The following is a 72,089-nucleotide window of genomic DNA, read 5'->3' on the forward strand; positions in this document are numbered from 1 at the left end:
AAGGACTTTCAAGTCTCCATTTGGCATATGCTTCTGCCCAGCTGTAAACGTCACCCAATATATAATTGATGGTGTCACGCTTCCATTTTCTAATCTTTCCCTCTTTAATTTCCCTGGTATAGCACTCTAATTTAATGTAAATATCTTTCATTGCAGCCTCCCGTTGTGTCTCCTTCATCTTGCTGGTTAATTTTTGTTTGAGTTAGTGTATCTCTTTGTTGAGTTCTTCAAGCATTCTCGATAAATCTTCTACTATTAACAAGATTGATAAAAAGATGATATCTGATCCAAGTGTGTGTTGTAGGTCCTTTATTGGAGCATCTCATCAACAGCACGACAAACAGCTCCCCTTCTCTCAGCTCTGCTCAAATCTCTCTCAACACTCCACATTCTATATGATGTAATACATGACATCAGGCAAGAGCAGAGCAAAGAGCACTCTTGTCCTGAACAACCACAGGTCATATACCACACACCTCCCTCTTTACAATGAAGCCCCAAGGAAACTATATACAAAGATTTGAAAAGAAATACAATAGAAAGAAAATACAGAATAAATTACATCAATAAGAGGTGCCTAAGCGAACATTATCAACATCTTCCTATAGATTTAACAACTCTATTAAGGTTCCAGACTCTACCATCCTTATTCTTTACTGCATTCCTAAAAAGCTTAACAACTTCAAAGGGTCCCAGAAATTTACTTTTGTCTTTACACAATGTCGGTTTCTTAACCAAAATTTGATCACCGATCTTTATATCATAATCATGCGTGCCCTTCTTGTTGTCATAGTACATCTTCCTCTTCTGTACACTTACTCTTTCATTCTCATTTCCCACATTCACTATGTCTTGTTCGATATTGTTTTTCCTCCAACATACCCATGCAGGTGCAAGTGAAGTGTTAGCCTTCCGACCTCTGAAAAGATCAAAAGGAACCTTACCCGTTGTGGAATGTGGAGTCACCCTGTAAGCATAAAGAAATCTTTCCAGACCATCTGTCCAGTCTCTATTTGATGCACTTTCCAGTTGTATACATTCTTTCACACACCTGTTGAATCTTTCTACTGTCCCATTCCCTTCAGGGTGATAAAGAGAACACCTCTTGTGCCTTATACCAAATTTTACAAGGAATTCTCTCATTTCTCTCGAAATAAACTGTGGACCATTATCCGTAACAATCGTATTGGGAAACCCTTCACGCCCAAAAATGTCTTTGAAAAACTCAATTATTTTCTTAGTCTCCATGGTGCCACAAATACCAATTTCTGCCCATCTGGAAAACTGATCAATCAATACTATCAAATAGTTGGCACCACCCCTACCATGCACCGGTCCCACAATGTCAACTGCCACCATGGTTTTTGTGGCATTTCTCTCATACACATTGGAGGAACTCTCGTCTTGTACACCTTATCACTGTTGCAACAATCAACACATTCCCTCACTACTCTCTCCACCATCAAATCCATACCCGGCCACCAATAATCCAGACTAATTCTAGCCTTTGTCCTGCTCATACCTTGGTGACCATCATGTCCAAGACTAATAATCTTATCTCTCAAAACTACAGGAACTACCAGTCTCAAACCCCATAACAGTAAACCATCTTCAACCGATAATTCATCTTTCACTTTCCAATAGCTACACAAATCCTTGTCCTGCTTAGCATTATGACTCCATCCACACCTGATCTTCTCACACACCTGCTGTAAAACTTTGTCCTCTGCTACAGCCTTCTTCCATTCATCTTGTTCTACATCCCACCAGTTACACTGCACACGGAAGCATCCTTCAAACCATTCATATTAGTAGTTTCCTCAACTTCTGAGCTTAATCTGGAAAGACAATCAGCAACTCTATTATAGGAACCTGGAACATAAGGTACCGTATAGTCATAATCCTGTAAACTAATTACCCACTTACTCACTCTTCCAGAAATTGAGTCTAGTCCTTTTTTCATAAATACCTCCACCAACGGTTTGTGATTTGTAAAAACTTCAAATTTCCTACCCCACACAAAGTTTCTGAGTTTATTTTCTGCCCAATGTACACTTAAAGCTTCTTTTTCAATAGTGGAGTAATTGAATTCTGGCCCACGTAACGTTCTAGAACAAAACACTATTGGCTTACGATCTAAATTGTCCATCTCTTGTAATAATACAGCTCCCAACCCTTCTCGCTCGCATCTGTCATAATCACGCATTTCTTCCTAAGATCAAAAGACTCCAAACACCCAATGGAAGATAATTCAGCTTTGATATTCTCAAACTCTTCCAGACATGCCTCATCCCATATGAATTCAGCATTTTTTCTAAAAAGCTGACGCATGCATACCGTTTTAGAAGCTAGATCAGGTAAAAAGTTTGCATGAAATTCAACCATTCCTAGGAAAGACAACAACTCATCTTTTTTTCCTGGAGCACGTAGATGCAAAATGTTTTCTACTAACTCCTTCTTTGGATGCAACCCTGCTGCAGTGATTTTATGACCTAGATATTCCACCTCAGTTTTCCTAAAATTACATTTTTTCAGTTTGAGAGTCAAACCATGGTCTCTGAGAATAGTTAGAACTCTTCTGACTCTCGAGTCATGCTCCACCATAGTGCTTCCATGTATTAAAATATCATCCTGGAAACACTTGACACCAGACATAGAACCAAACAATTTGTACATAAGCCTTTGAAACACTGCAGCTGCAGAAACTAACCCAAAAGGCATCCTAAGGAATCTGTAAGTGCCAAATGGAGTGATGAAGGTGGTATATTCATGTGAATCCGGATGTAGTTCAATCTGGTGATATGCTGAGGTCAAATCAAATTTTGTGTAGTATTTGGAACCTGATAACATAGTAACCATTTCAGTGATGTTAGGTAAAGGAAACTGGTCACTGACAACACATTTATTGAGGTTCCTCAAGTCCACACACAACCTCAATTCTCCAGATTGTTTTCTTGCTACTACAATGGGTGACATCCATTCCGACGACTCCACCGACTCGATAATGCCTTCATCACACAACCTTTTAATCGCTCTCCCCACATCTTCTTTCAGAGAGATAGGAATTGGACGCACTTTAGCTGTAACGGGTATAGATCCTTTCCTTAATCTTATCTGATGAGTGTATTTCTTCAAACAACCTAATTTCGTACTGAAAAGTTCTTTAAACTCATCAACAAATTCAGGTAAAGACTCCTGTCTCGTCGTGTCTATCTCACATATCTGATTCAAAGTCTTTGCATATTCTTCTTTGATCATAACTGGAGAGGGAGAGTTAGGATCAAGAATGACCCTCAAACCTTCCTGATGAGGCCAACTTAAAACACTATGGCCCGTATTTATACTCCGTTTGCGCCGAATTTGCGTCGTTTTTTTCGACGCAAATTCGGCGCAAAACTAACGCCATATTTATACTTTGCCGTTAGACGCGTCTAGCGCCAAAGTATGAAGAAAGAGCGTCATTTTTTTGCGTGAACGCCTTCCTTGCGTTAATGAGATGCAAGGAAGGCGTTCCCGTCTAAAAAAATGACGGCGACGCAAATGCGTCGTATTTATACTCCCGGGCAAAAATCACGCCCGGGAGGTGGCGGGTCAAAAAAACCCGCATTTGCGCCTGAATTTAACGCCTGGGTCAGGGTAGGCGTTAAGGGATCTGTGGGCTCAGAATGAGCCCACAGGTGCCCTCCCCTGCCCCCAGGGACATCCCCTGCCACCCCTGCCCACCCCAGGAGGACACCCAAGGATGGAGGGACCCATCCCAGTGAAGTACAGGTAAGTTCAGGTAAGTATAATTTTTTTTTTTTTGTGGCATAGGGGGGCCTTATTTGTACCCCCCTACATGCCACTATGCCCAATGACCATGCCCAGGGGACACAAGTCCCCTGGGCATGGCCATTGGGCAAGGGGGCATGACTCCTGTCTTTACTAAGACAGGAGTCATGAAATGGCGTCTGGGCGTCGAAAAAATGGCGCAAATCGGGTTAAGACGATTTTTTAGCGTCAACCTGACTTGCGCCATTTTAAGACGCCCTAACGTCATTTTTTCCCAACGCCGGCGCTGCCTGGTTTACGTGGTTTTTTTCCATGCACACCAGGCAGCGCCGGTCTGATTGCGCCGTCTAACGCCATTCCATAAATACGGCGCCCGCATGGCGCTTCAGAATGGCGTTAGACGGCGCAAATTTTTTTGACGCTAAACTGCGTTAGCGCAGTTTAGCGTCAAAAAGTATAAATATGGGCCTATCTCCTTTAACAGGAACGTACATTTTCCATAAATAGTGTTGGATTTGTACGTAATCTCTGCTTCAAAATATCCTCTAAGATCAATGACTTGACCTCCATATCCACCAGGAACAAGATCAGGATCTTTCAGCTTTACTTTATGACTTAAGTTTTGATCAAAGAGCTCGTTTGAAATTAATGTCAACCACGCTCCAGAGTCAAACAACATCTCACTCGATACTCCAAGGATAGTTACAGTATCTTTAGGATGTTTCTTTTTCCCTGTAGTCAATGAAACTGACAAAATGCAATCTTCAATTGTTTTTACTGGTGTTTGATTTTTCTGAGACTTGCAACATTTAGCGAAATGTCCTTTCTTATTGCACAACCTACAAGTAGAATTCACAGCAGGCCATTTTTTGTAGGTTGCAAAATGTCCTAAGTTCCCACAACGGAAACACCTAGCATTTTTATAACGGTTCTTTGCTCTTTAGTCAAATTTGTCTTCTTCACGCTCAGGGTTATTGTATTTGGTAGCATGAGATTCTCATTCGTGACAATTTTGTTCACTTCAATTTTCTTTTGTTTTTCTAGCTCCTCCACACAAGCCATGGTATGTTCCACACTTTTGGCTAGAATGATTACTTCTTGCAACGTAGGATCATCTTTATTCCACAATTCTTGCCTGATCTTGTCACTCGAACATCTCAACATGAACTGATCTCGAATTCTTTCCTCAATTGTAATACCAATTTTGCATGTGGAGGCAAGTTTCCTAAGAGCAGTGATGTACTCTTCAATGCTTTCTCCTGCTCTATGCTCCCTCATCCCAAAATGATAACGTTCCAAGATTGTACTGACTTTAGGCAAGTAGTGTAGATTGAGTTTCTTCAGACAGAGTTCAAATTCATTCAGATCTGTAGCTTCTTCACCTGGATCAGGAAGACTTTCAAATATTTCCTGACCCTCACAACCAAGACAGTGCATAAGCAGTGCTGTTTTCCTTTCATTTGTTAAATTTGTTCCACAAACTCTGGCATAATGTAGAAATGTTTTCTTCCACTTGGACCATTTTATCAACGGTTCACCAGGCGTTGTTAAAAAAAAAGGAGGTGCAGTAACACTCTGCATAATGTAGATTACAAATGTTTTTACAAGTAAAAATAGACTAATAGTTCTGTTAAAACATATATGAAAAAAAACAAATAGTAGGTTAACTAAAGCAAGAAAACTTGTAGACCAATCATTGTCGTTTTATACATTTTGTCCAAAAGATATAATTCCGTAGGAAATAGACCTTGTTTTGTTAATTACTCTTCCTTTGATCTTGAAAACCACAGGAGAGTAGAATTATCAAATGGAGCAGAGAAAATGTTGTGGTAAGTATTGTTTATTCACTAAGATGTAGAGTAAATATGATGTGGCTGTGAGACGTGTAAGATGCTCAGCTGTGAATCACACGTATGCTGAGTGCGCGTTGGAAACAGCTGAGACGGGAACAAAACGCTTAGACAACAGCCGTCGCGCTTCGTTGCCTCACGCTAGAAAACACGGGCTCACAAAAAATGCTCAGGTTTAAATCAACCCTCGCGCTCTCCTGAGCGCGAGTGCAAGTTATTCATGCGCTTGGAAAACGCTCAGTTTGATCAACACTCACGCCCTCCTGAGCGCGAGTGCAGTATGTTGACGCGCTCGGAAATAGCATTCACATCTGAGCCGTCCGCGCTCTCCTGCTCGTGCTGGGAAGAATGTACACGCGCTCTCCTGAGCGCAATGAAAGAGTAGTCAGCGCGAGGCAGGGAATTGAAGAGACGGTTGGCAAGGGAGCTGGGCCTTTGAGTTTATAGGTAATAAAGAGAAAAAAAAAATAATTACCTTAGCAAGTATAGTGTCCAATGTCCAAGAGCAGCAGATAGGTCCAACCAAAAAGAGTTGAAATAGTATCCAACCAGTACAATACGACTCCTTGAGTATAAAGAATGATCGGACGAAGTAGCCTCAAAATAGTGTTAAGATGCTCCAAAGCCTCCTCGTCGCCAGTGTTAAAAAGATGATAGCTGATCCAAGTGAGTGTTGTAGGTCCTTTATTGGAGCATCTCATTCACAGCACGACAAACAGCTCCCCTTCTCTCAGCTCTGCTCAAATCTCTCTCAACACTCCACATTCTATATGATGTAATACATGACATCAGGCAAGAGCAGAGCAAAGAGAACATTCCACTCTTGTCCTGAACAACAACAGGTCATATACCACAAAGATGAGGTCAAGAGAGCATATGGTTAAAATGGCATACCAGCATTCTGTGGATCTAGAGTTATCTTTGCATAAGGTTGATTTAAGTAAAATTGTTAAACTTCTTGAGCTCTGTGGTATCTAATCAGGGTACGGTACGTGCATGCAGTCTTTGGTTGATCTCTCATTTTGAAATGTAAAATAGCTGTTTTAGGTTGCTTTCAATAGACATACTGGAAGTAGTGGCTGTCTCAATTTATCCTGTTAGAGAATATATATGTTGTGTATCTTCAGCTGAAAACGCCTATATGTTAACCCTAGTGTATGTCAAATCTGATATTTCTTTGTAAGACATCTGTCTAACGTCATTGCAGAAATGACGGATCAGAAAGCATAAAAACGTGACACAAATAAGACAAAACCCGCACTGCAATTCATTCAAAACGTAATCCACATTTATGTGATTAGCTTGGTAAGCTAGGTGCAAAAGGGGTATCGGCCTCTGATACGTGGGTGTGAAAACCAAAAGTACAAGCAGCGATTTCTCTGTCTGGGGGAACGTCCCCCTAATGCAGTCTCTAAAAGGATAAAAACCTTTCATCAGTATAATTGTTCATCCATGTTCATTCAAGAATTCTGTGTATTGATCATGATTCTTTGTATTATTATATTCATCTCAAGTCATTCGGACTGAAGATTCAATGAAATTCAAAAAATTCAAAAACAAGAAATCAAAAGAAAATAATTGTGAATCTTAACAAAACAGTTCATAACGCAACCCAATACATTTCGGGCAAACGCCCTTCATCAGGGGAAACATTTCCTGCAAATTCAAGAATGAAAAAAAGGGTTTGAGAAAGCGAGACTATAGAAAATATCAGCCTAATGAAGAACTATATAGCTCAACAAGTGATACATAGAGGTAAAAAGCAATCTACCACACTAGTTGAAGAGATGCAACAGCCGATGCAATGTAATAAGCACCTGAAGCAATGAAGAGAATTACATCCCCCGTGAACACCAACAAAGGTGAATGCTCTCCTAAGAAGAAAACACTAGGGCCCATATTTATACTTTTTGACGCAAAACTGCACAAATGTAGTTTTGCCTCAAAAAGTATAGCGCCGGCTTCCATCATACCAGAGTGCCAGCTGGAGGCCAAATTTATGGAATCCCGCAGGCGGCTGCTAAGGGTGGGCTAGCACCTGGTAAAATTATGTTAGCTGGGTGGGGGTGGCGGTACAGGGGAAGGGGGTTTTGCATAAAACATAATGCTAGGCTGGTCAAAGGCAAATAAATGCAGTTAACCAGCCTAGCATAATTTCCTGATGCAAAACCATTCATACCACATGATTCCTGTCTTAAAAAAGACAGGAGTCATGGCCACCATCCCAATGTCCAGCTCAGGGGACAGTGTCCCCTGGGAATGGCCATTGCACCCAGTGCCAAGTAGGGGGGGCATTTCAGGGCCCCCAATGGCACTTATTTTTTTTTTTTCAAAAATACCTACCTATACGTACCCTACTTACCTGGGATGGGGTCCCCCATCCTCTGGTGTGGGTGGGGTGTTCCTGGGGCTTGGGGTGGGCACCTGTGTGCCCTTTCCATGGTGTTTGACCATGGAAATGGGTTCACAGGTCCCCTAATGCCTGCTCTGACCCAGGCTCTGTTTAGGCTCACCTCCCACCTGTGCACCTTTTTCGCATAGGGGCTTTGTGTAATTTTTTGGACGGGAATGCCTACCTTGCATCTCATTGATGCAAGGTGGTTTCAAGCATCCAAAACATGACGATAACTCCGGGTCTAGCGTCAAAATATAAATATGGAGTTAAGTTTGTGCTGAACTTACATTAAAAAAAATGATGCAAATTCAGCGCAAACTGAGTATAAATATGTCCCTTAGGGTCTAACAGGTATTTGTAGGTATACAAAAATTTTGTAAATAGGCATCAAGCAAGTCAGTGTTGAAACCAATAGAAATGAATGAACTCCCAACAAGTAATGACAATTAAGCACAATGTTAGAAGACGGGGCTCAAGGTAATTTATGATACAAACACGGCAAATGGTGCCAGCATTTAAAGGTACATGAGCCACAGAGTGTGTCCCCAAACTGCCATGTAATATCACTGAGATTTTAATGAAATGGCACTCAACAAAATCCGTGAGTAAAAAAAAAAAACAATGTCCCTTAAACCCACCTGCACATGTGAAATTAAATGCTGAGTGATGCGAAAAGATGAATACCTCAACAGCAAGCAACCGAGGTGCATTGAGTTAGTTACAGAAGGTACTCATGTGTAATTTTACGGCAAACACCAGTACAAAAATAAAAAACAAAAATAAAACAAACATGTAGGTCAAAGTGCAAATTAGTTACAAAAGTTTTATCAATAGTAAAACAATTAAAACCCACAAGAAAATGGTTGACAGCCAAGAGCGATAAATAAAAGCTATGCTCAGACATCACAAATAATATGCTTGTGTGAAATATTAAACAGGTGAAACAATCTGTAAAGGCAGGATAATCCCACTTACATGCGGGTTTGGTTGCCTGACCCCCCAAGAACCTCAAGTGTTTGTATATGAACCATTCGGAATAGAGAAGGATCTGAACTCTGGGTTCAGCATGGTCACTTAGGAGCAAAAACCCGGTGAAAAGAAGAAACAAACAAAGGATCAAATACACAATAAAGTGAAAGCCATCTAGAAAGAGGACAAAATCGGTTAAAATAGATCACAAAAAAGAATCATAGAAAGAAAAAGACAAATAAATGAACACATAAGGGAAAAGGATGAAAATCAAAGAAAGAAAAATATAACCAACATGGAAAAATAATGTCATGATTATGTTTAAGCTAAAATACAGTACTTATAAGAAACAACCTGTACCAAAACAGCTATAAGTAACAGCTGAACTCAATACAATCATTTGGACCTTTAGGGTGTACAGTGTCCAATTTTTTCAACCAGCACAGTTTTCTTCTGAATATGTTTTTTCTGTTATCCACATCTTCCCTGACTGGAACAATTTCTAGCACCAAAAATCTCAATTGACTGACAATATGCCCTAAATTATTAAAGTATACTGCTACAGTTGACTTTTCATTGCTGTTTCTAATGTTGCATTTAACAGTTGAGAACATATACAGCACATTTGGAATGCATTATTAATTCCTGTGATTTCTGTTTAAGTCATTTTTGTTTTTTGATCCAGGTTGTCCAGAATGCACCATTCTGAGCAGGACACAATTTTACTATTTAAAGGAAATAGCAGAGGGGCTCACTAGCCATGAACAAGACTTGTAATAAGTTGAAATGCGTTGGTGGTTACTGAATGCTTCAATAAAAGCGATACACAGGACCCCTGTGAAGTGCGGTGTATTTCTTGATTTCATGAATATTTCGAGGGTGGTCTCCTCCGTCACCTGTACTGGCAACGAGAGTGCGCCGCCAAGAACTGTTTCTGACCCTTTGTGTCGACGTATATCTCACTTTGTTTTATACATGTGTTGTTTTCCGGGAGTCGCGACTGGACCCCAGGGAAACCACACATATATAACAAAAAGTGATATATATGTAAAGAGAGAGCTAGACTCTCTGAGAGAGAGAGAGAGAGCAATAGATAGAGAGCGAGAGAGAGAGAGAGAGAGGCGCATCTATGATATACATATATTTTTATATATATATATATATATAGAGAGAGAGAGATAGATAGATAGATAGATAGATAGATAGATAGATAGATAGATAGATAGATAGATAGATAGATAGATAGATATAGATAAACATATTTCAGTTATTTATAGCTTTCAGGCAGCAATGAAAATGTCAAGCTAACTCTTGTGATTATGTTCCTGCTAGAGAAAGAGATTGGACTTTTGTCTAGAGGCAGTTTTGATGTCATAAAGTAGCATAGAAGTTTTATATGCCTGCTGCAAAGAACAGATTTGTATTTTATGTGAATAGCTCAGTGGATTAGTATAGCCAGCTCTGACCTTCACTCTAAAACAAATGAAATGTATGTGCAAGGGGAGCTATGGAGGATGAAGGGCACTTTTACTGGGTGGTAGTAAGGGAATCTGAGGAGGCGGTCATGGGAGGAGAGCACCAAAAATGATTGTCACACTGGGCGCCACCAGCACTATGTGATAATGGATATGTGGCAAGATAATGGATATGTGGCAAGATGAAGTAATAGTGTGTCTTTTTAGTCTTTTTAGTGTCTTCATAAAATCTGCTGATTGAGGAAAGAAACAAAGGTAAGGTGACTGACATTTACTGTTGCACACATCACACACACTCCAGCAATTGTGTGACCATTTCTGCCCTCTACGTAGGCTAGTGCTTTAGAGGGACAGTTTAGCCAGTAGCAGATATGGCATCTCATTGGATGACTGTTGCTCAAGCCCTATCTCGGGTTATGGAGAACAGCTCTGAGGCAGGATAAGAGACTGAGAAAGCAGAGACTAAGAGAGCATCTGAGGGAAAGGACAATCGAGCAGCATCTAGGGGTGATTTCTCAATCAGTGGAGTGCCATCCGAGGATTCTTCTTCCAGTCATTCTGAGGGAGATGATGAGGATAGTCGTGCGGTCCATTTGCAAGCACAGTCTGTGAAGTGGTACAACAGTAAGCCAGCCAACCCAGAGAGCAGGTATGTGTGGCAGCAAGCACAGACAGAGGGGGTCATTTTGACCTCGGCGGTCTTTTTTAAAGACCGCCGAGGGACCGCCGTGCGGAAGACCGCCAGTGGTGGCGGTTTGCCGCTCGGCCTATTATGACCGTTGGCAGCCCTCCGTCCTTTTACGGACGGAGAGCCGCCAACAGCCATACTGGCGGGAGGCGGGGAAGTGGAGGTTGCTCCACCTCCTCCGCCATGCCAACAGAACACCGCTCAGCAAATCACGTCCTGTGATTCGCCGTGGCGGTGTTCTGTTGGCGGTGTGGTGTTGGGGGAGCTGCCCTCATGGCTCCTGTCCCCTCCCGGAGGATCGTCGGACCAGGTAAGTCGATCGTCCATGAGGGGCGGGGGGGTGTTGTGTGTTGTGTGGGTGCGTGGGGGTGTGCGTCTGTGTATGTAGAGGGGGTGTGTGAGTGCGTGTATGCTTGCGGGGGTGTTGTGTGTATGGGAATGAGTGCGTGTATGTCTGTGGGTATGTCTGTATGGATGTGTGCGTGTATGTTTGAATGTGGGTGTGCGTGTCTGACTGTGTGTGTGGATGTAGGCATGTATGTCAGTGTGTGTGCGTGTAAGTGTGTAGGTGGTGCCTGCGTGTGTGTCGTGTGGGTATGGGTAATGTGATGTTGGGGGTCGGGGAGGGGGGCCCTGCCACCTTTGGAGGGTGGCAGGGGTGGTGGGGGGTAGGGGAGGGAGTCAGGGTGGGGGAGACCCCTATCAGTGCCAGGGAAGGAATTCCCTGGCACTGATAGTGCTTACCACCATGGATTTCATGGCGGTTCAAACCACTGGAAATCTACGGTGGTAAGCCGGGTCCAAATACTGCCGGCGGTCTAGTGACGGCCGCCGGGCTGGAGACCCAGGTCTCCAGCCCAGCGGGCGGAACGGAGAACCGGCGGATGACCATGGCGGTAACCGCCATGGTCATAATTCCACAAAGTAAGACCGCCAGCCTGTTGGCGGTCTTACCGCCGGTTTTCCGCCTTCCGCCAGGGTCATAATTACCCCCAGAGTGCTGTCTTGGCAGCCCCCAGTTTAGTTCAGCCCCAAATTTCACCTTTTACTGGTGATGCTGGATGTAAGGTTGATACAGCCAACTTTTTGCCTATTGGCTACATCTATCTCTTTATGGATGTTGACTTCCTACAGTAAATTGTGCAGCAAACATATTTGAGTGCCAAACAATTTCTGAGGGTGCATGGAGGCACTCTATGGCCCAGTCCTAGGGCACGCCAGTGGATTCCTACTTCGTTGGTGGAGTTTAAAATATTTGTGGGTCTTATGGTCAAAATGGATGGCTTGCACAGTTTGGGTAACCCCCATTTTCGCACCATACATGAGCAGAGATCAATTTTTGCCATTGCACTACATGCTGCATTTCAATGACAATTCTGCTGCATTGCCCCGTGACCATCAATGCCATGACAGGTTGTTCAAATTCAGCCTGTCGTGTAACATTTGTCTGTCAGGTTTCCAGAGATCTATTCTCCTGGAAAGAATATGGCAGTTGATTAGTCCTTGATCTTGTACAAAGGGCAGCTGCTGTTCAGACAGTGCAAAGCGGGCAAAAGATCTCACTATTGCATCAAGTTGTACATGCTGTGTGAGAGCTCTACTGGCTATGCGTACAGCTTGAGAGTGAATAGAGGGTGTGACTCCACGCTAAATCCTCTAGGTTGCCCTTCCACGCTAGGTGTCACAGAAAAGATTCTATTGGAGCATGTCCAGCCATTCCTTCACAAAGGTTACAACCTTTATGTGGAAAATGTCTATACTGGTGTAGAGCTGTTTAATGAACTCTACAATGCTGGCCCTGTGGTCTACGGTACAGTTTTTTGTCACCACAAAGGATTCCCACAGGAGCTTGTTTGTAAGAAGCTCCAGAAATTCCAGAGTACTGCGCTGCGTTCCATCTCACTGCTCGCAAGTTCTCAGATAGGTGTGATGTGTATGTGCTCACTACAATTTATGATGAGAGCACTTCCCATCACAGTTTGGAGTTGGATGGCCGAGGTCCACAAGCCCATCTGTGTACTTGATTACAATAAGTACATGGGCGAAGTAGACAAGAACGACCAGGGTCTTCAACCATACAATGCATAAAACTTGAACTTGGTACAAGAAACTGTTTACCTACTTGATCCAGATGGCAACATACAATGCTTATGTTGTTTATTGTCAGACAACCACAGGGAGACTCATGTCTTTACATGACTTTCAGTGGTCTGTGATTGAAAGCCTCACTGCTACAACGGAAGCAGCAGCCTTACTTTCATATGTTCTGGAGGGCGTGGTAAAGCTGCAGGAGCGACACTTTGTTGATCGCATTCCTTAAACACCCAAAAAGGATTGACCATGTTGTTGATGTAAAGTGTGGTCAAAGCAGGGAAAGAGGCAGGCGAGTCGTCTTTACTGTCCCCAGTGCCCAACTCAGCCTGCCTTGTGTTTTCCTACTTTCTTTATATTGTATCATACTAAAGCAAATTTCTGGGAAAATGAGTGAGGTGGAGCTGCTGTTGGGTGAACTTTTAAATGCCTGTGTATGGATACCTAACGTCCATGGGCGGGCAAACAGCCACAGAATTTTATTGACACCTTTATTCGCCATCAGAACATTGTAGGTGTTCTATTCGGTGATTAACGTGCATTATAGTCTCTACCCTGCACATACTAGTGGACAGAAAATATGACACATTGTCAGGGAGTGTCCTGTGTGGCAAAATGTTAAAGGCGTGACTGAATTTTGAAGTACCAGAGTAAGTGTAATCAATCAAACAAATGCCCTGTGGGCCATATTTACCAACAGTTCTACTTGTTTGAAAGTGTGCAAACTCAATTTGTTTCAGAGCAAAAGTAGAAGTGTTGGTGAACGATTCCCAAGGGATATTTGTTTGGCTTTTTACTTTAGAGACCTTTTGTAGTGTTCACCATCATATCTGCCTTAGTTTCAATGTTAGATATGCTCTCTCAGCATGAGGAATAGGCCTCGCGAGGCACATCCGGACACCCCGAACTTAAATTCATAAACTGGAAGGAGTTGGATTGAGCACAGTAAGTGCACTGATGGCACATGAAAGACATGCTTTCTTGAGCTTCAAGTAGCTAGGGGTGGAAGGCATTAGTATAGGTTCACTTGGCAATTATACAGGATTAGTCAGGACTCTGATGAGAACAGAGACATGAACGGGTAAGGAAAGCTTAAGGTAGATGTGCTTTCCCAGTGATTTTGAATGAGTAGAAGGCAGATAGTAAAGGTAGTACAGATGCACATCATCTACACCTATGGATTCAAACCCATTGGAGCTGATCTCAAACTAAATTACTGTGACATTTATGGATCAGTGTTTCCCCATGTGTCCTAATAAAAATGCTACCCCACTTGTCTGCCTGTGCCTAGTGCCCACGTCAGGAATGGCCTACCCCAGGGTCAACATTAGCCCTCATGCTAGGACTATCATTGACCCTTGTGTTATCCATTCCTGTCACGGGCACTAGGCCCAGGTACACCAGTGGGGTAGCGTTTTTATCCGAACAAGTTGGGGAACACTGGGTGGTAAAAAATTTGTGGATCCCTGCATATTGCTGTAGTTTACGTCACAGAAATTAAAGTAAAAATAGTGCTGTTATTCAATGTTTTACATTTGCAGGGTATTCTGGGTAAAAAAACTTTGACAATCCACACAAGCGATACCCCCATAGACGCCCCTAGATGTCCACTTTTCAGAAATGTCTGCGTTTTCAAAGGTTTCCTAAATGGTTCCCAATCCCAGGACTACTTAGTACACTCACCTTAGTTGTCACTGTTTTGGGCCCTTCCCTGTCGTGGGCACTTGGTCTACTCTCACAAGTGAGGTACAGTTTTAATCGGGGGACCTCAGGAAATGCTAGGTAAAAGGAAGTGTGTGGCTCCCCGAAGACTGCAGAACTTTCGCAACAACAAAAATAAGGAAAATGTGTTTTTTAGCCAAAATCTGTGGTTTGCAAAGGAATCTGGGTGACAGACACTGATGAGAGACCAACAAGTCACCCAATCCTAGAGTCCCCTAGGTGTCTAGTTTTTAAAAATGTACAGGTTTGTTAGGTTTCCCTAGGTGCCGACTGAGCTAGTGCCCAAAATCCACAGCTTGGCACTTTGCGAAAAACACATCAGTTATCAGTGGAAAACTGTGATGTGTCCATGTTGATTTTGGGCATTTCCTGTTGTGGACACTAGGCCTACCCACACAAATGAGATACCATTATAATCAGGAGGCTTTAAGGAATGCTGGGTGGAAGGAAGTTTGTGGGTTGCCTCAGAATGCAGAACTTTACATCACTGAAATGTGAAGGAAATGTGTTTTTTAGCCACATTTTGAGATTTTCAGAGGATTCTCGGTAACAAAACCCGGTGAGAGCCCCACATGTCACCTCTTCCTGGATTCCCCAAGGTATCAAGTTTTTAAAATTTTATAGATTAGCAAGGTTTCCCTAAGTGCCAGCTGAGATAGAGCCCGAAATCCACAGCTAGGCACTTTGCAAAAAATGCATCCGTTTTCAGTGTGAAAATGTGATGTGTCTACGTTGCATTTTGGGGTGTTTCCTGCTGCAGGCCCTAGGCGTACCCACACAAATGAGGTTCCATTTTAATTGGAAGACTTGGGGAAATGCTGGATGGAAGGAAATTTGTGCCCCCCTCAGTTTCCATATCTTTGCATCACAAAATGTGAGGAAATGTGTTTTTTTAATATAGTTTGAGGTTTGGAAAGGGTTCTGTGTGACAGAACCTGGTGAGAGCCCCACAAGTCAACCCATCCTGGATTCCCCCAGGGATATAGTTTGAAAAAAATGTACAGGTTTCCTAAGTTTCCCTAAATTTTGCCTGAGCTAGAGCTCAAAATCAACAGCTAGGCATTTTGCTAAAAACACATACGTTTTCAGTGGAAAAATGTGATGTGTCCACATTGGGTTTTGGGTGGTTGCGGCACTAGGCCTACCGACAAAAGTGAGGTGCCATTTTTATTGGGACACTTTGGGGAACACAGAATAGCAGAACATGTATTTTTACCAATTGTTTTTCCCTGCATTTGCACCTTCCAAATGTAAGACAGTGTGTGAGAAAGAAGTTATTTTGAGAAATGCCCTGTAATTCACATCCTAAATCGGGATCCCCCAAATTCAGAGCTGTGCAAATACCACTGCCTCTGAGCTCCATATCTTGTGCCCATTTGGTAAATGCATAGGTTTCCTTGATACCTATTTTTATTTTTTATACCTTACCAAATGATTTGCTGTATACCCGGTACACAATGAAACCCATTGGAAGGTGCAGCTCATTTTTTGTCTCTGGGTACCTTGGGTTCCTGGTGAACCTATGAGCCCTATATATCACTACATGCAGATGTAACAATATATATCTTTTGAAAATCAGCCATAGGTGGAAAAAGTTACAGATGAAAATGTAGAGAGAAATGGCTGTGTTTTTTAACTTAATTTCAATATTTCTTTTATTTCAACTGTTACTTTCTGCAGAAAAAACATTCAAGGATCTACACAAATCATCGCAATGTATCCTTTCATAGCTAAATAAACTGAATGTCTTACATTGTACTAACAGTTTAAATCACATACACTGTGCCTGGCTGTGTTTCTATCGTGCAGGTAATGTTTCACAGAAATATATAACACACTCTTTCATCTGCGGTTTTACTGTAGCAAGCCACTGCCTTGTATTCTATTTGTATCAATTTTTCCCAAACCCCGAAGTGGTAAAAAAATAATTGCAAGCAGACCACCCACTATGCGCGTATTTATTTGGCCCACCCACTGTGCGCGTATTTATTTGGCCTTAGACAAGATGTATACAATCTTGGCGCAGCCACTTGATTGATCCCACAGTAGCTGTAATGGATTAACTTCTTTCTGAAGGATTTGACATTAATTTATCTCAGATTTCAAATGAATACATCGTCTCGACGTCACAAACGGGGAGATCATATTTTAAATAACAAGACTGTAACTGCTCTAATTCCAGTTCACTTTGAGTCAAAAGCGCAGGACACACAAAGGAAATCGCAACAAAGTGAATAGTTTTGAAATAAACTAGTGAAAAAATGCAAAAATACGAATATTCATTTGAACAGGCTTTGTGATTAGTGGGAGATGAAGAGTGCCTTTATTAAGATGCACGTAATAAAATAAAGCACTTAGGGCCCAATGTATCAAAGTGTTTTGCGATTGCAAAAGGCCCAAAGGTCCGTTTGCAATCTCAAAAACTGCATTTTGGTATGTAACAAATCCAATTTGCGATTCGGTAACTTGTTACCGAATCACAAATTGGAATTGTGACTACATACCGATTCAGTATTAGGAAGGGGCTTGTCAAGGGCATCCCTTCCTAATACTGAATCGCAGAGGTATGAATGATTTTTTTAAAAGGAAAACTGGCTGCATTTTGAAAAAACAAAAGATTGCTTTATTGAAAAGCCATCACTGACATGGTGGTCTGCTGAGCCCAGTAGGCCACCATCCCTGTGATTGTAGCCATTCGCAATGGCTCGCAATTTGCGAACTACCTCATGAATATTAATGAGGTAGGTTCATTTGCGAACCCTTGCGCATCGCAGTATGAAACTCCCGGAGTTTCATACATTCCAATAGCGATTACTTAATTGCGATTCACAAAAAATTACAATTAGGTAATGGCTATTGGATAAAATGATACATCTGGCCCCTAGCCTCGGATAATATCGCACAATGCGGTAATTTTCAAGGTTGTGCTCATTTTATGCCACAGGTGAGGCTTGAGTCAATAGGTCTAATGAGTGAAAGAATGGCACATTGGGCAAATTATGCGTATATCTTCAAGTTTGTTGTAACACAAGCGTACCTTGCAATTGTTTTTTTTTTTTTTTTTATGGAGCGATTTGTTTAGGTGGCATCAGCCCTGTTCCAAAAAGTTTTTTTTAATGTTATAGCTACATTGGACTTTCAATTAAACGGATTAATAGAGTGCTAGAAGTCAAACGGCTTTAAGTTCAACTGATGCAGACAGTGCAGATAATATATTGCACATTTTAAGATGTTTACATTTTCCTGGAATGGACATAAAATACAATAAATATAATTTCATTAATTGATCTACTAGCCCATTCACAACTTCCAATTAGAACCATTTCTAAAAATATCTTTAAACAACTATCACAAAGTGAAAGTATCCACCCCACTAAAACGTAAATCTTAATTTTGCTCCGGTGCATCCGTTCACCCTCAAAATCACATACCAAGGCAATTACTTCCATCTCTGTGAAATTATCATGCACAGCATGTTGAAGAAGTTCATTTATGTCCCCTGTTAGAAATGGGGTCTTTGGTTGGCAGTCAGGTTATCCCCTGTCGAAGCAAGGACCCTCACTCTAGTCAGGGTAAAAGAGAATTACCCTCAGCTAACCCCTGCTTACCCCCTTGGAAGCTTGGCATGAGCAGTAGGCTTACCTTCAGAGTGCTAGGTGTAAAGTATTTGTACCAACACACACAGTAACTTAATGAAAACCCTACAAAATGACACAACGAAGGTTTAGAAAAATAGAAAATATTTCTCAAAACAAAACAAGACCAAAACGACAAAAATCTACAATACACAAGTCAAGTTATCAATTAAAAAACAAAAAAGAGTCTTCATGTAATTGTAAACACAACGCTAACGCTGTTAGTGTGAAAATGTACCTTGGGTGCATCAAAAAGGGCTTGCGATGCGTCGATTTCACTCATGAGTGAGACCTTGTATCATTTCTCCTTTAGTAGTGTCGGCGTGCATTGTTTCTTTGCTCCACAGGAGAGCGATGCGTCAATCCGGTCAGCACTCTCGGGTCCAGGCAGGCCTTGCATCGTTTTTACATGTCCAACGGTGTTTGCATAAGAAATTCAGCCGCACAATGGTCTGAAAACCACGCAGTGCGGGTTGCGATCTCACCAGCCTCCATCAATGATGCTGCGTGTCGTTTCTCCAGCTGCGGGCATCGATCTTCTGGTCGCGTTGCAGGTGAGCATCGATTTTCAGCCGCAAAGCCTGCGGCGCGTTGATTTTTCAGCCGCAGATTGGAGTTGTGTCGACCTTTTCCCCGCACGGTGGTCTGTGTGTGGATTTCTCACTCTTGGGCTGCCAGCTTCTCCTCTCAGGGTCCCAGGAACTGGATGGGCACCACTTGGCAGAGTAGAAGTCTCTCCAGAGGCTCCAGGTGCTGGCAGAAAGAAGTCCTTGCTGTCCCTGAGACTTCAAACAACAGGAGGCAAGCTCTAAATCAAGCCCTTGGAGATCTTCACAAGAAGGAAGGCAACACAAAGTCCAGTCTTTGTCCCCTAGCACAGGCAGAAGCAGCAACTGCAGGATAGCTCCACAAAACACAGGGCAGCTCTTCTTCCTCAGCTCTTCTCCAGGCAGAGGTTCCTCTTGGTTTCCAGAAGTGTTTTAAAGTCTGTGGTTTTGGGTGCCCTTCTTATACCCATTTTGCCCTTTGAAGTAGGCCTACTTCAAAGGAAAGTCTCTCTTGTTTGTGAAATCCTGCCTTGCCCAGGCCAGGCCCCAGACACACACCAGGGGGTTGGAGGCTGCATTGTGTGAGGGCAGGCACAGCCCTTTCAGGTGTGAGTGACGACTCCTCCCTTCCACCTAGCACAGATGGCTCATCAGGAAATACAGACTACAATCCAGCTCCCTTTGTGTCACTGTCTAGTGAGAGGTGCAACCAGCCCAACTGTCAAACTGACCCAGACAGGGAATCCACAAACAGGCAGAGTCAGATAAATGGTTTAAGCAAGAAAATGCTCACTTTCTAAAAGTGCCATTTTCAAACACACAATCTTAAAATCGACTTTACTAATAGATGTATTTTTAATTGTGAGCTCAGAGACCCCAAACTCCATATGTCTATCCACTACCAAAGGGAATCTACACTTTAATCATATTTAAAGGTAGCCCCCATGTTAACCTATGAAAGGGACAGGACTTGCAACAGTGAAAAACAAATTTAGCAATAATTCACTGTCAGGACATATAAAACACATTACTGTATGTCCCACCTTAACCATACACTGCACCCTGCCACTGGGGCTACTTAGGGCCTATCTTAGGGGTGCCTTACATGTAAGAAAAGCATGCCTAAAGAGAACAATCGAGCATCTGGAATCCAGTAGCGACTTCAAAGGAACTATAGTCTTTGGTGGCTAAAACTGGTCAAAGAGTGACCACAGCAACAATAAGTAAGATTAACTGTATCTGAATGTAAAGTCATAGTGGATGCGGTTATGTCAAATAAGCTCCAGTTTATTGGTTCACATACACATGTGACAATAATGTCAGAGCAAAGTTAATTTTTGTAGCAAAAGACAGGCACAGATATAAAGAAGATGGAAACAAGAAATAGATTGACACGACAAGACGTTTAAACAATAGCACTGTGCGTTGTGTGCTCTCCCTCCTCAGGGGAAGTCAGCCCCTAATTTCCGTCATGGAAGGGCGATGCGTATTGGACCCCACGTGCTCCACTGTGTCCATGATTGGTAATAAAAAATATATTGCTTTAAATGCTATGCATGGTTTTAGAAATCACGTTTTTGGTTGGCAGATGTATGCACCAAAGGCCTCAGTTCCTGGTCTGGCTTCATACTCACCACAGGGGGTCGTGCAGCCTCTAGTGTGAGGACAGGACACAGACTATTCAGGTGTAAATCTGAGACTGTGCCCAGCTCCTCATCAGGATGTGGATGACCCACTTAAAAGTACAGGTCCTAACTTTTAACTACATAGCACCCGCCCTATGGGGTACCTATGGCCTACCTTACCAGACCTATGGGGACCTATGTGTAATAAAAGGGGAGTTTAGGGCTTGGCAAAGGATTTTAATGACAAGTTGATATGGCAGTGTGACACTGCATTCAGGCTGCAATTGGCAGACCTGGGACTCCATTTAAAGGGCTGCTTAAGTAGGTGGCACACTCGGTGCTACAGGCACACTAGTAGCTTTTAATATATAGCCCTGGGTACATGTAGTTCACTTTACTAGGGGCTTATAATTAAATGAACCCTATTAGGTATATAATAATCAAACCATGTTTTAGGGAAAGAGTACAAGACAAGCACATTAGCACTGCTTAGCAGTTGTAAAGTTCACAGAGACTTAATGGCAACCAAATGAAAAGCAAAAAAATGGAGGGAAAAAGCAAAAGGTTTGGCAGTGACCCTTTTAAGAGGGCCATTTCCAACATTTGAAAATATTTGATAAACATTTTAGTCATCCACTAAACACAGGAAACTTATCTTAGCCTAAAAACATAATGTTATAATTATTCAACTTCACTTATGTATCCGTTATGCCCAATTTGTTTGCGACACTGGTGATATAATTGAGCACTTAATAACTCAGACCATTGGCCTGTCAGCTCTTTAAATTCTCCATTCTTCATTGCAAACAACCTACACACATGCATTATAACTTTGCTTCTAGATCAGGGGTTTCCAACGGGTGGCTCGGGAGCTACCAGTAGCTCACCAGCTGCCAGAAGTAGCTCTTTAACTTGAAGTCTACCCTAGTTTAAGATTCAAAGGATTTGAAGCTTAGGAATGCTGACTTGCTCACCACTGGGTCGTAGACCCTTGAAGAAGAGGTCAGTCTAACCAACAGCAACGTTCAATGCTCACACACTACATAATGAGACTAACAGCACAAAGCCTGCAACATAACAAATCACCATGCAGCAAAGCCACCTGCTGCAGAGGGATTTGTTGCTGTTAGTCACAGTGTCTATGTGTGTGTAAGCTCTGGCTGGGAAGTAAGAAAACAGTATCCCAAGTATGGGACAGAGTGAGATGGAATCAACATATGCAAACTTAATAAAAAATAATCTGATGACCATGTCTGATGTGATATCTACTGTAACAGTGTTATGTTTGTTAGTAGCTTAAGACAAAGTAGCTCAGCCTGTAGAAGAGGTTCGAGACCCCTGGTGTAGACGGATCTTGCAGAATAAACTGTGTTCCTAGGTCCTGCAAAGGTGTAATCATCTTCTGCATCTTTCATCATCACTCTGAATGACGGCAGACTGAGGAGTTTTAAAGTATTTTTCATGTCTTAGTAGAAAGATGCCTATGTAAAGCAAAATTGCACAGGATGAAAGCTTCGTTTTAAATTTTTGAGAAAGGAATAACGATGTGCATGTTGAAATCAAGAGTCACTGGGAATGCCTTCTTAAATAAATCCATAACACACTGACGGGCATCATTTACTTTCAGGACTTCTTTCGGAATAAATATGCATACCTTTTTATGTCGTTATTGATTTTTCAGGTCCTTCGTCTTCCCTTATTGTCTTGTATCTGAGAGACTTGATTCTGTACTTGTTTTGGTATTATGATGGTGCCGTCCTCAATTTTGACAGTTCTGTTTCCAAGCTCAATATTCTGTTTAATTACAGAGTCTATTGTATTTACAATTGCCTGAATAGTGTCTTGACTCTTCAGATTGTCAGTTTTGATTTCAGCATATCATGACTGTTTCTAAGTTCCGTGGGTTCGGGTAAACTAATGAAAGCTCAACAGTGCAACAGCTGTTGACTTGCATGTCGCTACAGGGATCAGATTACCAAGACCCCCGCTGGACCTCGCTCCTTTCAGTGTTCTTCTCCTAACCACAAGGTACACTGGTCTTGAAAAGTATGCAGCCACTGGTGCTCCAGGCTTCAGGGCCTGGTGGGCTTGAAATTTCCTGGGTGATGTCCCCTCCCCCGCTGGGATCTTTGCAGGCCTTAGCTCCCCAGCCCTAGTCTTGCAGAGCCTCTCCCCCTCGCACAGCCCAACTGGATGCTTGACAATTGGCCTTTTTTGGGGCCTTGAGCTCCCCTTCTTAGAGCACATTTACAGACACAAATGTGATTTAGGATCTGAATCTTTGAAGTTTGTCCGGGGGGTCTTCTTCCTTTTGAAATGCCCACCCCTCTGTCCAACCTTTTCTCTGCCTATCATAGCAGACGCAACTCCAAATCTGAGACCAACAACATTGGTGATGGTGTTGAGTAAAGGTTCACACTTGGATGTCAGCCACAATAGTATGTGCATTGAAAGGGTAACCCAGGACCACAGACCTACTCTTTATGATTCTCTTATCAGCCACATATCATTCCTGAGTTGTGCCCAGGTCCCTTTTCCAGTGCCATCTCTCTGAATCAAAAAGCACCCTTGGAGGTATACTGAAGAGCCTGGCTCTGCTTCCTCCAGTGTGTGTCCCACCCATCTCATAAGAATGCAACAATCCACAAATCTGACTGGGGGAATTCCTCTACCTCCTCATATTCCTCCAGTCACTCCTAGGTATCCCAAATATGGGACACCATGTACTCCATGTATTGTATCATTCACAGACACACATACACCCAGCACATGCACACAACAACATGCACGCTTGACAACGCTACATACTAACTTTGTGCAGCTAAGCACACAGCAGTAGAACTTTACATCAGTGAGCTTATAGGCCTCACTCCAGTGACACAGGTAAAACATCCTGTTCATTTCTACTGATCACTACATGGTATGCTGACACCACTGCTACACCCAGCAAAGGCTGTAGCCTTTCTCCACTATGCGGGTAGTTTTTTGGGCACCTCTCCCAGTACAATAAAAAAAACCTGGGACAGGACGATGCCACAGTGCATAACCACCTGAACAAAAATCAGTACAGGGATCCAGATATTGCTGGAGCACTCAGGGCAGGGGTACACATCTGTCACCATGTGAGCAACTTTCCCATCCCAACAGTATGTCTTTCAAGGAGCTAAAACTGTCCTGACTAGTATTTTAAATTAATTTGGAAGCTTTAGGGCTTCTTAGAGAACGTTTGCCCTCAGTATTCCCCTGTGGCAAGGCTTAAAGCTAAATTCTGAATACACAAATATCAATTTTGAATCTTTGAATTCTGTACTACCTTTGGATGTAAATTTTTTAGCTCTGAATTGGGGGGTTGGGGACCGTTTGATTACCAGTCTCTCGTAAAATGGTAATACTATGCTCTCAAAACTCAATGGTTATATGACTTAATATTGACAGACACAATATCGATTTGCCACAATATCACCAAAAAAACAACAAATGACAAATATTGATTACAGAAATATTGAAGTCGAAATTTTTAAAAAGTAATATCAATAACAATTATATCCCTTAGCCAAATTTCCCCAAACTATTACATACGTACGAAATAAATCAAATAAAACAAAGAACAATATCAACTACAATATTAATGAAATTAAATGTAAAACATCATGTTTAATCAATATATAATTTAATATTCTTCATATTGACACATAACATCTCCAATACAATAGTTAAAAATGATACTCAAACTATGCAAAAAAATTATATACATTCCACATTTTTCTGTAGAAAATAAGTTTTTTGACTTGCCTATACTATATATTTGGCACCGTTTAATGAAGCTTCATGAAAATTCCCAAAAAAGTTTTGCAGTGATTCTTGTTCTGCACGAAAAGTTTGGGGTTGATCTGTCTGACGGGGGCAGAGAAAAAGGGGGCTCAAAAACACTGTGTGTTTCCCATATTAATTCCATAGGATTTTTTAGGCACATCTATAGCCCGAACCACTGGAAGAAATTACACCAAATTTGGCAGAAAGCTAGCTGTCGGCAAGCAGATTACACCTTCACTTATTTGGAGTAAATCCATTCAGTACTTTTGGAGAAATGTAGGGAAATTCAAATTTGTATATTTCTGGCCGTGAACAAAGACAAGCTCACTGACGGATATGCCCAGCTCTGATTGGCTGTCAACACTTCAAACCAGGAAGTGTTGGCAGCCATCTTAGGAATTGGCTTGAGCCAAGTCTCAGAAAAAAAGTATGAATAAAATAAAAGGGGCAAGGATAGAGATGCACCCTGACCCTTTAGCACTGGTGGGGGGGTACCAGAGGGACATTCCCAGATCAAAAAAACATTTTTTTAAATATTGTTTTTGCCACAAGTTTGTGATATTTGCTCTTGTACTTTTATAGGCCCCACAAGTGGGCCAGGTCCTGGGGGCATTAAAATTTAAAGGGGGGGCTCCCGGGTCCCCCACAGCTCCGGGGACTACCACCGCCCTAGAGATTCCATTTTTTTATATGCAAGGGGCCTGTGGCCCCCCGCTGCCCTGGGAAGTGCCATCTCCCCAGTGCTTTCCTTAATGAATATGCGGGGGACCTCCCACCCCGCTGTCCTGACAACCACCACCTACCCAGGGCTTTCTTTTTTATAAATGTTGGGGGCCCACAGCCCCCCCGCTGCCCTTGGGACCACCACCTCCCCAGGGTTTTCCTTTTTATGGATGCAGGTGCACCGCCAGGGGCATTATTAAAAATATATTGGGGGCCGTTCCCCCCACTGCCCTGGGGACCCCCATCTCCCCAGGGGTTTTCTTTTAAAATATGTGGGGGCCTGTGGCGCTCCCACTGCCCCAGTACCACCACACAGCCAAATATTTAAAAAGTCCTGGGGACCACCACTCCCTGTGGCTATACCCAAGTTGGAGGGGGGCCGGGTGGCCCCGTCTTGGAGCCACTGATGGCCCGGGGGACTGCCACCTCCCAGGGCCAGCTCCTGCTATGTCCTGGGGTGTCCACCCCAGGATCTAGCTGTTTGCTGTGGCTTCCAACCCAGCGAGTACCTGGTTTACTAACCTCTGAAAGGTGGCAGGAGCATTTTTTAAACCAAACGTCATCACTCCGAATTGGTAGTGGGCTTCTGGGCTGGAGAAGGCTGACCTCTCCTTGGCTCCCTCATTTAGCGTGATCTGCTAGTACCCAGAGGTGAGATCAAAGGTACTCAAGTACTTGGCAGCCCCTAATCCATCAATCAGCTCATCAGCCCAGATGATGGGATAAGCATCAGTTTTGGTTACAGAATTTAGCCCTCTGTAATCCACACAGTACCTTAGTTCAGGCGCGGTGCCAAGGGAGGCACCTTTTGGCACCAGAACCACAGGACTGGACTAGGGGCTGCTGGAGGGTTCTAAAACCCCCAAATTCAGCATCTTAGTGACCTCACTTTTGATGATGGCCCTCACCTCATCTGACAACCTGTAAGACTTGTTCTTGACAGGGAGGTTGACCCCTTTCTCCAGATCATGGGTACAATGGTGGGGAATGCCAGGAGTAAGGAAGAAAAGAGAGGAGAAATGTTCCAATACCTGGTGACAGTCCCTCTGCTGTTCAGGAGTCAAGGTGGGAGAAAGGATCACTCCTACCACAGACCCATCCTTCTCCTTGGAGGCTAAGAGGTCATGCATAGGATCACTTTTCTCCTCATCAGCTTCATCAGTCATCTGTAGCATGGTGAACTCAGACCTCTCAAAGTGGGGCTTGAGGCGATTGATATTAAGCACTGTTAGACTTTTCATCCCTGGTGTAGTCTCTCTTAACTTTTTCCATCTGTTTCCCAGGTCGTTGATGTGAGCTGGACTCTGTTTTTGCTGTTTTTGTTACTCTGGGCACTTTACCACTGCTAACTAGTGACAAAGTGAAAGTGCTCATATACATCAAATGTGTATGTAATTGGTTCCTCCATGATTGGCATATTTGATTTACTAGTAAGTCCCTAGTACAGTGCACTAGAGGTGCCCAGGGCCTGTAAATCAAATGCTACTAGTGGGCCTGCAGCACTGGTTGTGCCACCCACATTAGTAGCTCTGTAAACATGGCTCAGACCTGCCACTGCAGTGTCTGTGTGTGCAGTTTTAAACTGTAAATTCGACTTGGCAAGTGTACCTACCTGCCAGGCCTAAACCTTCCCTTTTCTTACATGCAAGACACCCCTAAGGTAAGCCCTAGGTAGCCCCCGAGGGCAGGGTGCAGTGTGCAGTGTATGGTTAAGATAGGACATATAGGGGGTGTAAGGAAATGCCTCCTTGGCATGGTTGCCCCCTGACTTTTTGCCTTTGCTGATGCTATGTTTACAATTGAAAGTGTGCTGAGGCCTGCTAACCAGGCCCCAGCACCAGTGTTCTTTCCCTAACCTGTACTTTTGTATCCACAATTGGCAGACCCTGGCATCCAGATAAGTCCCTTGTAACTGGTACTTCTAGTACCAAGGGCCCTGATGCCAAGGAAGGTCTCTAAGGGCTGCAGCATGACTTATGCCACCCTGGAGACCTCTCACTCAGCACAGACACACTGCTTGCCAGCTTGTGTGTGCTAGTGAGGACAAAACGAGTAAGTCGACATGGCACTCCCCTCAGGGTGCCATGCCAGCCTCTCACTGCCTATGCAGTATAGGTAAGACACCCCTCTAGCAGGCCTTACAGCCCTAAGGCAGGGTGCACTATACCATAGGTGAGGGTGCCAGTGCATGAGCACTGTACCCCTACAGTGTCTAAGCAAAACCTTAGACATTGTAAGTGCAGGGTAGCCATAAGAGTATATGGTCTGGGAGTCTGTTCTACACGAACTCCACAGCCCCATAATGGCTACACTGAAAACTGGGAAGTTTGGTATCAAACTTCTCAGCACAATAAATGCACACTGATGCCAGTGTACATTTTATTGCAAAATACACCCCAGAGGGCACCTTAGAGGTGCCCCCTGAAACTTAACCGACTGTCTGTGTAGGCTGACTAGTTCCAGCAGCCTGCCACACTAGAGACATGTTGCTGGCCCCATGGGGAGAGTGCCTTTGTCACTCTGAGGCCAGTAACAAAGCCTGCACTGGGTGGAGATGCTAACACCTCCCCCAGGCAGGAGCTGTAACACCTGGCGGTGAGCCTCAAAGGCTCACCCCTTTGTCACAGCACCGCAGGACACTCCAGCTAGAGGAGTTGCCCGCCCCCTCCGGCCCCGGCCCCCACTTTTGGCGGCAAGGCCGGAGAAAATAATGAGAATAACAAGGAGGAGTCACTGGCCAGTCAGGACAGCCCCTAAGGTGTCCTGAGCTGAGGTGACTCTAACTTTTAGAAATCCTCCATCTTGCAGATGGAGGATTCCCCCAATAGGGTTAGGATTGTGACCCCCTCCCCTTGGGAGGAGGCACAAAGAGGGTGTACCCACCCTCAGGGCTAGTAGCCATTGGCTACTAACCCCCCAGACCTAAACACGCCCTTAAATTTAGTATTTAAGGGCTACCCTGAACCCTAGAAAATTAGATTCCTGCAACAACAAGAAGAAGGACTGCCTAGCTGAAAACCCCTGCAGAGGAAGACCAGAAGACAACAACTGCCTTGGCTCCAGAAACTCACCGGCCTGTCTCCTGCCTTCCAAAGAACTCTGCTCCAGCGACGCCTTCCAAAGGGACCAGCGACCTCTGAATCCTCTGAGGACTGCCCTGCTTCGACGACGACAAGAACCTCCCGAGGACAGCGGACGTGCTCCAAAAAGACTGCAACTTTATCCAAAGGAGCAGCTTTAAAGAACCCTGCGATCTCCCCGCAAGAAGCGTGAGACTTGCAACACTGCACCCGGCGACCCCGACTCGGCTGGTGGAGAACCAACACCTCAGGGAGGACCCCCGGACTACTCTACGACTGTGAGTACCAAAACCTGTCCCCCCTGAGCCCCCACAGCGCCGCCTGCAGAGGGAATCCCGAGGCTTCCCCTGACCGCGACTCTCTGAAACCTAAGTCCCGACGCCTGGAAAAGACCCTGCACCCGCAGCCCCCAGGACCTGAAGGACCGGACTTTCACTGGAGAAGTGACCCCCAGGAGTCCCTCTCCCTTGCCCAAGTGGAGGTTTCCCCAAGGAAGCCCCCCCTTGCCTGCCTGCAGCGCTGAAGAGATCCCTTGATCTCTCATTGACTTACATTGCGAACCCGACGCTTGTTCTAACACTGCACCCGGCCGCCCCCGCGCCGCTGAGGGTGACATTTCTGTGTGGGCTTGTGTCCCCCCCGGTGCCCTACAAAACCCCCCTGGTCTGCCCTCCGAAGACGCGGGTACTTACTTGCAAGCAGACCGGAACCGGGGCACCCCCCTCCTCTCCATTATAGCCTATGCGTTTTGGGCACCACTTTGAACCCTGCACCTGACCGGCCCTGAGCTGCTGGTGTGGTAACTTTGGGGTTGCTCGGAACCCCCAACGGTGGGCTACCTTGGACCAAGAACTGAACCCTGTAAGTGTCTTACTTACCTGGTAAAACTAACAAATACTTCCCTCCCCCAGGAACTGTGAAAATTGCACTGTGTCCACTTTTAAAGTAGCTATTTGTGAATAACTTGAAAAGTATACATGCAATTGAAATGATTCAAAGTTCCTAATGTACTTACCTGCAATACCTTTCAAACAAGATATTACATGTTAAATTTGAACCTGTGGTTCTTAAAATAAACTAAGAAAAGATATTTTTCTATACAAAACCTATTGGCTGGATTTGTCTCTGAGTGTGTGTACCTCATTTATTGTCTATGTGTATGTACAACAAATGCTTAACACTACTCCTTGGATAAGCCTACTGCTCGACCACACTACCACAAAATAGAGCATTAGTATTATCTATTTTTACCACTATTTTACCTCTAAGGGGAACCCTTGGACTCTGTGCATGCTATTCCTTACTTTGAAATAGCACATACAGAGCCAACTTCCTACATTGGTGGATCAGCGGTGGGGTACAAGACTTTGCATTTGCTGGACTACTCAGCCAATACGTGATCACACGACAAATTCCAAAATTGTCATTAGAAATTGATTTTTGCAATTTGAAAAGTTTTCTAAATTCTTAAAAGACCTGCTAGGGCCTTGTATTAGATCCTGTTTAGCATTTCTTTTAGAGTTTAAAAGTTTGTAAAAGTTTGAATTAGATTCTAGAACCAGTTTTAGATTCTTAAAAAGCATTCCAACTTTTAGAAGCAAAATGTCTAGCACAGATGTGACTGTGGTGGAACTCGACACCACACCTTACCTCCATCTACAGATGAGAGAGCTAAGGTCACTCTGTAAACTAAAGAAAATAGCAATGGGCCCCAAACCTACCAAAGTACAGCTCCAGGAGCTTTTGGCAGAGTTTGAAAAGGCCAACCCCTCTGAGGATGGCAACTCAGAGGATGAAGATAGTGACTTGGAGGGAAATTCCCCCCCTCCAGTCCTACTTAGGGAGAGCAGGGCTTCTCAAGCCCTGACTCCACAAATAATAGTCAGAGATGCTGGTTCCCTCACAGGAGGGACCACCAACTCTGAAATCACTGAGGATAACTCCAGTGAAGAGGACATCCAGTTAGCCAGGATGGCCAAAAGATTGGCTTTGGAAAGACAGATCCTAGCCATAGAGAGGGAAAGACAAGAGATGGGCCTAGGACCCATCAATGGTGGCAGCAACATAAATAGGGTCAGAGATTCTCCTGACATGTTGAAAATCCCCAAAGGGATTGTAACTAAATATGAAGATGGTGATGACATCACCAAATGGTTCACAGCTTTTGAGAGGGCTTGTGTAACCAGAAAAGTGAACAAATCTCACTGGGGTGCTCTCCTTTGGGAAATGTTCACAGGAAAGTGTAGGGATAGACTCCTCACACTCTCTGGAAAAGATGCAGAATCTTATGACCTCATGAAGGGTACCCTGATTGAGGGCTTTGGATTCTCCACTGAGGAGTATAGGATTAGATTCAGGGGGGCTCAAAAATCCTCGAGCCAGACCTGGGTTGACTTTGTAGACTACTCAGTAAAAACACTAGATGGTTGGATTCAAGGCAGTGGTGTAAGTAATTATGATGGGCTGTACAATTTATTTGTGAAAGAACACCTGTTAAGTAATTGTTTCGATGATAAACTGCATCAGCATCTGGTGGACCTAGGACCAATTTCTCCCCAAGAATTGGGAAAGAAGGCGGACCATTGGGTCAAGCCTAGGGTGTCCAAAACTTCCACAGGGGGTGACCAAAAGAAAGGGGTCACAAAACCTCCCCAGGGGAAAGGTGGTGAGACAGCCAAAAATAAAAATAGTCAAGAGTCTTCTACAGGCCCCCAAAAACCTGCACAGGAGGGTGGGCCCAGAGCCTCTTCACAAAACAATCCTGGGTACAAGGGTAAAAACTTTGATCCCAAAAAGGCCTGGTGTCGAAACTGTAGTCAGTCTGGACACCAAACTGGAGACAAGGCCTGTCCCAAGAAAAGTTCCACTCCAAGCTCCAATCCAGGTAACACTGGAATGGCTAGTCTCCAAGTGGGATCAACAGTGTGCCCAGAGCAAATCAGGGTCCACACTGAAGCTACTCTAGTCTCTGAGGGTGGGGTGGATTTAGCCACACTAGCTGCCTGGCCTCCTAACATGCAAAAATACAGGCAGCAGCTCTTTATTAATGGGACAAGTGTAGAGGGCCTGAGGGATACAGGTGCCAGTGTCACCATGGTGACAGAAAAACTGGTTTCCCCTGGCCAATACCTGACTGGAAAAACCTATATAGACACCAACGCTGACAATCAGACTAAAGCACATCCCATGGCAATGGTAACTTTAGAATGGGGAGGGGTCAATGGCCTGAAACAGGTGGTGGTCTCCTCAAACATCCCAGTAGACTGTCTGCTTGGAAATGACCTGGAGTCCTCAGCATGGGCTGAGGTAGAACTAAAAACCCATGCAGCCATGCTGGGTATCCCTGAACTGGTGTGTGTAAAAACAAGAGCACAATGCAAGGCACAGGGTGAAAAAGTAGAGCTGGAGTCTGGAAAAATGGCCCAGCCTACCAAGAGAAAAGGAAAGTCAGTTGGGAAACCAACTGCAACACAGTCAGAAAAAGGGAACCTCTCTTCTCAGGAAGAAGTTCTGCCCTCTGAGGGAACTGAGCCTTTGGAGCTTGAACCTTATCAGGTTGAGCTCTTAGGCCCAGGGGGACCCTCAAGGGAGGAGCTGTGTAAGGGACAAGAAACCTGTCCCTCTCTTGAAGGCCTTAGGCAGCAAGCTGCTGAAGAGTCCAAGGGCAAGAAAAATGGAACACATAGGGTCTATTGGGAAGATGGACTCCTGTACACTGAGGCCAGAGACCCCAAACCTGGTGCCACTAGGAGAGTGGTAGTGCCTCAGTCGTTCAGAGAGTTTATTCTGACCTTAGCCCATGATATTCCCCTTGCTGGGCATTTGGGACAAACCAAGACGTGGGAGAGGTTAGTCAACCACTTCTACTGGCCCAATATGTCCCAGAAGGTTAAGGAGTTTTGCCTCTCCTGCCCCACCTGTCAATCCAGTGGCAAGACAGGTGGGCACCCAAAGGCCCCCCTCATTCCACTTCCAGTGGTGGGGGTCCCCTTTGAAAGAGTGGGTATGGACATAGTTGGTCCACTGGAACCTCCCACAGCCTCAGGAAATATGTACATCCTAGTAGTAGTGGATCATGCTACTAGGTATCCTGAAGCTATTCCCCTTAGGTCGACTACTGCCCCTGCAGTAGCCAAGGCCCTCATTGGTATCTTTACCAGAGTGGGTTTCCCTAAGGAGGTGGTGTCTGACAGAGGTACCAACTTCATGTCAGCATACCTAAAACACATGTGGAATGAGTGTGGAGTGACTTACAAATTCACTACACCATACCATCCACAAACTAATGGCTTAGTTGAGAGATTCAACAAGACATTAAAAGGCATGATCATGGGGCTCCCAGAAAAACTCAAAAGGAGGTGGGATGTCCTCTTGCCATGTCTGCTTTTTGCTTACAGAGAGGTGCCACAGAAGGGAGTAGGATTCTCACCCTTTGAACTTCTGTTTGGTCACCCTGTAAGGGGACCACTTGCTCTTGTTAAAGAAGGCTGGGAGAGACCTCTTCATGAGCCTAAACAAGACATAGTGGACTATGTACTTGGCCTTCGCTCTAGAATGGCAGAGTACATGGAAAAGGCAACCAAAAACCTTGAGGCCAGCCAACAGCTCCAGAAGTTTTGGTATGACCAAAAGGCTGCACTGGTTGAGTTCCAACCAGGGCAGAAAGTCTGGGTTCTGGAGCCTGTGGCTCCCAGGGCACTCCAGGACAAATGGAGTGGCCCTTACCCAGTGCTAGAAAGGAAGAGTCAGGTCACCTACCTGGTGAACCTGGGCACAAGCAGGAGCCCCAAGAGGGTGATCCATGTGAACCGCCTTAAGCTCTTCCATGACAGGGCTGATGTAAATCTGTTGATGGTAACAGATGAGGATCAGGAGGCAGAGAGTGAACCTCTCCCTGATCTTCTATCATCAGACCCAAAAGATGGCTCAGTAGATGGAGTGATCTACTCAGACACCCTCTCTGGCCAACAGCAAGCTGATTGTAGGAGAGTCCTACAACAGTTTCCTGAACTCTTCTCCTTAACCCCTGGTCAGACACACCTGTGTACCCATGATGTGGACACAGGAGACAGCATGCCTGTCAAAAACAAAATCTTTAGACAGTCTGACCATGTTAAGGAAAGCATCAAGGTGGAAGTCCACAAGATGCTGGAATTGGGAGTAATTGAGCGCTCTGACAGCCCCTGGGCTAGCCCAGTGGTCTTAGTCCCCAAACCTCACACCAAAGATGGAAAGAAAGAGATGAGGTTTTGTGTGGACTACAGAGGGCTCAACTCTGTCACCAAGACAGATGCTCATCCCATTCCTAGAGCTGATGAGCTCATAGACAAATTAGGTGCTGCCAAATTCTTAAGTACCTTTGACTTGACAGCAGGGTACTGGCAAATAAAAATGGCACCTGGAGCAAAAGAGAAAACAGCATTCTCCACACCTGATGGGCATTATCAGTTTACTGTTATGCCCTTTGGTTTAAAGAATGCCCCTGCCACCTTCCAAAGGTTGGTGAATCAAGTCCTTGCTGGCTTGGAGTCCTTTAGCACAGCTTATCTTGATGATATGGCTGTCTTTAGCTCCACCTGGCAGGATCATCTGGTCCACCTGAAGAAGGTTTTGAAGGCTCTGCAATCTGCAGGCCTCTCTATCAAGGCATCCAAATGCCAGATAGGGCAGGGAACTGTGGTTTACTTGGGCCACTTTGTAGGTGGAGGCCAAGTTCAGCCACTCCAACCCAAGATCCAGACTATTCTGGACTGGGTAGCTCCAAAAACCCAGACTCAAGTCAGGGCATTCCTTGGCTTGACTGGGTATTACAGGAGGTTTGTGAAGGGATATGGATCCATTGTGACAGCCCTCACTGAACTCACCTCCAAGAAAATGCCCAAGAAAGTGAACTGGACTGTGGAATGCCAACAGGCCTTTGACACCCTGAAACAAGAAATGTGCTCAGCACCAGTTCTAAAAGCTCCAGATTATTCTAAGCAGTTCATTGTGCAGACAGATGCCTCTGAACATGGGATAGGGGCAGTTTTGTCCCAAACAAATGATGATGGCCTTGACCAGCCTGTTGCTTTCATTAGCAGGAGGTTACTCCCCAGGGAGCAGCGTTGGAGTGCCATTGAGAGGGAGGCCTTTGCTGTGGTTTGGTCCCTGAAGAAGCTGAGACCATACCTCTTTGGGACTCACTTCCTAGTTCAAACTGACCACAGACCTCTCAAATGGCTGATGCAAATGAAAGGTGAAAATCCTAAACTGTTGAGGTGGTCCATCTCCCTACAGGGAATGGACTTTATAGTGGAACACAGACCTGGGACTGCCCATGCCAATGCAGATGGCCTTTCCAGGTTCTTCCACTTAGAAAATGAAGACTCTCTTGGGAAAGTTTAGTCTCATCCTCTTTCGTTTGGGGGGGGGTTGTGTAAGGAAATGCCTCCTTGGCATGGTTGCCCCCTGACTTTTTGCCTTTGCTGATGCTATGTTTACAATTGAAAGTGTGCTGAGGCCTGCTAACCAGGCCCCAGCACCAGTGTTCTTTCCCTAACCTGTACTTTTGTATCCACAATTGGCAGACCCTGGCATCCAGATAAGTCCCTTGTAACTGGTACTTCTAGTACCAAGGGCACTGATGCCAAGGAAGGTCTCTAAGGGCTGCAGCATGACTTATGCCACCCTGGAGACCTCTCACTCAGCACAGACACACTGCTTGCCAGCTTGTGTGTGCTAGTGAGGACAAAACGAGTAAGTCGACATGGCACTCCCCTCAGGGTGCCATGCCAGCCTCTCACTGCCTATGCAGTATAGGTAAGACACCCCTCTAGCAGGCCTTACAGCCCTAAGGCAGGGTGCACTATACCATAGGTGAGGGTGCCAGTGCATGAGCACTGTACCCCTACAGTGTCTAAGCAAAACCTTAGACATTGTAAGTGCAGGGTAGCCATAAGAGTATATGGTCTGGGAGTCTGTTCTACACGAACTCCACAGCACCATAATGGCTACACTGAAAACTGGGAAGTTTGGTATCAAACTTCTCAGCACAATAAATGCACACTGATGCCAGTGTACATTTTATTGCAAAATACACCCCAGAGGGCACCTTAGAGGTGCCCCCTGAAACTTAACCGACTGTCTGTGTAGACTGACTAGTTCCAGCAGCCTGCCACACTAGAGACATGTTGCTGGCCCCATGGGGAGAGTGCCTTTGTCACTCTGAGGCCAGTAACAAAGCCTGCACTGGGTGGAGATGCTAACACCTCCCCCAGGCAGGAGCTGTAACACCTGGCGGTGAGCCTCAAAGGCTCACCCCTTTGTCACAGCACCGCAGGACACTCCAGCTAGTGGAGTTGCCCGCCCCCTCCGGCCCCGGCCCCCACTTTTGGCGGCAAGGACGGAGAAAATAATGAGAATAACAAGGAGGAGTCACTGGCCAGTCAGGACAGCCCCTAAGGTGTCCTGAGCTGAGGTGACTCTAACTTTTAGAAATCCTCCATCTTGCAGATGGAGGATTCCCCCAATAGGGTTAGGATTGTGACCCCCTCCCCTTGGGAGGAGGCACAAAGAGGGTGTACCCACCCTCAGGGCTAGTAGCCATTGGCTACTAACCCCCCAGACCTAAACACGCCCTTAAATTTAGTATTTAAGGGCTACCCTGAACCCTAGAAAATTAGATTCCTGCAACAACAAGAAGAAGGACTGCCTAGCTGAAAACCCCTGCAGAGGAAGACCAGAAGACAACAACTGCCTTGGCTCCAGAAACTCACCGACCTGTCTCCTGCCTTCCAAAGAACTCTGCTCCAGCGACGCCTTCCAAAGGGACCAGCGACCTCTGAATCCTCTGAGGACTGCCCTGCTTCGACGACGACAAGAACCTCCCGAGGACAGCGGACCTGCTCCAAAAAGACTGCAACTTTATCCAAAGGAGCAGCTTTAAAGAACCCTGCAATCTCCCCGCAAGAAGCGTGAGACTTGCAACACTGCACCCGGCGACCCCGACTCGGCTGGTGGAGAACCAACACCTCAGGGAGGACCCCCGGACTACTCTACGACTGTGAGTACCAAAACCTGTCCCCCCTGAGCCCCCACAGCGCCGCCTGCAGAGGGAATCCCGAGGCTTCCCCTGACCGCGACTCTCTGAAACCTAAGTCCCGACGCCTGGAAAAGACCCTGCACCCGCAGCCCCCAGGACCTGAAGGACCGGACTTTCACTGGAGAAGTGACCCCCAGGAGTCCCTCTCCCTTGCCCAAGTGGAGGTTTCCCCGAGGAAGCCCCCCCTTGCCTGCCTGCAGCGCTGAAGAGATCCCTTGATCTCTCATTGACTTACATTGCGAACCCGACGCTTGTTCTAACACTGCACCCGGCCGCCCCCGCGCCGCTGAGGGTGAAATTTCTGTGTGGGCTTGTGTCCCCCCCGGTGCCCTACAAAACCCCCCTGGTCTGCCCTCCGAAGACGCGGGTACTTACCTGCAAGCAGACCGGAACCGGGGCACCCCCCTCCTCTCCATTATAGCCTATGCGTTTTGGGCACCACTTTGAACCCTGCACCTGACCGGCCCTGAGCTGCTGGTGTGGTAACTTTGGGGTTGCTCGGAACCCCCAACGGTGGGCTACCTTGGACCAAGAACTGAACCCTGTAAGTGTCTTACTTACCTGGTAAAACTAACAAATACTTACCTCCCCCAGGAACTGTGAAAATTGCACTGTGTCCACTTTTAAAGTAGCTATTTGTGAATAACTTGAAAAGTATACATGCAATTGAAATGATTCAAAGTTCCTAATGTACTTACCTGCAATACCTTTCAAACAAGATATTACATGTTAAATTTGAACCTGTGGTTCTTAAATTAAACTAAGAAAAGATATTTTTCTATACAAAACCTATTGGCTGGATTTGTCTCTGAGTGTGTATACCTCATTTATTGTCTATGTGTATGTACAACAAATGCTTAACACTACTCCTTGGATAAGCCTACTGCTCGACCACACTACCACAAAATAGAGCATTAGTATTATCTATTTTTACCACTATTTTACCTCTAAGGGGAACCCTTGGACTCTGTGCATGCTATTCCTTACTTTGAAATAGCACATACAGAGCCAACTTCCTACATTGGTGGATCAGCGGTGGGGTACAAGACTTTGCATTTGCTGGACTACTCAGCCAATACCTGATCACACGACAAATTCCAAAATTGTCATTAGAAATTGATTTTTGCAATTTGAAAAGTTTTCTAAATTCTTAAAAGACCTGCTAGGGCCTTGTGTTAGATCCTGTTTAGCATTTCTTTTAGAGTTTAAAAGTTTGTAAAAGTTTGAATTAGATTCTAGAACCAGTTTTAGATTCTTAAAAAGTATTCCAACTTTTAGAAGCAAAATGTCTAGCACAGATGTGACTGTGGTGGAACTCGACACCACACCTTACCTCCATCTACAGATGAGAGAGCTAAGGTCACTCTGTAAACTAAAGAAAATAGCAATGGGCCCCAAACCTACCAAAGTACAGCTCCAGGAGCTTTTGGCAGAGTTTGAAAAGGCCAACCCCTCTGAGGATGGCAACTCAGAGGATGAAGATAGTGACTTGGAGGGAAATTCCCCCCCTCCAGTCCTACTTAGGGAGAGCAGGGCTTCTCAAGCCCTGACTCCACAAATAATAGTCAGAGATGCTGGTTCCCTCACAGGAGGGACCACCAACTCTGAAATCACTGAGGATAACTCCAGTGAAGAGGACATCCAGTTAGCCAGGATGGCCAAAAGATTGGCTTTGGAAAGACAGATCCTAGCCATAGAGAGGGAAAGACAAGAGATGGGCCTAGGACCCATCAATGGTGGCAGCAACATAGATTCTCCTGACATGTTGAAAATCCCCAAAGGGATTGTAACTAAATATGAAGATGGTGATGACATCACCAAATGGTTCACAGCTTTTGAGAGGGCTTGTGTAACCAGAAAAGTGAACAAATCTCACTGGGGTGCTCTCCTTTGGGAAATGTTCACAGGAAAGTGTAGGGATAGACTCCTCACACTCTCTGGAAAAGATGCAGAATCTTATGACCTCATGAAGGGTACCCTGATTGAGGGCTTTGGATTCTCCACTGAGGAGTATAGGATTAGATTCAGGGGGGCTCAAAAATCCTCGAGCCAGACCTGGGTTGACTTTGTAGACTACTCAGTAAAAACACTAGATGGTTGGATTCAAGGCAGTGGTGTAAGTAATTATGATGGGCTGTACAATTTATTTGTGAAAGAACACCTGTTAAGTAATTGTTTCGATGATAAACTGCATCAGCATCTGGTGGACCTAGGACCAATTTCTCCCCAAGAATTGGGAAAGAAGGCGGACCATTGGGTCAAGACTAGGGTGTCCAAAACTTCCACAGGGGGTGACCAAAAGAAAGGGGTCACAAAACCTCCCCAGGGGAAAGGTGGTGAGACAGCCAAAAATAAAAATAGTCAAGAGTCTTCTACAGGCCCCCAAAAACCTGCACAGGAGGGTGGGCCCAGAGCCTCTTCACAAAACAATCCTGGGTACAAGGGTAAAAACTTTGATCCCAAAAAGGCCTGGTGTCGAAACTGTAGTCAGTCTGGACACCAAACTGGAGACAAGGCCTGTCCCAAGAAAAGTTCCACTCCAAGCTCCAATCCAGGTAACACTGGAATGGCTAGTCTCCAAGTGGGATCAACAGTGTGCCCAGAGCAAATCAGGGTCCACACTGAAGCTACTCTAGTCTCTGAGGGTGGGGTGGATTTAGCCACACTAGCTGCCTGGCCTCCTAACATGCAAAAATACAGGCAGCAGCTCTTTATTAATGGGACAAGTGTAGAGGGCCTGAGGGATACAGGTGCCAGTGTCACCATGGTGACAGAAAAACTGGTTTCCCCTGGCCAATACCTGACTGGAAAAACGTATATAGTCACCAACGCTGACAATCAGACTAAAGCACATCCCATGGCAATGGTAACTTTAGAATGGGGAGGGGTCAATGGCCTGAAACAGGTGGTGGTCTCCTCAAACATCCCAGTAGACTGTCTGCTTGGAAATGACCTGGAGTCCTCAGCATGGGCTGAGGTAGAACTAAAAACCCATGCAGCCATGCTGGGTATCCCTGAACTGGTGTGTGTAAAAACAAGAGCACAATGCAAGGCACAGGGTGAAAAAGTAGAGCTGGAGTCTGGAAAAATGGCCCAGCCTACCAAGAGAAAAGGAAAGTCAGTTGGGAAACCAACTGCAACACAGTCAGAAAAAGGGAACCTCTCTTCTCAGGAAGAAGTTCTGCCCTCTGAGGGAACTGAGCCTTTGGAGCTTGAACCTTATCAGGTTGAGCTCTTAGGCCCAGGGGGACCCTCAAGGGAGGAGCTGTGTAAGGGACAAGAAACCTGTCCCTCTCTTGAAGGCCTTAGGCAGCAAGCTGCTGAAGAGTCCAAGGGCAAGAAAAATGGAACACATAGGGTCTATTGGGAAGATGGACTCCTGTACACTGAGGCCAGAGACCCCAAACCTGGTGCCACTAGGAGAGTGGTAGTGCCTCAGTCGTTCAGAGAGTTTATTCTGACCTTAGCCCATGATATTCCCCTTGCTGGGCATTTGGGACAAACCAAGACGTGGGAGAGGTTAGTCAACCACTTCTACTGGCCCAATATGTCCCAGAAGGTTAAGGAGTTTTGCCTCTCCTGCCCCACCTGTCAATCCAGTGGCAAGACAGGTGGGCACCCAAAGGCCCCCCTCATTCCACTTCCAGTGGTGGGGGTCCCCTTTGAAAGAGTGGGTGTGGACATAGTTGGTCCACTGGAACCTCCCACAGCCTCAGGAAATATGTACATCCTAGTAGTAGTGGATCATGCTACTAGGTATCCTGAAGCTATTCCCCTTAGGTCGACTACTGCCCCTGCAGTAGCCAAGGCCCTCATTGGTATCTTTACCAGAGTGGGTTTCCCTAAGGAGGTGGTGTCTGACAGAGGTACCAACTTCATGTCAGCATACCTAAAACACATGTGGAATGAGTGTGGAGTGACTTACAAATTCACTACACCATACCATCCACAAACTAATGGCTTAGTTGAGAGATTCAACAAGACATTAAAAGGCATGATCATGGGGCTCCCAGAAAAACTCAAAAGGAGGTGGGATGTCCTCTTGCCATGTCTGCTTTTTGCTTACAGAGAGGTGCCACAGAAGGGAGTAGGATTTTCACCCTTTGAACTTCTGTTTGGTCACCCTGTAAGGGGACCACTTGCTCTTGTTAAAGAAGGCTGGGAGAGACCTCTTCATGAGCCTAAACAAGACATAGTGGACTATGTACTTGGCCTTCGCTCTAGAATGGCAGAGTACATGGAAAAGGCAACCAAAAACCTTGAGGCCAGCCAACAGCTCCAGAAGTTTTGGTATGACCAAAAGGCTGCACTGGTTGAGTTCCAACCAGGGCAGAAAGTCTGGGTTCTGGAGCCTGTGGCTCCCAGGGCACTCCAGGACAAATGGAGTGGCCCTTACCCAGTGCTAGAAAGGAAGAGTCAGGTCACCTACCTGGTGGACCTGGGCACAAGCAGGAGCCCCAAGAGGGTGATCCATGTGAACCGCCTTAAGCTCTTCCATGACAGGGCTGATGTAAATCTGTTGATGGTAACAGATGAGGATCAGGAGGCAGAGAGTGAACCTCTCCCTGATCTTCTATCATCAGACCCAAAAGATGGCTCAGTAGATGGAGTGATCTACTCAGACACCCTCTCTGGCCAACAGCAAGCTGATTGTAGGAGAGTCCTACAACAGTTTCCTGAACTCTTCTCCTTAACCCCTGGTCAGACACACCTGTGTACCCATGATGTGGACACAGGAGACAGCATGCCTGTCAAAAACAAAATCTTTAGACAGTCTGACCATGTTAAGGAAAGCATCAAGGTGGAAGTCCACAAGATGCTGGAATTGGGAGTAATTGAGCGCTCTGACAGCCCCTGGGCTAGCCCAGTGGTCTTAGTCCCCAAACCTCACACCAAAGATGGAAAGAAAGAGATGAGGTTTTGTGTGGACTACAGAGGGCTCAACTCTGTCACCAAGACAGATGCTCATCCCATTCCTAGAGCTGATGAGCTCATAGACAAATTAGGTGCTGCCAAATTCTTAAGTACCTTTGACTTGACAGCAGGGTACTGGCAAATAAAAATGGCACCTGGAGCAAAAGAGAAAACAGCATTCTCCACACCTGATGGGCATTATCAGTTTACTGTTATGCCCTTTGGTTTAAAGAATGCCCCTGCCACCTTCCAAAGGTTGGTGAATCAAGTCCTTGCTGGCTTGGAGTCCTTTAGCACAGCTTATCTTGATGATATGGCTGTCTTTAGCTCCACCTGGCAGGATCACCTGGTCCACCTGAAGAAGGTTTTGAAGGCTCTGCAATCTGCAGGCCTCTCTATCAAGGCATCCAAATGCCAGATAGGGCAGGGAACTGTGGTTTACTTGGGCCACTTTGTAGGTGGAGGCCAAGTTCAGCCACTCCAACCCAAGATCCAGACTATTCTGGACTGGGTAGCTCCAAAAACCCAGACTCAAGTCAGGGCATTCCTTGGCTTGACTGGGTATTACAGGAGGTTTGTGAAGGGATATGGATCCATTGTGACAGCCCTCACTGAACTCACCTCCAAGAAAATGCCCAAGAAAGTGAACTGGACTGTGGAATGCCAACAGGCCTTTGACACCCTGAAACAAGCAATGTGCTCAGCACCAGTTCTAAAAGCTCCAGATTATTCTAAGCAGTTCATTGTGCAGACAGATGCCTCTGAACATGGGATAGGGGCAGTTTTGTCCCAAACAAATGATGATGGCCTTGACCAGCCTGTTGCTTTCATTAGCAGGAGGTTACTCCCCAGGGAGCAGCGTTGGAGTGCCATTGAGAGGGAGGCCTTTGCTGTGGTTTGGTCCCTGAAGAAGCTGAGACCATACCTCTTTGGGACTCACTTCCTAGTTCAAACTGACCACAGACCTCTCAAATGGCTGATGCAAATGAAAGGTGAAAATCCTAAACTGTTGAGGTGGTCCATCTCCCTACAGGGAATGGACTTTATAGTGGAACACAGACCTGGGACTGCCCATGCCAATGCAGATGGCCTTTCCAGGTTCTTCCACTTAGAAAATGAAGACTCTCTTGTGAAAGTTTAGTCTCATCCTCTTTCGTTTGGGGGGGGGTTGTGTAAGGAAATGCCTCCTTGGCATGGTTGCCCCCTGACTTTTTGCCTTTGCTGATGCTATGTTTACAATTGAAAGTGTGCTGAGGCCTGCTAACCAGGCCCCAGCACCAGTGTTCTTTCCCTAACCTGTACTTTTGTATCCACAATTGGCAGACCCTGGCATCCAGATAAGTCCCTTGTAACTGGTACTTCTAGTACCAAGGGCCCTGATGCCAAGGAAGGTCTCTAAGGGCTGCAGCATGACTTATGGCACCCTGGAGACCTCTAACTCAGCACAGACACACTGCTTGCCAGCTTGTGTGTGCTAGTGAGGACAAAACGAGTAAGTCGACATGGCACTCCCCTCAGGGTGCCATGCCAGCCTCTCACTGCCTATGCAGTATAGGTAAGACACCCCTCTAGCAGGCCTTACAGCCCTAAGGCAGGGTGCACTATACCATAGGTGAGGGTGCCAGTGCATGAGCACTGTACCCCTACAGTGTCTAAGCAAAACCTTAGACATTGTAAGTGCAGGGTAGCCATAAGAGTATATGGTCTGGGAGTCTGTTCTACACGAACTCCACAGCACCATAATGGCTACACTGAAAACTGGGAAGTTTGGTATCAAACTTCTCAGCACAATAAATGCACACTGATGCCAGTGTACATTTTATTGCAAAATACACCCCAGAGGGCACCTTAGAGGTGCCCCCTGAAACTTAACCGACTGTCTGTGTAGGCTGACTAGTTCCAGCAGCCTGCCACACTAGAGACATGTTGCTGGCCCCATGGGGAGAGTGCCTTTGTCACTCTGAGGCCAGTAACAAAGCCTGCACTGGGTGGAGATGCTAACACCTCCCCCAGGCAGGAGCTGTAACACCTGGCGGTGAGCCTCAAAGGCTCACCCCTTTGTCACAGCACCGCAGGACACTCCAGCTAGTGGAGTTGCCCGCCCCCTCCGGCCCCGGCCCCCACTTTTGGCGGCAAGGCCGGAGAAAATAATGAGAATAACAAGGAGGAGTCACTGGCCAGTCAGGACAGCCCCTAAGGTGTCCTGAGCTGAGGTGACTCTAACTTTTAGAAATCCTCCATCTTGCAGATGGAGGATTCCCCCAATAGGGTTAGGATTGTGACCCCCTCCCCTTGGGAGGAGGCACAAAGAGGGTGTACCCACCCTCAGGGCTAGTAGCCATTGGCTACTAACCCCCCAGACCTAAACACGCCCTTAAATTTAGTATTTAAGGGCTACCCTGAACCCTAGAAAATTAGATTCCTGCAACAACAAGAAGAAGGACTGCCTAGCTGAAAACCCCTGCAGAGGAAGACCAGAAGACAACAATTGCCTTGGCTCCAGAAACTCACCGGCCTGTCTCCTGCCTTCCAAAGAACTCTGCTCCAGCGACGCCTTCCAAAGGGACCAGCGACCTCTGAATCCTCTGAGGACTGCCCTGCTTCGACGACGACAAGAACCTCCCGAGGACAGCGGACCTGCTCCAAAAAGACTGTAACTTTATCCAAAGGAGCAGCTTTAAAGAACCCTGCAATCTCCCCGCAAGAAGCGTGAGACTTGCAACACTGCACCTGGCGACCCCGACTCGGCTGGTGGAGAACCAACACCTCAGGGAGGACCCCCGGACTACTCTACGACTGTGAGTACCAAAACCTGTGCCCCCTGAGCCCCCACAGCGCCGCCTGCAGAGGGAATCCCGAGGCTTCCCCTGACCGCGACTCTCTGAAACCTAAGTCCCGACGCCTGGAAAAGACCCTGCACCCGCAGCCCCCAGGACCTGAAGGACCGGACTTTCACTGGAGAAGTGACCCCCAGGAGTCCCTCTCCCTTGCCCAAGTGGAGGTTTCCCCGAGGAAGCCCCCCCTTGCCTGCCTGCAGCGCTGAAGAGATCCCTTGATCTCTCATTGACTTACATTGCGAACCCGACGCTTGTTCTAACACTGCACCCGGCCGCCCCCGCGCCGCTGAGGGTGAAATTTCTGTGTGGGCTTGTGTCCCCCCCGGTGCCCTACAAAACCCCCCTGGTCTGCCCTCCGAAGACGCGGGTACTTACCTGCAAGCAGACCGGAACCAGGGCACCCCCCTCCTCTCCATTATAGCCTATGCGTTTTGGGCACCACTTTGAACCCTGCACCTGACCGGCCCTGAGCTGCTGGTGTGGTAACTTTGGGGTTGCTCGGAACCCCCAACGGTGGGCTACCTTGGACCAAGAACTGAACCCTGTAAGTGTCTTACTTACCTGGTAAAACTAACAAATACTTACCTCCCCCAGGAACTGTGAAAATTGCACTGTGTCCACTTTTAAAGTAGCTATTTGTGAATAACTTGAAAAGTATACATGCAATTGAAATGATTCAAAGTTCCTAATGTACTTACCTGCAATACCTTTCAAACAAGATATTACATGTTAAATTTGAACCTGTGGTTCTTAAAATAAACTAAGAAAAGATATTTTTCTATACAAAACCTATTGGCTGGATTTGTCTCTGAGTGTGTGTACCTCATTTATTGTCTATGTGTATGTACAACAAATGCTTAACACTACTCCTTGGATAAGCCTACTGCTCGACCACACTATCACAAAATAGAGCATTAGTATTATCTATTTTTACCACTATTTTACCTCTAAGGGGAACCCTTGGACTCTGTGCATGCTATTCCTTACTTTGAAATAGCACATACAGAGCCAACTTCCTACAGGGGGTCATTACAACCTCGACGGTCTTTTTACAAGACAGCAGAGGGACCGCCGTGCGGAAGACCGCCAGTAGTGGCGGTTTGCCGTTCGGCGTATTATAACCGTTGGCTGCTCTCTGTCCTTTTTAGGACGGAGAGCCACCACCAGCCATACTGGCGGGCGGCGGGGAAGTGGAGGTTTGCTCCACATCCACCGTCCCCCCAACAGAACACAGCCCAGCAAATCACATCCTGTGATTCGGCGCGGCGGTGTTCTGTTGGCGGTGTGCTGTCAGCGGAGCAGCACCCATGGCTCCCGTCCCCTCCCGGAGGATCGACGGAACAGGTAAGTCAATCGTCCATTAAGGGAGGAGGGCGGGGGGTGTTGTGTGTTTTGTGGGTGCATGGGGGTGTGCATCTGTGTATGTAGAGGGGGTATGTGAGTGCGTGTATGCGTGCGGGTGTGTTGTGTGTTTTGTGAATGGGTGCGTGTATGTCTGTATGTATGTGTGCGTGCATGTCTGTATATGGGTGTGCGTGTCTGACTGAGTGTGTGGATGTAGGCATGTATGTCAGTGTGTGTGCGTGTGTGTGTTGGTGGTGCCTGCGTGCGTGTCGTGTGTGTGTGAGTTCTGTGATGTTGGGGGTCGGGGTGGGGAGGGGGGCCCTGCCACCTTTGGGGGGTGGCAGGGGTGGTGGGGGGTGTAGGGGAGGGAGTCGGGGTGGGGTGGGGTGGGGGAGACCCCTATCAGTACCAGGGAAGGAATTCCCTGTCACTGATAGTGCGCACCGCCATGGATTTCATGGCGGTTCCTACCACTGGAAATCCACGGCGGTAAGCCAGGTCAAAATACCGGCGGCGGTATTGTGACGGCCGCCGGGCTGGAGACCCAGGTCGTCTCTGCCCTGGCGGGCGGAACGGAGAAGCTGCGGATGACCATGTTGGTAACCGCCATGGTCATAATACTAAAAAAAAGACCGCCAGCCTGTTTGCGGTCTTACCGCCGCTTCTCCGCCTTCCGCCAGGGTCATAATGACCCCCATAGTGATGTGTCTTATATGTCCTGACAGTGAAATACTGCTAAATTATTTTTTCACTGTTGCAATGCCTGTCCCTCTCATTTGGTAACATGGGGGCTACATTTAAATATGATTAAAGTGTAGATTCCCTTTGGGAGTGAATAGATATGTGAAGCTTGGAGACTTTGAGCTCACAATTTGAAAAAACAGCTTTTAGTAAAGTTGATTTTGAGATTGTGTGTTTGAAAATGCCACTTTTAGAAAGTGAGCATTTTCTTGCTTAAACCATTTCTGTGACTATGCCTGTTTGTGGATTCCATGTCTGGGTCAGTTTGACAGTGGGGCTGGTTGCACCTCTCACTAGACAATGATTCAAAGGGAACTGGGGTGTAGTCTGCGTTTCCTGATGAGCCATCTGTGCTAGGAGGGAAAGGAGGAGTGGTCACTCACACCTGAAAGGGCTGTGCCTGCCCTCACACAATGCAGTCTCCAACCCCCTGATGTGTGTCTGGGGCCTGGCCTGGGCAAGGCAGGATTTCACAAACAAGAGAGACTTTTCTTTGAAGTAAGCCTACTTCAAAGGGAAAAATAAGTATAAGAAGGGCACCCAAAACCACATACTTTAGAACACCTCTGGAAACCAAGAGGAATCTCTGCCTGGAGAAGAGATGAAGAGCTGAGGAAGAAGAGCTGCCCTGCCTGTGACTGTGCTTTGTGGAGCTATCCTGCAGTTGCTGCGTCTGCCTGTGCTAGAAGACAAAGACTGGACTTTGTGTGCCTTCCTTCCTGTGAAGAACTCTCCAAGTGCTTGAATTTTAACTTGCCTCCTGTTGTATGAAGTATCAGGGACAGCAAGGACTTCTCTCTGCCAGCACCTGGAGCCTCTGGAGAGACTCCTACTCTGCCAAGTGGTGCCCATCCAGTTTCTGGGACCCTGTTAGGAGAAGCTGACAGACCAAGGGTGAGAAATCCCCGCACCGACCGATGTGCGGGGATAAAATCAACGCAACTCCGATCCCCGGCTGAAAAATTGATGCACCACCTGCTTCGAGGCAGAAAATAGACACACGCCTGCAGCTCCAAACTCTCTTCAGCTGAACTAAGAGGACCCCTGACAAGGTGCCCATACAGAAGCCCAGAAGGGCTGAAGCCCCCTTCCTTCTGTGGCACCTCCTGGTAGCCAAACAACAAACAGGGCAAGAAGATACCCTACTTTCTCCTCAGGACCTTAGGCAGATTTCTGTTCATGCATTTTAGGGCCTTGTTGAACCTCTCAACATGTGGTTGGTTTTGGTGTGGTCAGGGGTGGAGAACTTATAAGTTACTTTGCACTCTTTCCATATGGACTGCATGTAAGCGGACATGAAGTTGTTGCACCTATCAGACACCGCTTCCTTGGGGAAACCCACCCGGGTGAAAATCCAGTGGTGGTCCTCAGCGGTATGGCCTCTGGGTCCCGAGTGGCATGATCCACCAAAACCTTGATGAACCTGTGACCAGAAGTTGTCTGGAGATCCATAGGCCCAATGAGGTTGAGGCCCACCCTTCCAAAAGGGATGCTAACCACTGGCAGTTGTTCTAGGGGAGCTTTCTGCTGCTGTGCTGTCTTCCCACTGGCCTGGCAGGTCACACAGGTCCTACAGGAAGTATCTGAGTAGGTCATCATCTTGGGCCAATAAGAGTGGAGTGGAGGACAAGCCTTGCAAAGGTCTTGTCTTGGCCCATGTGTCCTGCCAATGGTATCTCATGAGCTAGCTCCAATAGGAAGACCCTGTAGCATTGGGGGATCACCAGGGTCATTGTTGTACCATGCACAGGAGCCTTAGGCTCACTGTATAGGAGTCTGTCCTCCCAGTAAATGTGATAGCTCCCAGACACATCACCTTCTGCTTGGGCTTTGGACTGTCACCTCTTGCCTTCAAGGATTGGACACTCCCTCTGAGCCCTACAGAACTCCTCCTTGGTGGGTCCTTCTTTCACCTGCCAATCTGAAGGCATAGACAGGTCACCTGGGGAAGCAGTATCCTCCACAATGGTCTCTGGGGTGGACTCAGCGGGTACCCATCCATCCCACTAGGGGTACACTCAGGGGCTGGTTTACCATGCCATCTGCCTTTCCCTTTTTAGCAGATGGTCGGGCCATTGTTCCAGGCTCCAGCCCTTCTTGACTCCTCTACTCAGCAGCCATGGATCTTCTGGTAGCACAGATCTAGTCATGTAACCCCAACACCTCCACATGAGCCTTGAGTTTTACCTCCTTCCAGGCAGAGGACTCTAGATCGTTACCTAACAAACAGTCCATCGCCATGGCAGGGCTTACAGCAACCCTCAGAAGATCTCAAACCCCTCCCCAGTGCCGCTGAATAGTGTCCCTCTCTGTTGTCAGCCACCACAACTTGGTGGAACGTATTGGGAATCGCCTGCTCTGGGAACACCAGTTGACTCCTTATCATAGTCATACTGGCACCTGTGTTCCTCAGAGCCTCAACACCTTGCCCATTGATGCTGACCCATTACCTATACTTGGTAGTATTGGATGGCACATGAATTTTAAGAACTATCTGACTGACAACCAGGGACCCTAGAGTTACCCCACTAAACATCCCCCCATAAACTGGGAAAAACTCCTACCCCAGCGCTATGCTAGCCACCCCTTGGTCCTTATCTCCAGAGGGAGGGTGTGCTCTTTTTGGACACTTATAATCCCCCTTGCATTGTCTATGCTCAACGCACTCATCACACTTGGAGGTTTTGAGATGCTGACTTTTGTCAGGGTAGTTTGGTTTCTGATGGCCAGTTTGGGAATGTGAACCAGACCATCTCCTGTGTGACTTGTTTTGGGGGCCTTTAGAAAACACCTTCTTTTTATCTTCCCCCTCTTTCCTCTGAAGGGAACCCTGCCCACCCTTTTGGGAGTATCCACAGGTATCTTTGAGGACATGCTGGTCCTGATCCAGATGTCTGCCTCCTCAACAAGCTTCCTGGGTTCAGTCAGCTTGCTATCCACCAGGTTCTGGTGCAGCTCTGTTAAATAACTATCAAGAATGTGCTCCTTTAAATACAAGTAGGACAACGCACTAAAAACATTCACATTGCCCATCACCCAGCCCTTCTGTGCCTTTCCACCATAGTGTAAAAAATGTACCCATGTTTGTGCGTTTACTCTGCAACTGGCCCTGAACTTAGCAAACTTCTTGATTGAAATGAGTTTTATAGCAGGTTAGTTGGTTTGGTACCCCACCTCAAAAGTAAGAAGGGTGTTTCTCCCCATCAAGGGCATGTATTACCGAAGACTATCACCCCAGAAATAACTCTTCTGGGACCAAGTGCACCCTTAAGAAGCTTCATAGGCTGCTAACCACTTTACCATTTCACCCCCACACTAACACTGGCACCACATCTTTTGAGATGTGGATTTTAGCCTCACTTGATTACACTGGAGGTATGCTGCCACCATTTCCATTGCTGGGCCCTACTTCCAGTTCTCTTATGTCCAGCTGTCTCAAACTGAACTCATGGGACAACATCTCCTCCTTCAGAACCAGTTTTCTCTCCTCCTTGGCCCGCTCCAATCTGGCAAGCTCCAATCTGAGTTTCCTCTCCTCCCTCCTCTCTGCCAGCTTCTCTGTTGACAAGTTCCTGGACGAGTTTGGAAACCATTCTTGCTCCTGGCAAACTGTTGGCCCTTTCCACAGGTGGTTCCCCTTCGTCATGGGAATCAAAATTCAGGTCATCCTCCTTCTCAGGAAATTCTTGCTTCTCCTTTGGGATGTCTTCCCTTGCAACGTGAGCCGCTGCCCAGGCCCTTAAAGCTTTCTGTAGTTTCACCTTCCTGGTGAAAGCCCTTGTAGACACTTGAAAGTCCATGCAGAAATCCTTCTACTGTTGCACAGTGTAAAATTCCAACCTGGTCAGCTTAAACTCAATTACTGCAGATGCAGGTACGGCTTCTACAGTGCAAGACATAATTTAGCAGAAAAATTCAAAAAGGCCAAATAGGGAGAACTGAAAAAATCAAAAAGAAAAAAAAAGTCAATTGATACAGCTCAGGCAAAAATAGGAGGAATAGGTCTAAACATAGAGTTGTAGTGTACACAGAATCACTATATGGTGATCACCACTGTTGGAAATTGGGTCTCCAGTTGGCAGAGATATGTTCCCTGTACAAGTAGAAACCACAATCCTAGTCAGGGTAAGTCAATTACAGGACATAAATTAGCCTGCGCTCACCCTCTGGTGGCTTGGCACAGAGCAGGCAGGTGTAACTTAGAAGGCAATGGGTAAAGTATTTGTGCAACACACACACAATAATCACAGGAGGTACACCACAAAAAGACTCCACATAGATATAGAAAAATAAAGATCATTTGTCTGGTTAATTCAAGATCAAAATTATACAAATGCAATTAATAAATGGTTAAATATTTGCTTTGCAGGATTAAGTAAAACAAGGTTCATATTCAATGAGATAGAAGAGGTGGTGCCGGGGACTCCCCAGCATGAGTGTACATTCATTTCACAGATTGCGGTAATGCCCGGGATGCGCTCCTCTTGGGGAGCGGCTATGTGATTCCTGGGCATGGTCACAAGGGAAGCAGGTAGGGACGATGGACAAACTGTTAGGCGGCTGAGTTTAGCAAGGCTGCTCCAGGTGCTTGAAGAAAGTGGGAGGCAAAGGTTGACAGGGCAGCTGAGAGTGATTGAAGATGCAAGGAGCAAAACCTGGCAAAGCTGCTTGGGGTGATTGGAGCAAGTGAGCGGCAAAGGTTAGCAGGGCTGCTCCAGGTGATCAAAGATGCAAGTGGTAAAGTTTGGCAAAGCTGCTCATGGTGACTGAAGCAATTGAGTTGCAAAGGTTAATAGGGTTTCTCCGGGTGGTTGAAGAGGCAAGTGGCAAAGTTTGGCAAATCCGCTCGGGGTGATTGAAGCAATCGAGCAGCAACAGTTAGCATGGCTGCTCAGGATGATGATAGATGCAAGCGGCAGTGTTTGGCAAAGCCGCTTGTGTGATGAAACAAGTGAGCAGCAAAGGTTAGCAGGGCCACTCTGGGTGATCGAAGATGCAAGTGGCAAAGTCTGGCAAAGCCACTCTGGGGATTGAAGCAAGAGAGTAGCAAAAGAAAGCAAAAGCCACCCAGAATCACTCTGGGTTTGGCGGATGAGTCAGGGGATTCCGGGCAGAGATCTGCAGGAAGCAGGGCTCCATAGAAAGGCAGGGCAGCAGATCCTGGGAGCAGTCAATCCTATCGGAGTGGCAATCCTGGCACACAGCTGTCTTTACTCCAGCACTGTTCCTCCGAGTACAGAAGTATACTGATTTGAGTGGGCCATGAACCTGTACTTATACTGGAAAGTGTCTTTGATATAAGGGATGACTACGGAGAGTACTTGTGAAGTGAACACGCCCTTTTTTCATATCAGCCTAAACTCCAGGCTATCAGTGAGAGGTAATCAGCTCCTTTGTGTGGATTCTGGTCACCACCCTTTTAAGTGTAAGTGTGAGCCCTTCCAAACCTCCTCCCCAGGAATACCCATCAGTATAGTTGACTATCCTGTGTTGTGGGTGTCTGAAGGGAATGCACAAGTGTAACTGTCACCTACCCCAAGCCAGTCATGAATTGGAGATAGACTGTATGCACACAGGGCAGTGAGTGCACAGAAATGCCCATTTTCTAAAAGTGGCATTTCTAAAAAATTTAAAAGAAATCTGACTTTACCAGTATCATTCCAGTGGTATTAATCATGATGCAGCTACTCCTCACAGATTAGGAATTACAGTTTAAAAGTATTATAAGGAGTTACCAATGCTGGCCTGTTAGAAATGGGGTCTTTGGTTACCCCCTGTCCAAGCAAGGACCCTCACTCTAGTCAGGGTAAGTGACACACAATCCAAATTATCCTGTGCCCACACTCTGGTAGCTTGGCACTGAGCAGTCAGGCTTAACTTAGAATCAATCAATCAATCAATCAAAGATTTATAAAGCGTGCTATGTACCCGTTAGGGTTTCGAGGTGCTGGGGGGGGGTGCTGCTAACGTTCGAAGAGCCATGTCTTGAGGAGTCTCCTGAAGGCGAGGAGGTCCTGGGTCTGGCGAAGAGAGGTGGGGAGAGAGTTCCAGGTCTTGGCGGCGAGGTAGGAGAAGGATCTGCCACCAGAGGTCTTGCGCTGGATTCGGGGGACGATGGCGAGGGCGAGGTTGGCAGAGCGTAGTTGCCGTGAGGGAACGTAGAAGTTGAGTCTGGAGTTCAGGTAGGTGGGTCCGGTGTTGTGGAGTGCCTTGTGTGCGTGGGTGAGGAGTTTAAAGGTGATCCTCTTTTCCACGGGGAGCCAGTGGAGGTTCTTCAGGTGGGGGGAGATGTGACATCGGCGGGGTACGTCGAGGATCAGGCGGGCGGCTGCGTTCTGGATGCGTTGGAGTCGTTTGATATCTTTCGTTGGGATGCCTGTGTAGAGTGCGTTGCCGTAGTCGAGTCTGCTACTGATGAGGGCTTGGGTCACCGTCTTTCTGGTTCCTGTTGGAATCCACTTGAAAATCCTGCGGAGCATGCGGAGGGTGTTGAAACAGGAAGAGGAGACAGCGTTGACCTGTTTGGACATGGTGAGAGCGGAGTCGAGGATGAAGCCCAGGTTTCGTGCGTGGCTGGCAGGGGTGGGTGGCGGTCCGAGGGCGGTGGGCCACCAGGAGTCGTTCCAGGCCGAGGGGGTGCGTCCGAGGATGAGGACTTCCGTCTTGTCGGAGTTGAGTTTCAGGCGGCTGTTGCTCATCCACTCGGCGATGGATTTCAGTCCCTCGTGGAGGTTGGTTTTGGCGGTGAAAGGATCTTTGGTCAGGGAGAGGACGAGTTGGGTGTCGTCGGCGTAGGAGATGATGCTGAGGTTGTGTTGACGGGCCAGTTGTGCGAGGGGGGCCATGTAGACGTTGAACAACGTTGGGCTGAGTGAGGAGCCTTGGGGGATGCCGCAGATGAGGTTGTTGGCTTTGGATCGGAAGGGTGAGAGTCGGACTCCCTGAGTTCTGTCGGAGAGAAAGAATGAGATCCAGTTGAGGGCTTTGTCTTGGATGCCGGCCTTGTGGAGACGGTTTAGTAGGGTGCGGTGGCAGACTGTATCGAAAGCGGCTGATAGCTCTAAGAGGATCAAGGCTGAGGTTTCGCCGTTGTCCATTTGTTGTCTGATGTCATCTGTGGCGGCGAGGAGTGCGGTCTCAGTGCTGTGATTTCGTCTGAAACCAGATTGAGAGGGGTCTCGGATGGCGTTGTCTTCTAGGAAGTGGGCGAGTTGTGCGTTGACGATCTTCTCGATGACTTTAGCTGGGAAAGGGAGGAGGGAGATCGGACGGAAGTTTTTGAGATCGTTGAGGTCAGCCTTGGGTTTCTTGAGGAGGGGTTGGATTTCTGCGTGCTTCCAGCTGTCCGGGAAAGTAGCGGTGTCGAAGGAGAGGTTGATGATCTTGCGGAGTTTGGGAGCGATGGTGGCGTCGGCTTTGTTGAACACGTGATGTGGGCAGGGGTCAGCGGGGGATCCTGAGTGAATGGAGTTCATGGTTTTTCGTGTTTCGGCGTCATCTACTTGAGTCCAGGTGGTGATGCGGTAGGCGTGGGAGGAGTTGCTGGGGGTGGGGTCCGGCGGAGGTGAGGTGTTGAAGCTGTCGTGGATGGTTGCGATTTTCTGGTAGAAGAAGGTGGAGAGCTCGTCGCAGAGTTCCTGGGAAGGAGGGGCGTTTTTGACGTTGGCGTTGGGGTTGGAAAGTTCCTTCACGATGCAGAAGAGTTCTTTGCAGTCGTGAGCGTTGTTATTGAGGCGTTCTGTTAAGTAGGAGCGCTTGGCGAGTCGGATCAGTTGGTGGTGTCTGCGGTTGGCTTCCTTGAGGGTGGCAAGGTTGTTGGGTGTACGCTCGAGGATCCATTTTTTCTTGAGTTTCTGGCAGGTGCGTTTGGAGGTGGTCAGTTCGTCTGTGAACCATGCTGGTTTTTTCTTATCTTGTTTGGCGGTGGGTCTTTTGAGTGGAGCTAGGATGTTGGAGCAGTTGAGGATCCATTGATGGAGGTTGATGGCGGCGGAGGCCGGGTCGGTGGGGTCGGGTGGTGGGTTTTTGGCGAGGGTGCTGGCTAGTTGTTCTTCGGTGACTTTTCCCCAGCGGCGGTGAGGCGGTAGAGGGCTGCGGTGGTGTTCGGTGTTTTTCTTGAAGGTGAAATGTACACAGTGATGGTCAGTCCAATGGAGTTCGGAGGTGTGGCTGAAAGAGATGTGGTTGCTTGAAGTGAAGAGTGGGTCAAGGGTGTGTCCTGCGATGTGGGTGGGGGTGTTGACCAGTTGACGGAGTCCGAGGTTGGAGAGGTTGGTGGTCAGTGATGCGGTGTTGGCGTCATTGTTGTTCTCCAGGTGGAAATTGAGATCTCCCAGGAGGATGTAGACTGGAGAGGCGAGGGCGTGGGTGCTTGCGAGGTCGGAGACGGTGTCGCTGAAGGGGGATCTTGGTCCTGGCGGACGGTATATGAGGGTTCCTCTGAGGGTGGTGTTGGGGTCCGTGTGAATCTGGAAGTGGAGGTGTTCGGCTGACTTGAGGGTGTCGTCCGTGGGGGTGAGGATCTTGAGGGAGGATTTGTGGGCGATGGCTATTCCTCCGCCGATTCCGTTGGTGCGATCTCTTCTGGTGATCTTGTATCCGTCAGGGATGGCGATGGCGATGTCAGGGGCTGAGGAGTCGTTCCATCAGGTTTGGGTCAGGAAGGCCACGTCTGGGGCGGTGGTGTCGAGCAGGTCCCAGAGCTCGATGGCGTGTTTTCGTGCGGAGCGTGTGTTGAGGAGGATGCAGTGCAGGTGGTTGGTGTTGGTTGTTGCTGGCTTCGTTGTTTTGTTGCAGGAGAAGTTGCAGGTGCGGCAGGAGAAAGGTCCTTTGGTGTGCTTCGGGGTGGCCTGGAAGCACTCTGTGGAGGGGCCAGGGTTGAGGGTGCGGAGTTCGCTGGCCGAGTAACGGAGGCAGGGGGTGCGGGGGTGTGAGGACCAGGGGGGGTGGCGCTGGGCGCGGTCCAGGCGCGGACGGGCGCAGACAGGCGCGGCCGCTCAGAACCAGCCATTAAGAAGGGAGGGGGGAGGGGCCGCAGGGAGGCAGCGGCAAGGGGAGATCAGCAAGGGGGAGCGCCCAAGGGGCGAAAAAAAACAGGGAAAAAGGCACAAAACAGTAAGGAACAAGATTAAAAACAGGCACAAAATACAATTATGGCACAAGTTACACTCGGGGTACAGCAATCAGAGGGGCACAACGGGGGCAGAAGCGCAAGGAGGCAAGGCGCTGAAAGTTGGAAAAAACACTTATAGGACGGCGAAAAGCGGCACAATCAGAAGGGGCACAACGGGGGCAGACGCGCAAGGGGGCAAGGCGCTGAAATTAGAAAAACAACTTACAGGACAGCGAAAAGCGGCACACGGGTCAAGTGAAGCTAACAAGACCCCACTAGACACCAGGGATGAGGCGCAGGAGGATGCCTGCGGGTGGAGGAGGGCCTCGAACACGCTAGCAGCAGCGTGGGCGGGGGTCAGAGGCAGGAGACAGCAGGTTGGTGCTGCGGACGTGGAGGGTGAGCTCTAGACCTAAGGCAGGTCAGAGGTCGGTCACTCGCGACGCGCAGCCATTAAGAAGGGAGGGGGGAGGGAGGAGCAGCTGGGAGGCGGGAGGCGGGTGGGAGCGGCGAATGGGGGCGTGTGGGGGGCGGGGCCGCAGGGAGGCAGCGGAAAGGGGTGATCAGCAAGGGGGAGCGCCCAAGGGGCGAAAAAAAAAAGGGAAAAAGGCACAAAACAGTAAGGAACAAGATTAAAAACAGGCACAAAATACAATTATGGCACAAGTTACACTCGGGGTACAGCAATCAGAGGGGCACAACGGGGGCAGAAGCGCAAGGAGCCAAGGCGCTGAAAGTTGGAAAAAACACTTATAGGACGGCGAAAAGCGGCACAATCAGAAGGGGCACAACGGGGGCAGACTTGCAAGGGGGCAAGGCGCTGAAATTAGAAAAACAACTTACAGGACGGCGAAAAGCGGCACACGGGTCAAGTGAAGCTAACAAGAGCCCACTAGACACCAGGGATTAGGCGCAGGAGGATGCCTGCGGGTGGAGGAGGGCCTCGAACACGCTAGCAGCAGCGTGGGCGGGGGTCAGAGGCAGGAGACAGCAGGTTGGTGCTGCGGACGTGGGGGGCGAGCTCTAGACCTAAGGCATGTCAGAGGTCGCTCACTCGCGACGCGCAGCGCCAGCCATTAAAAAGGGAGGGGGGAGGGAGGAGCAGCTGGGAGGCGGGAGGGAGCGGCGAATGGGGGCACGAGGGGGGCAGGGCCGCAGGGAGGCAGCGGCAAGGGGAGATCAGCAAGGGGGAGCGCCCAAGGGGCGAAAAAAACCAGGGAAAAAGGCACAAAACAGTAAGGAACAAGATTAAAAACAGGCACAAAATACAATTATGGCACAAGTTACACTCGGGGTACAGCAATCAGAGGGGCACAACGGGGGCAGAAGCGCAAGGAAGCAAGGCGCTGAAAGTTGGAAAAAACACTTATAGTACGGCGAAAAGCGGCACAATCAGAAGGGGCACAACAGGGGCAGACGCGCCAGGGGGCAAGGCCCTGAAATTAGAAAAACAACTTACAGGACGGCGAAAAGCGGCACACGGGTCAAGTGAAGCTAACAAGAGCCCACTAGACACCAGGGATGAGGCGCAGGAGGATGCCTGCGGGTGGAGGAGGGCCTCGAACACGCTAGCAGCAGCGTGGGCGGGGGTCAGAGGCAGGAGACAGCAGGTTGGTGCTGCGGACGTGGGGGGCGAGCACTAGACCTAAGGCAGGTCAGAGGTCGCTCACTCGCGACGCGCAGCGCCAGCCATTAAGAAGGGAGGGGGGAGGGAGGAGCAGCTGGGAGGCGGGAGGGAGCGGCGAATGGGGGCGTGAGGGGGGTGGGGCCGCAGGGAGGCAGCGGCAAGGGGAGATCAGCAAGGGGGAGCGCCCAAGGGGCTAAAAAAAACAGGAAAAAGGCACAAAACAGTAAGGAACAAGATTAAAAACAGGCACAAAATACAATTATGGCACAAGTTACACTAGGGGTACAGCAATCAGAGGGGCACAACGGGGGCAGAAGCGCAAGGAGGCAAGGCGCTGAAAGTTGGAAAAAACACTTATAGGACGGCGAAAAGCGGCACAATCAGAAGGGGCACAACGGGGGCAGACGCGCAAGGGGGCAAGGTACTGAAATTAGAAAAACAACTTACAGGACGGTGAAAAGCGGCACACGGGTCAAGTGAAGCTAACAAGAGCCCACTAGACACCAGGGATGAGGCGCAGGAGGATGCCTGCGGGTGGAGGAGGGCCTCGAACACGCTAGCAGCAGCGTGGGCGGGGGTCAGAGGCGGGAGACAGCAGGTTGTTGCTGCAGACATGGGGGGCGAGCTCTAGACCTAAGGCAGGTCAGAGGTCGCTCACTCGTGACGCGCAGAGCCAGCCATTAAGAAGGGAGGGGGTGGGAGGAGCAGCCGGGAGGCGGGAGGGAGCGGCGAATGGGGGCGCGAGGGGGGCAGGGCCGCAGGGAGGCAGCGGCAAGGGGAGATCAGCAAGGGGGAGCGCCCAAGGGGCGAAAAAAACGAGGGAAAAAGGCACAAAACAGTAAGGAACAAGATTAAAAACAGGCACAAAATACAATTATGGCACAAGTTACACTCGGGGTACAGCAATCAGAGGGGCACAACGGGGGCAGAAGCGCCACGAGGCAAGGCGCTGAAAGTTGAAAAAAACACTTGTAGGACGGCGAAAAGCGGCACAATCAGAAGGGGCACAACGGGGGCAGACGCGCAAGGGGGCAAGGCGCTGAAATTAGAAAAACAACTTACAGGACGGCGAAAAGCGGCACACGGGTCAAGTGAAGCTAACAAGAGCCCACTAGACACCAGGGATGAGGCGCAGGAGGATGCCTGCGGGTGGAGGAGGGCCTCGAACACGCTAGCAGCAGCGTGGGTGGGGGTCAGAGGCAGGAGACAGCAGGTTGGTGCTGCGGACGTGGGGGGCGAGCTCTAGACCTAAGGCAGGTCAGAGGTCGCTCACTCGCGACGCGCAGCGCCAGCCATTAAGAAGGGAGGGGGGAGGGAGGAGCAGCTGGGAGGCGGGAGGCGGGAGGGAGCGGCGAATAAGGGCACGAGGGGGGCGGGGCCGCAGGGAGGCAGCGGAAAGGGGAGATCAGCAAGGGGGAGCGCCCAAGGGGCGAAAAAAACCAGGGAAAAAGGCACAAAACAGTAAGGAACAAGATTAAAAACAGGCACAAAATACAATTATGGCACAAGTTACACTCGGGGTACAGCAATCAGAGGGGCACAAGGGGGGCAGAAGCGCAAGGAGGCAAGGCGCTGAAAGTTGGAAAAAACACTTATAGGATGGCGAAAAGCGGCACAATCAGAAGGGGCACAACGGGGGCAGACGCGCAAGGGGGCAAGGCGCTGAAATTAGAAAAACAACTTACAGGATGGCGAAAAGCGGCACACAGGTCAAGTGAAGCTAACAAGAGCCCACTAGACACCAGGGATGAGGCGCAGGAGGATGCCCGCGGGTGGAGGAGGGCCTCGAACACGCTAGCAGCAGCGTGGGCGGGGTCAGAGGCAGGAGACAGCAGGTTGTTGCTGCAGACGTGGGGGGCGAGCTCTAGACCTAAGGCAGGTCAGAGGTCGCTCACTCGCGACGCGCTGCGCCAGCCATTAAGAAGGGAGGGGGGAGGGAGGAGCAGCTGGGAGGAGGGAGGTGGGAGGGAGCGGCGAATGGGGTGCGAGGGGGGCAGGGCCGCAGGGAGGCAGCGGCAAGGAGAGAACAGCAAGGGGGAGCGCCCAAGGGGCGAAAAAAAACAGGGAAAAAGGCACAAAACAGTAAGGAACAAGATTAAAAACAGGCACAAAATACAATTATGGCACAAGTTACACTCGGGGTACAGCAATCAGAGGGGCACAACGGGGGCAGAAGCGCAAGGAGGCAAGGCGCTGAAAGTTGGAAAAAACACTTATAGGACGGCGAAAAGCGACACAATCAGAAGGGGCACAACGGGGGCAGACGCGCAAGGGGGCAAGGCGCTGAAATTAGAAAAACAACTTACAGGACGGCGAAAAGCGGCACACGGGTCAAGTGAAGCTAACAAGAGCCCACTAGACACCAGGGATGAGGCGCAGGAGGATGCCTGCGGGTGGAGGAGGGCCTCGAACACGCTAGCAGCAGCGTGGGTGGGGGTCAGAGGCAGGAGACAGCAGGTTGGTGCTGCGGACGTGGGGGGCGAGCTCTAGACCTAAGGCAGGTCAGAGGTCGCTCACTCGCGACGCGCAGCGCCAGCCATTAAGAAGGGAGGGGGGAGGGAGGAGCAGCTGGGAGGCGGGAGGGAGCGGCGAATGGGGGCACGAGGGGGGCGGGGCCACAAGGAGGCAGCGGAAAGGGGAGATCAGCAAGGGGGAGCGCCCAAGGGGCGAAAAAAAAACAGGGAAAAAGGCACAAAACAGTAAGGAACAAGATTAAAAACAGGCACAAAATACAATTATGGCACAAGTTACACTCGGGGTAGAGCAATCAGAGGGGCACAAGGGGGGCAGAAGCGCAAGGAGGCAAGGCGCTGAAAGTTGGAAAAAACACTTATAGGACGGCGAAAAGCGGCACAATCAGAAGGGGCACAACGGGGGCAGACGCGCAAGTGGGCAAGGCGCTGAAATTAGAAAAACAACTTACAGGATGGCGAAAAGCGGCACACGGGTCAAGTGAAGCTAACAAGAGCCCACTAGACACCAGGGATGAGGCGCAGGAGGATGCCTGCGGGTGGAGGAGGGCCTCGAACACGCTAGCAGCAGCGTGGGCGGGGTCAGAGGCAGGAGACAGCAGGTTGGTGCTGCAGATGTGGGGGGCGAGCTCTAGACCTAAGGCAGGTCAGAGGTCGCTCACTCGCGACGCGCTGCGCCAGCCATTAAGAAGTGAGGGGGGAGGGAGGAGCAGCTGGGAGGAGGGAGGTGGGAGGGAGCGGCGAATGGGGTGCGAGGGGGGCAGGGCCGCAGGGAGGCAGCGGCAAGGAGAGAACAGCAAGGGGGAGCGCCCAAGGGGCGAAAAAAAACAGGGAAAAAGGCACAAAACAGTAAGGAACAAGATTAAAAACAGGCACAAAATACAATTATGGCACAAGTTTCACTCGGGGTACAGCAATCAGAGGGGCACATCGGGGGCAGAAGCGCAAGGAGGCAAGGCGCTGAAAGTTGGAAAAAACACTTATAGGACGGCGAAAAGCGGCACAATCAGAAGGGGCACAACGGGGGCAGACGCGCAAGGGGGCAAGGTACTGAAATTAGAAAAACAACTTACAGGACGGCGAAAAGCGGCACACGGGTCAAGTGAAGCTAACAAGAGCCCACTAGACACCAGGGATGAGGCGCAGGAGGATGCCTGCGGGTGGAGGAGGGCCTCGAACACGCTAGCAGCAGCGTGGGTGGGGGTCAGAGGCAGGAGACAGCAGGTTGGTGCTGCGGACGTGGGGGGCGAGCGCTAGACCTAAGGCAGGTCAGAAGTCGCTCAGTCGCGACGCGCAGCGCCAGCCATTAAGAAGGGAGGGAGGAGCAGCTGGGAGGCGGGAGGGGGGAGGGAGCGGTGAATGGGGGCGCGAGGGGGGTGGGGCCGCAGGGAGGCAGCGGCAAGGGGAGATCAGCAAGGGGGAGCGCCCAAGGGGCGAAAAAAAACAGGAAAAAGGCACAAAACATTAAGGAACAAGATTAAAAACAGGCACAAAATACAATTATGGCACAAGTTACACTCGGGGTACAGCAATCAGAGGGGCACAACGGGGGCAGAAGTGCAAGGAGGCAAGGCGCTGTAAGTTGGAAAAAACACTTATAGGACGGCGAAAAGCGGCACAATCAGAAGGGGCACAACGGGGGCAGACGCGCAAGGGGGCAAGGCGCTGAAATTAGAAAAACAACTTACAGGACGGCGAAAAGCGGCACACGGGTCAAGTGAAGCTAACAAGAGCCCACTAGACACCAGGGATGAGGCGCAGGAGGATGCCTGCGGGTGGAGGAGGGCCTCGAACACGCTAGCAGCAGCGTGGGCGGGGGTCAGAGGCAGGAGACAGCAGGTTGGTGCTGCGGACGTGGGGGCTGAGCTCTAGACCTAAGGCAATGTGTAAAGTATTTGTGCAATAAATCATACAATAACACAATATAGCACCACATAAATACACCACACAGTGTTTAGAAAAATATATAATATGTATCTGGGTATTTGTAGGTCAAAACGATAAAAGATGCAATAAGCAATTGTAAAGATATCACTGAAAAGTGATATGAAGTGTCTTAAGTCTTTAAAAAGCAAACAAAGTGTCTTTCAAGCACAAAGTACATGGTTTGGAGTGGAAAATCTCTGCAAAGGGGCCGCAGAGGAGGAGATGCGTGGAAAAAAGGTGTGCGCGTCGGTTTCGCCCCTTCACACACGGACTTGCGTTGTTATTTTTCATGCGGGGAAGACGTGTGTCGTTTTTCGGTGCATGGACAGTCTCCTTCTGTGGTTTGCGGGATTACCAGATGTCCCGGGGTCTGTGCTTGGAATCCTGGGCTTGTTATCCGGCTGTGCCTCGTTCCGGTGGGCTGTGCGTGGAATTTTCTCCCTCACAGCAGGCGTCGCGTCGTTTTCCTCTCTGGAAGTCGGGCGGCGTTGTCCAGACGGGCCGTGCGTCGAAGTTCCGGTCGCACCGCAATCGTTGCGTCGATCTTTTCCTTGCGGGGTCGAGCGGCGTCTTTCCCGAGCGGCATGCAGTGAATTTTTCACCGCGGAGCAAGCTGTGCGTCAAATTTTTCGGCGCACAAGGCATCCAGTTGAAAGAAAGAAGTCTTTTTGGTCTTGAGACTTCAGGAAACAGAAGGCAAGCTCTATCCAAGCCGCTGGAGAGCACTTCTGCAGCAAGACAAGAGTTCAGCAAGACAGCAGGCCAACAGCAAGGCAGCAGTCCTTTGTAGAAAGCAGTCAGGTGAGTCCTTTGAGCAGCCAGGCAGTTCTTCTTGGCAGGATGCAGGTTATGGTTCAGGTTTCTTCTCCAGCAAGTGTCTGAGGTGGTAGGGCAGAGGCCCTGTTTTATACCCAAATGTGCCTTTGAAGTGGGGGAGACTTCATAGAGTGGCTTAGAAGTGCACCAGGCCCCCTTTCAGTTCAATCCTGTCTGCCAGGGTCCCAGTAGGGGGTGTGGCAGTCCTTTGTGTCAGAGCAGGCCCTCCACCCTCCAAGCCCAGGAAGACCCATTCAAAATGCAGATGTATGCAAGTGAGGCTGACTACCCTGTGTTTGGGGTGTGTCTGAGTGAATGCACAAGGAGCTGTCAACTAAACCTAGCCAGACGTGGATTGTAAGGCACAGAAAGATTTAAGTGCAGAGAAATGCTCACTTTCTAAAAGTGGCATTTCTAAAATAGTAATATTAAATCCAACTTCACCAGTCAGCAGGATTTTGTATTACCATTCTGGCCATACTAAATATGACCTTCCTACTCCCTTCAGATCAGCAGCTACCACTTCAACAATGTATGAGGGCAGCCCTATTGTTAGCCTATGAAGGGAGCAGGCCTCACAGTAGTGTAAAAACAAATTTAGGAGTTTTACACTACCAGGACATGTAAACTACATAGGTACATGTCCTGCCTTTTACCCACACCGCACCCTGCTCTGGGGGTTACCTAGGGCACACATTAGAGGTGACTTATGTGTAGAAAAAGGGGAGTTTTAGGCTTGGCAAGTACTTTTAAATGCCAAGTCGAATTGGCAGTGAGACTGCACACACAAGCCTTGCAATGGCAGGCCTGAGACAAGGTAAAGGGGCTACTGGAGTGGGTGGCACAATCAGTGCTGCAGGCCCACTAGTAGTATTTAATCTACAGGCCCTAGGCACATACAGTGCACATTATTAGGGACTTATAAGTAAATTAAATAGTCCGATTGGGCATGATCCAAAGTTACCATGTTTAAAGGAAGAGAGCATATGCACTTAAGCACTGGTTAGCAGTGGTAAAGTGTGCAGAGTCTAAAAGCCAGCAAAAACAGTTCAAAAAGTGGAGGGAGGCAGGCAAAAAGTTAGGGGTGACCACCCTAAGGCATGTCAGGTCTAACATGTCCCCCCCCCCCAGCTGAAAGTGGGGAGAGTTACCCAACCTCCTGGGAGCTCTCATTGCTAAGGCGGAAGTATCTGGAGAGACCATCAGCATTGGCGTGGTCAACCCCTGGGCGATGCTCCACCATAAAGTCCATCCCCTGTAGGGAAATGGACCACCTCAAGAGTTTTTGACTCTCACCCCTCATCTGCATGAGCCATCTGAGGGGCCTGTGGTCTGTCTGAACCCAGAAGTGAGTCCCAAACAGGTAGGGTCTTAGCTTCTTCAGTGCCCAGACCACAGCAAATGCTTCTATCTCAATAGCAGTCCACTTCTGTTTCCGTGGTAATAGCCTTCTGCTAATAAAGACTACTGGTTGGTCTGAGCCCTCCTCATTTAGCTGTTCTAGAACAGCCCCTATGCCATGCCATGCTCTGAAGCGTCTGTCTGCACAATAAATTCCTGGGAGTAATCAGGGGCCTTGAGCACGGGGGCCGTGCACATGGCTTCCTTCAGAGAATCAAAGGTTTTCTGACAAGCCTCTGTCCAATTCACCAACCTAGGTTGTTTCTTGGAAGTGAGTTCTGTCAAGGGTGACACAATGGTGCCATAGCCCTTGACGAATCTGCAGTAGTATCCAGTGAGGCCTAAGAAGGCTCTCAGCTCAGTCTGTGTTCTAGGTGGTTGCCAGGCCTTGATAGTTTCAATCTTGGCCTGGAGTGGCTGCACCTTGCCACCACCTACTAGGTGTCCCAAGTACACCACGGAACCCTGCCCAATCTGGCACTTACTGGCCTTGATGGTCAGGCCTGCCTGTTGCAGGTGGAGTAGGTGTTCCTCCTAGCTGGAACTGTAGACAGCTATGTCATCCAGGTAAGCTGCACAGTAGGCATCTTTACCAGCTAGGACCCCTTTAACCAACCGTTGGAAGGTAGCGGGGCATTTTTCAACCCAAATGGCATCACCCGGAATTGGTAATGGCCATCAGGGGTGGAAAATACGGATCTCTCTTTAGCCCCCTCAGTCAGGCCGATCTGCCAGTACCCTGAAGTAAGATCAAACGTACTCAGGAACTTGGCTCGGGGGATGGGGTGAGCATCAGTCCGGGTGACTGAGTTGAGACCCCGGTAGTCCACACAGAACATGAGTTCTGGCTTCGCACCTGGGGCAGTAGCCTTAGGAACCAATACCACAGGGCTGGCCCAGGCACTACTGGATATCTCAATAACCCTTAAAGTCAACATCTTGGAGACCTCCTCCTTGATGCTGGCCTTCACCTTATCCGATAACCTGTAAATTTTGTTCTTCACAGGGGGACTGTCACCTGTGTCAATGTCATGAACACAGAGGTGGGTCAGTCCAGGAGTAAGGGAGAACAGGGGGGAGAACTGCTCTAACAGCTCATAGCAGTCTCCTCTCTGGGTTAGTGTCAGGGAGTCAGAGAGAATGACACCCTCCATTGACCCATCCCCTTCTTTGACAGAGAGGAGATCGGGGAGAGGTTCACACTCCTCTTCCATGCCCTCATCTATGACCAGGAGCATACTGACCTCAGACTTCTCAAAGTGAGGTTTGAGCTGGTTGTGATGGAGGACCCTTAGGGGGTGCCTAGGGGTCTTGAGGTCCACTAGGTAAGTGGCCTCCCCTTTAGGCTCCTTGATCTCAAAGGGGCCAGTCCAGTGGTCCTGGAGAGCCCTGGGCTCTACTGGCTCCTTCACCCAAACTTTGTCTCCAGGTGAGAACTCAACCAGAGTAGTCTTCCGGTCATACCACTCCTTCATCACCTCTTGACTGGCCTTGAGGTTACTTCTTGGACTGCTTCCAGAAGTGTTGGGTTTGGTTGCGGAGGGCCAGCATGTAGCTGGCCACATCCTGGGGAGGTGACTTGGGAGCTTTCTCCCAGCCCTCCTTAACAATGCTTAGGGGTCCCCTGACAGGGTGACCATAGAGAAGCTCAAAGGGGCTGAACCCCACCCCTTTCTGGGGCACCTCTCTGTAAGCAAACAACAGGCATGGTAAGAGGATGTCCCACTTACGCCTCATGGCATCAGTCAGGCCACTAATCATGCCCTTCAGGGTCTTGTTGAATCTCTCAACAAGCCCATTGGATTGAGGATGATAAGGAGTGGTAAACCGGTAGGTCACCCCACACTCATCCAACATGGACTTCATGTATGCAGACATAAAGTTTGTGCCCCTGTCAGACACAACCTCCTTAGGGAATCCCACACGGGTAAATATTCCCAACAGGGCTCTGGTCACCACCGGTGCAGTCACTGTTCTCAGAGGAATTGCCTCTGGATAGTGGGTGGCATTGTCCACCAAAACCAGGATAAACCTGTTGCCCAAGGCAGTTTTGGGGTCCAAGGGACCCACAATGTTGATGCCCACCCTTTCAAAGGGGGTGCCAATGACTGGGAATAGGAGCAGGGGAGCCTTAAGCTGTTTCCCTGTTTTCCTACTGGCCTGGCAGGTTGGGCAAGCTTTGCAGAAGGTATCTGAGGCTGTCCTCATTCTGGGCCAATGGAAGTGGGTGACAAGCCTGTTAAAGGTTTTGTCTTGGCCCAGGTGTCCTGCCAGGGGGATGTCGTGAGCCAGACTCAATAGGAAGGTCCGGTAACACTGGGGGACCACCAGCACACGGGCTGCCCCAGGACCTGGAACCTTAGGCTCACTGTAAAGGAGATCATTCTCCCAGTAAATATGGTGAGTGCCAGAGGTGTCACTTGCTGCTTGGGCTGTGGCCTGTTGCCTCAGACTCTCAAGGGCGGGGCATTCCTTCTGTGCCTTGCAGAATTCTGCCCTGGTTGGCCCCCCTCTACTTGCCAGCCAGCAAGTTCAGGTAGGTTACCAAGGTCAGTTATGTCCTCCCCAGTTGGCTCAGGGGCCTCCTCCTCCTCAGGGGCCCCGTCCACCACCGTGGGAACATTTGAGGTGGGATTCCCACGCCTCTTGCCCTTCCTCTTCAGCTGTCTGGGCCATTTTTCCAGGCTCCAGAGGCCCTTGACTCCCTTCCCGGGCAGCCATGGACCGTGTGGTCATGCAGACCCACTCAGGCAACCCTAACTTCTCCAGGTGGGATCTGAGCTCTACCTCTTTCCAAGCAGTATGCTCAAGATCATTGCCTAACAGACAATCTACAGGCATGGCAGGACTCACAGCTACTTTCAGAGTACCAGAGACCCCCCCCACTCAAAGGGAAACAGAGCCACCGGTAGGTGACTCTCACGATTGTTAGCGACTATGACCTGGTGGAATGTATTAGGGACTATCTGCTCTGTTGACACCAGCTGACTCTTGACAGTAGTCATACTGGCTCCTATGTCACGCAGAGCCTTCACCTTTTGCCCATCAATGGTGACCCACTGCCTATACTTGGAAGTATTTGGGGGCATGTGGGCTTTGGGCACCATTTCTCTTTCTCCCAGGGACACTAGGGAAACCTCTGCCTGCTCCCCAAAGCTATCTGGGTCTGTCTCCCCCCCCGAGCGCTACACTAATCAACCCAGGTGTCTTTCGGGTAGTGGGTGGTGCTCTCTTGGAACACTGGGAGTCGCACTTATAGTGACCATACTGGTAGCACTCTAAGCATTTGGGGGTGAATTTCCCTGATTTATCAGAAGTCCCTGTTTTTTTCCCAAATCTGGAAGAGGAATGGTTGCTACCCCCTCCCTGGGAATTCTTTTGGGGGCCTTTTGAGAGTTCCTTAACTGTAAGTTTATCTCCCCCCTCTTTCTTCTGTTGGGAACCCTGACCACCTTTGTGGGTGTCCCCCCCAGATACCTTTTTGGACACTCTGGTGCTAACCCAGACGTCCGCCTCCTCAGCAAGCTTCCTGGGATCAGTCAGCTTACTATCAACCAAGTGCTGGCGCAACTCTGTAAAAGTAGTATTGATCATATGCTCTCTCAGAATCAAGTCTTATAACCCTTTGCAATCATCTACTTTGTTGCCCCGCATCCATCCATTCAGTGCCTTACTGGAAAAGTCAAAGAAATCTACCCATGTTTGTGTGGATTGTTTGGTGCTGTCCCTGAACCTCTGACGGTATCCCTCAGGGGTCAGCCAAACTTGGCAAGTAAAATGGCTTTCTGAAGTGGGTATGTTTTTTGATCTGGTTTATCCAATGTGAGAAGTGTGTCCCTCCCCAATGGTGGCACATAACCCCACATAGCTGTACCCCATTGCCCTTCAGGAACCTCATGAGCCCTTAGTGCAACTTTATAAGCAGCTAACCATTTATCTATGTCATCTCCCACCACGAAATTGGGCACCACATTTTTGGGTATACGAACCTTCTTTTCTCCAGCAGGTCCTGTCTGTATGCTGCCACCATTATTGCTGGATTCAGACTGTCTTGCCTTGATCTCCAGCTCCTTGAGACTCAGTTCATGAGCCAACAATAGTTTCTTTTCAGCCAAAGCTCTCTAAGCTGCAGCTTCAGCTCTTTCAGCTTCCATCTGTTTGGCTGCTCTTTCAGCCTCCATCTCTATGGCTGCTCTTTCAGCTTCAGCTTGCTTGGCTTCTCTCTCTGCCCTTCTTTCCTCCTGTTGAGCCTCAATTTTCAGTTTTGCCATTTGCAATTGGAACTCCCTTTCTTCTCTCCTTTCCTCTGCGGTCAGGCTTTGCTTAGAGACACTGCTCCCTGGTCTGGAAGGGGGCACAATTGCAGTGGTAACATCACCCACTGATGGCAACAAATCCTCTGAGGGGCCATTTTCTGGCTCCTCTTCCTCATCATCCTCCTCTAAATGGGCTTCTGCCCAGGCCCTCAGCGCCACTTGAAAGTCCTCCTTTCTGGAGGCCCCTTGGGTGGGTACTCTCATCACCCTGCAGAACCCTTTTAGCTGTTTGACAGTATATGTCTCCAACAGGGCTAGGTCCCAATCTCCTATTTGAGACACAGCCAGAGACATGTTGAGTGAGGATTTCGTTTTTGAAAAACATTGTCAAGAAGAACGAATTTGCAAAAAGAGATAAAAATCAAATTGACCTTCAACTGCTGGTAGGTAGTGAAATACTTAGCTACTGTATGTCACTGCACAAATACAAGTCCTATCCTCACCGCTGATCACCAATGTTAGAAATGGGGTCTTTGGTTGGCAATCAGGTTACCCCCTGTCCAAGCAAGGACCCTCACTCTAGTCAGGGTAAGTCACACACAATCCAAATTATCCTGGTCCCACCCTCTGTTAGCTTGGCACTGAGCAGTCAGGCTTAACTTAGAAGGCAATGTGTAAAGTATTTGTGCAATAAATCATACAATAACACAATATAACACCACAAAAATACACCACACAGTGTTTAGAAAAATATATGATATTTATCTGGGTATTTGTAGGTCAAAACGATAAAAGATGCAATAAGGAATTGTAAAGATATCACTGAAAAGTGATATGAAGTGTCTTAAGTCTTTAAAAAGCAAACAAAGGGGCATATTTATACTCTGTTTGCGCCGGAATTGTGTCTTTTTTTTTACGCAATTCCGACGCAAACTAACTCCATATTTATACTTTGGCGTTAGACGCGTCTAGCGCCAAAGTCCATGGAGTTTGCGTAATTTTTTAGCGTGGACACCTACTTCGCGTTAATGAGATGCAAGGTAGGCGTTCCCGTCTAAAAAATTGACTCCGAGGCATGTGCGCCGTATTTACACTCCCGGGCAAAATTCACGCCCGGGAGTGGGCGGGTCAAACAAAATGACGTACGGCCGCTTTTGCGCCGTTTTTTTGCACCTGGAAAAGGCAGGCGTTAAGGGACCTGTGGGCTCGGAAGGAGCCCAGAGGTGCCCTCCCATGCCCCCAGGGACACCCCCTGTCACCCTTGCCCACCCCAGGAGGACACCCAAGGCTGGAGGGACCCATCCCAGGGACATTAAGGTAAGTTCTGGTAAGTATATATATATTTTTTTTTTGTGGCATAGGGGGGCCTGATTTGTGCCCCCCTACATGCCACTATGCCGAATGACCATGCCCAGGGGACGGAAGTCCCCTGGGCATGGCCATTGGGCAAGGGGGAATGACTCCTGTCTTTGCTAAGACAGGAGTCATTTCTATGGAGGTTGGGAGTCGAAAAAAATGGCGCAAATCGGGTTGAGGTGAAAAATTTGCCTCAGCCTGACTTGCCCCATTTTTTGACGCCCAAGCTCCATATCCCCCTACGCCTGCGCTGCCTGGTGTACGTCGTTTTTTTCCACGCACACCAGGCAGCGCCGGCGGCTAACGCCGGCTAACGTCATTGATTAAATACGGCGGCCACATGGCGCTTCAGAATGGCGTTAGCCGGCGCCAATTTTTTTGACGCAAAACTGCGTTAGCGCAGTTTTGCGTCAAAAAGTATAAATATGGCCCAAAGTCTCTTTCAGCAAGGCAGCAGGCCAACAACAAGGCAGCAGTCCTTTGTAGAAAGCAGTCAGGTGTTCTTTGAGCAGCCAGGCAGTTCTTCTTGGCAGGATGCAGGTTCTGGTTCAGGTTTCTTCTCCAGCAAGTGTCTGAGGTGGTAGGGCAGAGGCCGTGTTTTATACCCAAATGTGCCTTTGAAGTGGGGGAGACTTCAAAGAGTGGCTTAGAAGTGCACCAGGTCCCCTTTCAGTTCAATCCTGTCTGCCAGGGTCCCAGTAGGGGGTGTGGCAGTCCTTTGTGTCAGAGCAGGCCCTCCACCCTCCCAGCCCAGGAAGACCCAATCAAAATGCAGATGTATGCAAGTGAGGCTGAGTACCCTGTGTTTGGGGTGTGTCTGAGTGAATGCACAAGGAGTTGTCAACTAAACCTAGCCAGACGTGGATTGTAAGGCACAGAAAGATTTAAGTGCAGAGAAATGCTCACTTTCTAAAAGTGGCATTTCTAAAATAGTAATATTAAATCCAACTTCACCAGTCAGCAGGATTTTGTATTACCATTCTGGCCATACTAAATATGACCTTCCTACTCCCTTCAGATCAGCAGCTACCACTTCAACAATGTATGAGGGCAGCCCCAATGTTAGCCTATGAAGGGAGCAGGCCTCACAGTAGTGTAAAAACAAATTTAGGAGTTTTTCAATACCAGGACATGTAAACTACATAGGTACATATCCTGCCTTTTACCCACACCGCACCCTGCTCTAGGCGTTACCTAGGGCACACATTAGAGGTGACGTATGTGTAGAAAAAGGGGTGTTTTAGGCTTGGGAAGTACTTTTAAATGCCAAGTCGAATTGGCAGTGAGACTGCACACACAGTCTTGCAATGGCAGGCCTGAGACAAGGTAAAGGGGCTACTGGAGTGGGTGGCACAGTCAAGGCTGCAGGCCCACTAGTAGCATTTAATCTACCGGCCCTAGGCACATACAGTGCACATTACTAGGGACTTATAAGTAAATTAAATAGCCCAATTGGGTATGATCCAAAGTTACCATGTTTAAAGGGAGAGAGCATATGCACTTTAGCACTGGTTAGCAGTGGTAAAGTGTGCAGAGTCTAAAAGCCAGCAAAAACAGTCCAAAAAGTGGAGGGAGGCATGGAAAAAGTTAGGGGTGACCACCCTAAGGCATGTCAGGTCTAACATGGCCTATAAGATGGGCAGACCCCACAGTATTGAAAAATGTCTTTAGGAGTTTTTCATTACTAGGACATGAAAACCAAAAGTATATGTCCTGCCTTTTACTTATATGACACCCTGCCCTATGGGCTACCAACAGCCTACTTTAGGGGTAACTTATATGAAATAAAAGGGGAGTTTCATGCTTGGCAAAACATTTTAGTTGCCAAGTCAGGGTGGCAGTGAGACTGCACACCAAGGCTCTGCTGTGACAGGCCCGATCCATGTGTACAGAGATACTCAAGTGAGTTACACAATCATTGCTGCAGGCCCATGAGTAGCATTTAATTTACAGGCCCTGGGTATATGGTATAGCATTTTACAAGGGTTTTATGGGTAAATTAAACTTGCCAATTGTGGTTAAGTCAATGTTACTATGTTAGAGGAGAGAGAGCGTGCACTTTATCTCTATTTAGTGGTGGTAAAGTGCCAGGAGTCCTAAGGATACAGCAACAGAACAGGAGGTAAAGTAAAAAAAAGTCTAAAGCCAGACCACCCTAAGGATCCCAGGTCTAACAAAGAAGGTTTCAACACAATCCCAGAGAAGCAAACATTAGCTTTCAGGAAGCCATATGAACTAATTTAAAAAATGAACTACCACAATTTCCTGAGCACATTACAGTGCAACTGCACCAACCCTTCCTATTGCATTAAAAGAAAAACAACAGAAAAAATATCAACATGGAACACGAAACAATATACTTTTCACCCAATGTCAAACGTGGATGATGGATGGAATCTTCAAATCATACCCTCCACTACTCACACAAATATATACCATACATGGAGAATATCATAATAATAACATACCCCCAATGCACGCACTACTGATTAAGATGCAAAATGCAACATATTATGAACTACTGGACAAGACTGAAATTCAAATGAACAAGTACTATCCTGAAAACATTATTATAGATTTTGAGCAAACAATTTTAAAAATCTACTCATACATAGTCACATAGGTCATATAGAGACCCCACCAGAAGAAAGGGGGGTGCAAAAATAAAACAAAATAGTTCTCAAAAGGTCCTCAAAACAGTTTTTAGGGGAAGAGTTCCCAGTCCCAAGATGGCCAGAAAATGAGTGATTTTCCTGTGAAGAAATCCTTGAGACATTTTTCCCCCAGATGCCGTAAGTGCCACAGGTTTGGGTATGTCAAGGG

The sequence above is a fragment of the Pleurodeles waltl genome, chromosome 1_1, assembly GCF_031143425.1.
Source record: "Pleurodeles waltl isolate 20211129_DDA chromosome 1_1, aPleWal1.hap1.20221129, whole genome shotgun sequence".
Classification (NCBI taxonomy): Eukaryota; Metazoa; Chordata; class Amphibia; order Caudata; family Salamandridae; genus Pleurodeles; species Pleurodeles waltl.